Source organism: Chionomys nivalis, chromosome 8 (assembly GCF_950005125.1).
Source record: "Chionomys nivalis chromosome 8, mChiNiv1.1, whole genome shotgun sequence".
Lineage (NCBI taxonomy): Eukaryota > Metazoa > Chordata > Mammalia > Rodentia > Cricetidae > Chionomys > Chionomys nivalis.
This window is the reverse complement of record NC_080093.1, coordinates 77,438,588-77,510,056: the sequence shown is the minus strand read 5'-3', so window position 1 is coordinate 77,510,056 and position 71,469 is coordinate 77,438,588. Positions and strand designations below refer to the sequence as shown.

Here is a 71,469-nt window from a genome sequence, read left to right as displayed (position 1 = left end):
GATTAAAATTCATTTAGCCACTCTTAAATATTTTAGCAACCAACTGGTGTTCCACATCACATAATTTGCCACCATGTAAGTTACAGTGCACATAGTAGGTCCTCATGAAGCTGCCACTACTCTAGACAGTGGGGGTGAAATGGAAGACACTTAAGGAGAGTTCCACAGAGACAATCTTTAAAGGAAGGGCCTTAATGGAGATGGGGCAATATTGGATTAAGATAGATCTTTACAGAAAAGATACACACAAAATCCAGTAATACATTTGGTAAATCGGTATGAATGCAAGAGACATTTTTAATGCTACAATGGGGATTTAAATGTGATGTTCAGTTCCAGCAAGAAAGAAACCATTGATTCTCTTGAAGGGCAATGGGACTGGGAGATGGGAAGGGTAGACTTTCTGGAACTTTTACACTTGAGGAAAGCCAGCCTTCTTGGTGCTGTATCTGATGTCGCAACCCACCGTTCTGTTTGCTGCAGATGACTGCAGCTGAGAAGGATTGGCTCATTGGGTCCAGCCTCTGCTTCTCACTGTAGGTGGAGAATATGGTAAGACCTTGGTTTTCCTTACAGACCATCACCTCCAAGAGAAGGAAAGAGGAAGGGGGGTAGGGAAGGGATTGAGGTTCTCACATTTCTCTAAGTAGCCAATCACACCAAAGCATTCTTGGTAAAGAGGAGGCAAGGAAGCTAGGTGGCATGCCTACCTTGACTCAAGATGAGGTAGGTATTATGTCTCAATCCCAGATAAGGTTTCTTCTGAAGCAGAGGAGTATTCTCATCCCAGAACCTCCTGTACGGTCGTCAGTCCTGGGCAGGATGTGAAGATTCTGAAACTAAACTTTAAATATGACCATGGGATGTTGTCTCCACTGTCCCCATTGGTAACTGATTTAGCCAGGAATCCGCAGTGCGGCAGTGCCAGTACTACTCCTGGTGAGGGAAGGGTGGGTCTCAGGCCTGGCCATGGAGAAGCAGGCTGAGAGAAACCTGAAGCTAAGCAGTTAGACAGAGCAGAGGACGCATGAGACTGCCCAGTCATCTTAAACCAGCCCAAGTCACCAGTAAAAATGTGAAAGTTATAGTCTAGTTTCTGTTCTCACAGCTACTCAGTGGAGAGCCTTGAAAATTACTGGGCTGTTGCTCACCCCAAACTAAAGCCTTCATTCTAAGAGGCCATTGCATGAGGCAGAACACAAGACCTCCAATTGGCTACTTCCTTCTAAGCAAGGCCTTATTCACATCCAAAACCCTTTTTGGTGGGTAAGTGCATGGGTTTGGGATTCAGGAAGACTTGTGTTTCCGTGTATAACTCTATGCTACACTTTTCTTGCCAGGTCTGTGAACACAAGTAAGTTTAGCTGTTGAAGGGTCAGTCTCCTCACTTATATGTAGGATTTTCCTCATTTGTATGTAGGGTTCATATCAACTCCAAGCCACCATTGGAGTGTTGTTTATCAGCCCTTGCTTAGTCTTGGAAGAAGGATGTCTTGCAATGAATTGATCAGCTTCTTAAAGATGAATGTGCACGCTTGATGGAGGAGGATGTTGCAGTCAGCCACACAACAAAATTCTTCATTGATCTGCCCTCTGAGAACCCTAGTGGAAGGGGGGTACTGGATTTAGCAGAGAAGATGGTTTCCAGTCTGATTCTATTGCTAACTTAATATTTGATGTTGACAGTGTCTTTTCTCTTCTTCTGCTGGCCCAGTGGATGTTGGGCATTGATGGCACAACCTGGCCAGGGTCCTGAAGCAGATCAGCAGAAGCCCAGGAGGACCAGAATCTTTATCTGGAAGAGTTTCAGCGTTGCCCAACATTCTATAAACACCAGCTGAGTGCTCTCCTGTGCGGGGCATGGCAGAATGTGCTGTGGGTACAGAGATGAAAGAAACTATGTCTCCACTCTCAGAGTGTACAAGTGACTCCATGAGAAGATACAAGCAAGGTCATTTACAGATGCTCCACATGACCCACTTTCTCATCATTATCCCCTCTGGGAAGGGACCCTCTAGTCACCCAGAAGCTCTGTGGTCCCCAGTACTCCAACCTGACACCATGTCTCCTGGTGCTCTGCCCTCTACCCCCAACTCCACCCCAGCCTCTGCCCATGCCACTTCTTCATGCAGGACCCTCTGCCTCCTAATCTGACATGTCAGTTCATCCCTAGTCTATTTAGGTACTTAGTCCTGTCTCTATCACCATAGAGCCTTTTTTGATGCCCCAGAGCCAGGCTAGGGTCGGTTTGGTTGCTCCCAAACCCTAGCATACGCTTAGTTCACCTCTTACTGCGAGGAATAGAAGCTGCCCAACTCCTGTCTTGGACTCCTTCCTGAAGAACTGTAAAAGCTGTGCTTGCTCATTGCATAAGGACTTGGGCTTTGAGGAATGTGTAGGAATAGAAGAGAAGGCAAGAAATAGTGAAGGCCCTCTGTCTGAGAGTGTGCACATGTGGTTATGTGTGTGTGTGTGTGTGTGTAGGTGTGTTTCAGCAAATTAAAGAGAATTGCAGGGGCAGTTGGCAGGGAATGAGCAAGACACAGATGAAGCTGTCATTTGCTGCACAGACCCTCCAAGCCAATCTCCATTTGATCATAGTAATTAAGAAGTTCAGATTCCCCACAAGAAGCCCGAGTCACAGTATTCAAAGGCCCCACACCAACAAGCCCCTACACTCATTTCCCGAGAACTCTCCTGTGTACCCATACTCCAAAAGCTGTGTGTTCAAACTTCCTTGGGGCTTCGTCTTTTAGAAGAGAAATAGACAAACTCCTCTGCAAAGGGCCAGATGGCTTTCCTCCAATTCTCGGAGCCATTACATTTTGGTAGTGACTACGTAATTCTGTCATTGTAACGGGAATGCTGCCAGAGATGAGGTATAGACAAATGGGCGTGATTGTGTTCCAATAATGCTTTATTGACAGCACAAACATCAAATCCTTTTCCATTATGCCCAATTTTATAGTAATGAGCTCATTCAGATGGGAAACTCTCAACAGCTGCAGGATTGAATTAGGTACCAGAATGCCCAATATGAGTGTGGTAGAGGATTCCCTTGCTCCTAGCCCACTTCTCCTTTTTAATCTTCTTGGGACCTTAGCCTGTAGAATAGCTCTGCCTGCATCCAGGGTGGGAATTTTCTGCTTGGTTAAAACTTTCTGGTGACAGCCTTACAATCACAACTACAGAAGTGTTTCCAGGTGACCATAACTCTTACCAAGTTGACAATCAAGACAGCTTATCATTGAGGCGTTCTGACCAAGGGCTTTCAGCCTCTGAAACTGAGCTAGTCTGAGCAAGGCAGCCTAGTTATAGTAGGGAGGGTCTTGGTCCTTCTCCAAAGCAATGTGTCTTACCCTCTCTGAGGAGTGGATGAGGTGGGGTGGGGGAGCAGTTGGAGGAAATGGGAGGAGGGGAGGGAGTGGGAACTGGGATTGCTATGTAAAAATGAAAAAAAGATAGTTTTTTTTAATAAAATAAAAATAGAAACAAACAAACAAAAAACTGAGCTGGTAGAATCTCTTTCTCTTCTGCACTAGCCAGCATCAGGAATTCTGTCAGTGAAGCACACAGGGTGGAGGCGGTCCTAGAGGTCTCAGCCGTATTTTCAGGACCCCTTCCCCTTGGCAGCCCCTTCCTCAAGGCTCAGCCCCTGGCCACATGGCCCCCTTTTCTCCCCTCTGCTCCCAACTCCCATCAATCAGTTCCCACAATGGGCCATCAAGCAGTCACAAGCCTCCCAACCTGTCACTCCTGCAAAGCAGTCTCAGTACCATTTTCTCAGCTAGACCCCACTACACCATGAGCAGTCTAAGCCGTCTGTCCACCTGGCCGATCATTTTCTCACTGTCCTTTTTCTTTGTAGAGAGGCGGGTGCCCCACAAGGACACTTTGTTTACTCTAGTAGCTGAGAAGCTCTGCATGCAGATTTTCATTTTTTTAATTTTGTTTTGTTTTGTTTGTTTGTTTTCTTCACATCAGGCACCGACTGTTGAAGCCAAAATTACACCCTGGGGCCGATACTGATTTCATGCTGTAGAAGATTTCTAAGGACAAGGCTGCAGTACGCCCACACCTTGTTTTCTCATGTAGATGAGGAAGCGTGGCTGGGAGAGTCCACTTCCGGAGATCAGCCTTCAATAAGTGAAGGTGTTTACAATCAGAGCAAAGTGGAATACCAGGAGCTGACAGGATCCTTAAATGATGCTCAAGGCCATGCAGGAGCTGAGCTTCAAATCCAAGTCAGGATTTCTCAGGATGAACGATCTGAATTGTTAGAGGCAGGGGTCCAGGTTTCAGGATCTCTGCTATTGGAGATGGTGACAGAAAGAGGACCCTTGACCGGGACCAGGAAGCCCTCTGCCCCCCTGTGAATGAGTGCACTGGCTTCCAGTCCCTCACGTTTGGTCAGCGCCATCTATCAGTAAAGAACACGTCCCTCCCTCTCACATCAATTTGCAGCAATCGATTTCATCAACCTTTCCTCACTCAAACCATTGTTCAAGGAGAAACTTCTTCAGAGCCATTGGGTGAAAAGTTAGGCTCAGGTGGTAGTTTGAAGGTTGGAGGATTTCACTGTCTCCCCATAGGCGATACCTCACATAGCCACAGATGAATTTCAAGCACAGCCATAGTTGTGCAATTGGCCATGCACTTTGAACTTGGAGACAAGCTTGCTGCTCAGGGATTTACCCACATTTTCCTATTCCAGTTTGGAGCACTTTCTTAACTCATTTGGGAAACTCTAGACATATTCTAAGGATGTAAAATCTCTCACACACTAATCATGTGACTTAGCAACTTCACTCCTAGATATCTGCTCCACAGACCTGAGAACCTATGCTCTCCCCAAACCACACACATGGAAACATGCGTAAGAGCCCCAATTGGAGACAATAAAAACACCTATTGACTTGTGAATGGACAAACGAGATGTGGTTTACCCATACCATGAAATACTATCCAGCAAGGAAAATGAACAATGGCTGTTAAGGCACGTGGTAACATGGTACCTTCGGAGAGCAAGGCAGACATTGTCATGGTGAGAGCTAGATAGCACGGCTAATGGAATGTATGATCACATTTACATTAATCTTAAAATGTGAGGTTATGGTCGGGAAGCTACTCAGAGGTCATTGGAGTCTGGAGCTTTGAGCAGGGATGCGCACTAGCTCAGAGAGAATGTCAGCAGGGAGATACGCTGGATAGAATTTTTAAACTGGATCATGGCAATGGTTGTACAGCTATAAAATTTTGCTAAAATTTACAGATAGGTATGCTTACATCTATGTATGCCATCTATGGCTTGTCCATTATACTTCAGCAAGGAAACACGAGACCTAAAACTGATCCTGTTGGCTTTCTTTTTCCTCCTTCCCCTCCTCTCCTCTCTCCTTCCTTCCCCTCCCCTCCTCTTTCCTCTCCTTCTGTCCTTTTGCTTCCCTCTTTCAAATGCTCTCCAAATGTTTGTTGAACCATCTAGGTATTCCTAACACTACAACGAGTTTTGAACTCTTCATTTACCCCCCAGGAAATGTTCCTGTCTGTGTGTTTATGTTTATTTGTCTATTTGTTTATCCTGGGAGAGGCATGCATCCCAGAGCATGCCTGTGGAGGAGAGAGGAAACTTTGCAGGAGTGAGATCTCTCTTCCCACCAAGCAGGTCCCCAGGATTGACTGGACTCAGCAGGCTTGGCAGTAGTGCCCCTCCCTGGCGAGCGACCTTGCTGGTCTCTCGCCCAGAAAAGAGGTTTTGAGTACCTATTGTATTCCAGACCCAGTTTTGGGACTGGGGGTACACTGTAAATAATGTCTCTGTCCTTATGGGGCTCACAGTTTGGCAGAGGAGAAGGACAAAAATAAACATTGAATTTGAATGGCACATGTTCTCTGAATAGAGAGGGGCAGGAAAGCAATGGTCATATAGGATGGAGTCAGAGAAAGCCAGAAAACATGGCAGCTGAGCAGCACTTACGTGGGGAACCACTGACAAGCTGGTAGAAGAGGAGACAGAGGTCTGGTTGGTGCAGAGCTCTGTGATGAAGCCATGTTTTATGTTCCTGAGGAGTGGCCAAAAATGGTGGTGTGGCTAGAGAAGCAGTGACAAGAGGAAAGCCAGAGGCAGGGGCATGTCCCTTAGGCCCCCTTCACCAAGCAGGGATTTGGGGTTCTAGTTCAGAATGGAGAGAAAGCTGGAAAGATTGCTGAAGATGCAGGTGCTTGCTGTGCAAGCATGAGGACTTGAGTTCAAATTCCCACACCCATGTTAAAAGCTGGGCATGGTCACACATACAATGGTGATTCCAGTGCTATGAGGCAGCAGAATTGGAGACAGGAGAGTTGGAGGATTTCTGGGGCTTTCTGGCTGCTAGCCTAGCTCTTAGTTTGGCAAGAGAGCCCGCCTCAAGGGAACAGAGTGGAGAGTGACTGCAGAATCTGACATCCTCCTCTGATTTCCATGTACACACAGGGGCACATATAGTGAAGATTTTGTTGGAACTACCTGCTCTCCAATAAATGCACAGAGACTTAATATTAATTATAAATGCTTGACCAATAGCTCAGGCTTGTTACCAGCTAACTCTTACATTTTAAATTAACCCTTATTTCTTATTTACTATCTGCCATGTAGTGGTACTTACTTTCAGCATAGACATTCATCTTGCTTCTCTCTGCATCTGCTTCTGACTCCCAAGACTTTGCCCTTCTCCTTCCCAGCGTCCTTTGTGTCTGCTTGTCCTGTGTTGTAATACAAGCGGCGGGGCTGCGTCCCCGGCACCCGGCCGCCCGCATGGCTAGCTTATGCCCCGAAATAATTACACAGAAACTTTATTCTTTTGAACACTGCCTGGCCCATTAGTTCCAGCCTCTTATTGGTTAGCTCTTACATATTGATCTAACCCATTTCTAATATTCTGTGTAGCCCCACGAGCTGGCTTACCAGGGAGGATCTTAACCTGCGTCTGTCTGGAGTGGGAGAATCATGGCGACTCACTGACTCAGCTTCTTTCTCCCAGCATTCTCTCTGTTTACTCCACCCACCTAAGGGCTGGCCTATAAATGGACCTAGGCAGTTCCTTTATTAGTTAACCAATGACCTTCCTCCATCATTTCCCCTTTTTCTGTTTAAACAAAAAAAAAAGGCTTTCACTTTAACATAGTAAGATTACATATAGCAAAACAGTTATCAAGCAAGAATTACAGTTATAATATTTATATCTATTTTATCTTTTATCATAACTAAGGAAAACTATAACTATCTATCCATTCTTTAACTCCATCAAAGACTCCAGAAGGATATAATATTACCTAAGTAAACAAGAAATCCAAAACTCTAGAAATGACAGAGACATTTCACTGCCTGGACAGTCACTCAAAGTTCCTCTGTACCGTTGGGGCATCCATCTTCAGCCTTCAGGCCCATAGTATCCAGCAGACATTTTTATCAAGCAGGAAATTCCAAAGACAGTTTAGTCACTTTTTGTTGTGTCCTGCAGAATGTCTCGCAGACTCTTTCATGAGTCAGGAACCCCGAAAGACCATCTCACCTTTAGGCAAGTTCAGTAGTCCTCTCTCTGAGGGTTCTCTGTGTCCAGTTTATCCAACAGTCCAGGCAAGAGCAGTTTCTTGCCCAAATGGCTATCAAACTCCATAAGGAGCCTCTTCGATGCCCATCTTCCTCTTGAAGTAGATTGGTGCTGCCAGGAGCAGATGTGTCTCATTGTCATAAAAAGCCCTAAATTATTAAAACACTTAAATGCCATATTCTGTAGCCTTTGAAAGATATGAAGAATGCCTATCTAACTGAAATATATCTATGTTCATCTAGAAAATCTAACTAACATGACTAAAAGCTTGACAATTATTGATGATTATCCATTAACAACCTATATTCATTACATTTTTAAATGAACTATACAATCACAATACCTTAATCAAGATTAGAAATACATATACATATAACAAAATTGACCTTAAAATCTATACCAATGCAAATTATTTATATCTATATCATATCCCCCTTTAAATGTAAAAGAACATTTATAAACCATATTTGGGAACATGGGCGTAGTTTTTTCTCTCCAAACTGCTTCCTGCTGAATGGGGGCGTCGTTACTCAGGTCTTTTATGGGATAACCTGTGTGCCAGGGTCATCTCATTGGCAGTTGAGTGAAGTAATTTTTTGAGGGTGTTGACAGTAACCTTTCAGGAGGGCGTGGTCTATCATACCATATCGGGATAGATGCAATCCACAGAGTCTTATCCTCTGTGAAAACAAAAGAAGACCCTCTCCAAAGCATTATATCCTTAGACCCATATTCTGAAATCATAATACCCTTATATCCATTCTGGTTTAGCTTGGCAGCCCATATAATGAAATGTCTCTCTGCACTTAGCTCCTTTACAGTCAAAAATTTTAAAGAAAACACAATAATACAAAGAATCCAGACTCTCTGTGAATTTTTCATTTTTACGTGGCTTATTTTTATTTATTTCTTTTAATCTATAACTATCTGTACTCTGTCTCTTTAAAGACTTTACCCTTTAAGACATTACCTTTATTTTTTTATATATTTTTTTTCTCTCTCTTAAGCCTATGTACATTTATCCAACAGTGTCTGAATCAGTTTTATTGTGAATCTGTAATTTTTTTACTATCCAGGAGCATTTCTTAAAATGTTAAGCACTTCTTAAAAACTTAAGTTGCACCATGTAGGGGTAATACGGTACTGCCTGTGTCCTTCTCAGTCTAAACCTTAACTGCCCTGTTGTTATGGTAATTACGGTAGTTCCTGCCTGAGACCAGCACAGATCAGCATGGCGGAGTTGAGCCGCTCCTGCCTCAGAGCCATTTGGTGCCCCTGAGCCACACATAGTTCCAGGCACACAGCAGTCCACATTGCCATCAAGCAAGCCGTAGCACTTTACTCCAAATGATCCATTCAAAAGCTCTGTCTCCAGCAGGAGCCAGACAGAGATCGCGATGGCGGCACAGCCCAGAAAGCCGGCATTTTAAAACAGCCAGTTTTTTACTATTGCTGAGTCAGGACAATTTCTTTGTGGCACGCAACCAACAAACAGCAAAAAGCTGTCTTAAATTCTCTTTCTCCTTTTTAAGCCCTCTTAGGTTTTACGTGGAGTTCATTAGCACGCTGGGCGCCACTCTGTTGTAATACGAGCGGCGGGGCTGCGTCCCCGGCACCCGGCCGCCCGCATGGCTAGCTTATGCCCCGAAATAATTACACAGAAACTTTATTCTTTTGAACACTGCCTGGCCCATTAGTTCCAGCCTCTTATTGGTTAGCTCTTACATATTGATCTAACCCATTTCTAATATTCTGTGTAGCCCCACGAGCTGGCTTACCAGGGAGGATCTTAACCTGCGTCTGTCTGGAGTGGGAGAATCATGGCGACTCACTGACTCGGCTTCTTTCTCCCAGCATTCTCTCTGTTTACTCCACCCACCTAAGGGCTGGCCTATAAATGGGCCTAGGCAGTTCCTTTATTAGTTAACCAATGACCTTCCTCCATCAGTCCTGCCTATTCTTCCTGCCTAGCTACCCACCAGTCAGTTCTTTTATTAAACCAATCAAAAGGCACCTTGACAAAGACACATCTTCATAGGGTATAAAAAGATTATTCCACAACAGGCACACACCATATTCACATACAAACACATCAAAATTTATTAGTTGATCTTTTTAATTAAAAAAAAAAATGAGGGGATGATTCTTAGTAGACTAGCGGATAGAGGGGTGTGGAGACATTGACTCAATGACAGGCAATTATAGTTGGACAGGTGAGAATAAGACCTATATGTAGGCCAGCATAGAAGCAGGGTGCAGACAAGTGATTATTTGGGGACTGTGGGTAGATAGCACAAATGGGGCAGAATGTGGGACTGGAGTTTCCACCATGGTGGTACATATGCATGGATATGCTTGGTTGTTCGTGTGAACTGTGTGGAAAGACAGGTCACTGACAATGGTGGTTCTTCATAGGAGTGAGACCTGATTAATAGGGTAGGTGGGAGAGATTTGGCTCTCCAGATGATTCTCTAAATCTATTATGAGTTGAAAATGTTAAGATGAAATGTATTTAACATACCTAACCTATGGAGTGCAGTAGCATAGCAGCATAGCACACAGTAGAGCATTGGGGATCAGGATTCCCTGGGTGCTACAGCTGGGACCACTTCCCAGCATCTCTGGAGAGTGCTAGGCTACAGAACACCAGCCTGGGAAAGGATGGAATATTTGAAGCATAGGGGCCAGAAAAATGTGTCAGCGGGTAAAGACACTTTCTGCCATGCTTGATGACCTGAATTTGATCCCCAGAACCCACATAGTGGAAGGAAAGAACTGACTTCTTCAAGTTGTCCTCCCGTCTGTACAAGCACACTGTGGCACACACACACACACACACACACAGGAATGTAGGCACACACATGTACAGATATACACACAAGGACATGTGCACACACATAGAGACCCAGGAAAGAAAGAAAAAGAAAGAGAAAAAGAGAGAAAGAAGGGAGGGAGGAAGGGAGGGAGGGAGGGAGGGAGGGAGGGAGGGAGGAAGGAAGGAAGGAAGGAAGGAAGGAAGGAAGGAAGGAAGGAAGGAAGGAAGGAAGGAGAAATAGTTTTTAAAGAAGCCTGCTTTCTGCAGAAGGCAAACTATTTTGACATCATTACAAGAACTTGTGAGTTGAATTGTCCTGTGCCACCTTCTTCCTTCATAGTTCTTGCATTTTCTTATGTTTACATAAATTCAAAATAAAGTCTAATTCTTTAATATCAATCACCATATAAGAAATATACAGCAAAGCTTATCATGGCAACACGTGGAAAGTGAGTGTTTGGACCCACACCATGGACAATGCTTGTCACCAAAGGGCTGAAAGAGTGAAAAGAATCGTGTGATTAACTCCACTAAACTAACTGGCAGTCCATGGTACTTGCCATCATCTCTTTCTTCTGTCATTTTCTACTTATGTGTCCTTATTTTCTTTTCATAAAAGTCCTTTGGCATGGGTTCCCTCTGAGGAAGTGAGCACTGCTCTTCAGAAGAGATGTCTGTGGCTCAGGCCTAAACAACACTTGCAGAGTCTGGATGCTGAGTTGTTTGTAGTGACCATAAGCATTTGGGCAAGGGCTAAGACCACAGATAGTAACAGCAGTGCCTAGACGTGAGTTCAAGACTCAGCTCTATCTCTTCCTTTCTGTACAAACTTCTTCAAGTGTTTTTTTTCTTCCTTGCCTTTACCCTCAGTTTCTTCTGTAGAACTGAAAGGACAAGACCACCTCTGTCCCCAGAGGTGTCATAGTGAGAATTCAAAGAAGAAACATGCGTACAGCACTTAGCAGAGAGCAAGGAAGAGATTAAGGACTCAACAGATCCCAGCACTCATGAGACACGGGCATGACCCTTTCTTTTAAGAGCCATGTGAACAGCTGCCATGAGTGCCACAGGGATGGCACAGAGCTCTGTCCCTAGAGACTCAGCAGTTTTGTTAGCCCTGGCATCCTCCCCAAAGCAACAACAACAAAATGTAACCTTCACAAGCTGCAGCCACACAGCTAGCCAGCACTAGCACCCTGGGGGCTCGTGATGCTGTTTATGATGCTACACAGACAGCAAGAGAAGTCAATGAGACAAAGTATTCCATATTCCCTGTTGTATGTGTCTTAGAGGACATCTCAGTTCTGACACCTTTCTCTGTCACTCACTTGTCTCCTTTTACCACGAAGGGAGAAATCTCCTTTTATTGAGACATCCTTGACCTCACAGAGATCCACCCGCCTCTGCCCCCCAAGTGCTGATGGGATCAAAGGCATGCACCACCATGTCTGGTAGAAGCACTTGCTTTACCACCTAGTTACCTTTTACATAGACACACTTATGACATTGTTCGCATATGGCTTTCCTATAACAAGTTGAATAAAGATTCTCTTTAAAATACAGTTCTTGGCAAGTGTGCTGCATTCTTGGTACTCAAGAGAAGAGGCAGGATAGATGAGAAATACAAGGCCACACTCAGCTATATAGTAAGTTGGAGGCCAGTCTGGACCACATGAGATGGTCTCAAGATAAAAATAAATATCTACAAATACAATTAGAAGACTACGATCAAGTCATGTCTACTGTTGCTGTTCCCTGGGTATAGAAGGCTCATAGATGGGACCCAAATGACAGAAATCAAGAGTTGGTGATTACAACAGGTGCTGAAAGAGTACACCATGGAAGTTCAGAGGGTGAAGAGGTCAAAGGGGTCAGGTGTGCACCCTTAACAAGGGTTGGTGTTAACAGATTAAGTAGAAAGGGACTTCAGGGCCGAGAAAACAGAGTGGGCAAAATCAGACCAACCTCCCGACCCCTGGGCACAAAGCTTCTCATGTGTCTCCAGTCAGAGCTCAAATGTCATTTCCCCCAAAGCCCTTTCTAATCCGATTGTAGGCTTCATCTTGTCGCCTGTTCTTAGACATCCTTGCTACTAGAAAACTTGTTCTTGCTTGTTAGAAAACTTCAGCTCGCTACTACAAATCTGTCTGTGCGGTAGTTGGGTTAATGTCCCACCCTGTCCAAGACACCCCTACACACACACACACACACACACACACACACACACTAAGCTGTAAGCTTTGAAATGGAAGAAATATCTGTATATTTTTGTTTCAGGAATTTCTTGGGACTCAATAATAGGTTTGGCATAAGGTATGAGCTCAGCCATTTGTCTGATCCGTCAAACAACTGATAAATTAGTCCATTAACTCAGTCATTAAAGGCCATGTTTTCCACCGAGGAGTCCCCGGGGTGAGGAGAGGGACTTGGGACCAAGACTGCAATCCAGAACTCCCACATTTAAGCAGAAAGGGCTCCTGCAGTCTTTCTTCGGCCTCGGCAATGAATAAGCAGGTGGCGTTTTGTGTCCTAATACATCTGTTGGCTTTAATCTAACTGTCTTGCTTCCTTTCGCTCATTGGCACAGCCATTTAACTTTTTCCTCCTAAAACATCTTTGGGTAAATTAGTTTTCCAGGAAGAAAGACCATTCTTGTTCTGTGCCATCGCCCCTTCCCGCTGCACAGCCTGATCTGATCCTCAAAAGACTTTAAAGGGTTTGTGTGTGGTGAGGGAGGGTACACACATACCTACATCAGCAGTCAGTCTCTGACGCTGCTCCTCACTGGCCTGGACTTTTCTCAGTGGGCTGGGGTAGCTGGCCAGGAAGCTCCAGGTCCTGCCTGTGTCCACCTCCCTGTGCAGAGATTGCAGGTGTGTACCCTACATCACGCCTGGATTTTTCATGTGGGCTTTGGGGATCAAACTGAGTTCCTTGTGCTCATGTTGGAAACAGTTTGCAGACTGGGTTTTCTTCCCAGCCCCAAGCCTTTAATTTTTTTTAAAGTAGGTTTCGTAGTGTGCCAAGCTTGGAAGGACCCTGGTCTTGGCTGATTCTCTGGCTCTTCTCCACCTCGCTTGTTTTTCTGTTCTGTGCACACCTACTCCTGTTCCTGTACAGTTCCTTCATCTTGTTTCTCCAGTGCCTATGACCCAAAGCACAATTGAACTTAGGGTTGAATTCTTTGGTTCAAGACTTCCAAAATTTCAATAGACACTCTATACACAGGGTTTGTGGGAAAAAGATTGCTTTTTTTCATTCTGGTTTTTTTTTTTTTTAAATTGCTGATTGTGCCAAGATGTGTTATTTCTAGAAAATTCCCAGGTGATGCTAACACTGCCAGTTCAGGGAACCTTCTCCGAGGACCACGCGAGGCATTTTGACTCTGAAAGTATATCCAGTGTATCTAATGAGCAGAAAAGAAAACAGATGTGCAGGGCTTCTCCCAACCATCCAAATGGAAATCTCCAGATGGGAGGCTCATGTGTTTCCCTAGCAATTCTGATGCTCTAAAGCCCAGAGAGGCTGTGGCTTATCAAGGGTTAATGTCTTAGTGTGGTTTCCTGTTACTGTGACAGGGTATTCTGACAGAAGTGACTTCAGTGGGCAGGAGGTTTATTTCGACTCCAGATTGCAGTCCATCATAGCAAGAAAGTCAAGAGCAGTAATTTGAAGCAACTGGTTACCTGTCTGGCCAGAAGAGGGGGACGGTAAACTCACGCCTGCTGCTGCTCAGCTCCCACTCTCATTCTGAAACAATTCAGCATAGCTTGTGCCTAGGGAATGACGCCACCCACAGTGGACAGATCTTCCCGTATCCGTTAGCATAATTAAGACAACCCCTCACAGATGTTCTCAGAACCCCATCTCCCAGGTGATTCTAGAGTATGTCGAGTTAACAATTAGACTAGTCACAACAGCCACATAGTAAGCCTAGTCAGAGACAAGACTGGAACTCAAGCTCCCTAAAATGTATGTTTCCAATACCTGACAGTGGGAGGAGGGGAGGGGGGAATCTCTTCTATACTTTATCACATCTAGTCCTCAGTTTACAGGCAAAGAACCAGACACAGGGAGGAAAAGTCTCTCACCTGAGGATGCAAAGGTAGATCCAGTCTCTAGGAATGCTTGTCCTCAGATGCAGCCCTCCCTGGGGACAGAATCTATCCCACGCCCCTCCTCTCAAGACTCTGACATCATTTCAGAAGAGGAGGGCGGAGAGACTGTGAGAGCAGAAGACAGTGGATCACTGCAAGGACGCAGTGTTTCCCGGCACCATAGGGGGTCTGCACATAGGAACTCACAGTGCTTGTTCTAGCATGTGCAAGGGCTGAGGAAGTTCAAGCCAGGGAAAACCTCAGTGTGGAACAAGGCAGGGGTGGAGGTCAACATGAGGCCCTACTCCTAGCTGAAGATCCATGGTGATCTATAGTCTCAGGAAGAGGGTGAGATGGTTTTCTGGAAGAGGACAGCTAGCTCTCGGTAGGGCTAGCATGCTCCAGTAGATGGTTATAAACCTTTATGCATTTAAAAAAATGACACAAAGTTGGGTGAGTATAAATTGAGGTGGATCTGGTAGAGGATGGGGGAGGAGGATGAAAATGTTCAAAATTCAATGTATAAAATTCTCAAAAAAAAAAAAACCAACACGTAATATAAGTATTTAAGAAAAAATCCATCAGACTAGAAAGTGAAATACCCACATTGCTTTCTCGGTTCCTTACTTGCTGCAACTTAGGGAGAAGGTGAACTCGAGTAGCTCAGTGTCCCTCATCTATAAAACAGGGCTAATGTCATCTTACCCATGGAAAGGGAACGCTCTGGTCTTGCAGGATGCCATGACTACCACCATCTCCTTGCAGTCTTCCCTTCCCAGTCATGGTGGTGTGGCTTCAAATGCCTTGGGTCCTATTTCCCACAGGATCCTCTAGAAACCTCAGGAAGCCTTTCAAACGCCGGAGCTGTCATCAGTTGTTTCCTGATACAGCATCTCATTTTCCCAATCGCCACCCAAGGAGGAGGTCCCAACTGCACACATTTTGTTTTTATTTTTAAACCTGGGGTTTAAACAGCTAACAACAGACTGGATCTGGAACCAATCTCAGGATTGCTTCCATTCAGTTTTAAAAGCTCCATTCAGGGCCGAGGAGATGCCTCAGTGGGTAAGAGCACTTTCCTTCCAAGCATGAGGACACAAGCTCAAATCCCCAGCACCCATGTGAAGAGCTGGCATGGTCGTGTGTGCATTGAGGAGAAAGCTGACCAGCCAGCCCAACCAAATGACAAGCTTTCTTCTGGCTTGGTGAGAATTCCTGTCCTGAGAAAATAAGGTAGAGTGAGTGACAGAGGAAGAAACCAGACATCTCCCCAGGTCTCCATACCATACAATCATATACCTGCACACTCACGAACATGCACAACACACACACACACACACACACACATCACATGGACACATGCAACACACAAGCTAAATTAATTAACTAGCTAAAGCTTTATTCATTTTCAAGACAAAGCAGACCACAGAGGGCTGGATTTCCGGTGCTGTTAGCAGAACTCACTGTCTTCTTGGTAGCAGCTCTATCCCCCAAGTTCCCTTTTCCTTCCCCTCAGTGTCAGTGCCTGCCCACAGCTTCCTGCACGTTGCTCCAGGCTGGCAGCTGGAGACTCTGTTTGGCAGTTTTGCCCTTTCTGGAATTTCCTAGGTCCTCTGGCACGTGTGTGTTCATTCTGGCCAAACATCATTCCCTCTACCCACCCAGAAAAGCCCCAGTCTCTGTCAGCTTCCCTCCTTGCTGGAAAAAGCTCTCCTTACCTCATACTCTATGAAGACAGACTTAGTGGGAAATCGGAAGTGACTTCTGGGAAGTGATTTGTCCCACAGGACATAGGATTGCTCACTTAGGACTTTTGGAGGAAGTCTGTTGGCCTTGGAGAAGAGAGGATGGAGAGGCTTGTTGCTCTGGAGCAGGCTGTCTTTCTCATCCACCTTCCCCTTCCTTCTTCAGCTGAAGCCAGTAGCAAACTGCTCACAGGTATTTATCCTGTGCCTGTGTCCCCTTGAACTTGAGTTCAGTGAGAATATGTCTTAATGGAGCCCCTGCAGGGGAGACGAGGAGAATGGGTCTCAGTGCCTCCCCAGCCTGTTCGCCACTATCTAACTTTATGCCAGGATGGCCCCCAAGCCTAGTCCTCTGTGGGCAGGAACCTGTGCTCTGCAACTGTATTCTCAGTGAACAACCTGCAGCCAGACAGACCTGCATGCATTCAAATCTCAGGCCCATTCCTAGCCTTCAGTGTGACCGTGGCAATAAATACACTTGGTCTCTCCAAGACTCGATTTTTTCATCTGAGAAGTGAGGGTGACATGCTTTTCGGCACTGCTGGAGAACACAAGCTGGATAATGTTGGTATCGTGCCTGGCACCAGATGGGACTCCAGCCTTCGTCCCCTCTCTCCATGCTTTCAGAAAACCTTTGCCAGGCAAGGCCAATGCATTCAGGTGTAACTGATGACAACTCCCATCACGTACAGAATGAGAGCTGCCTTTAGATATATTCTTATTTGTAACTCATGTAATGCTGACAGTAACCCCTGTATTAATAAGGGTTATTATTAATTCTTCCAAGACCTACTTTGCAGAGGAATAGATTAAAAAGCCCCAGAACTTAAGTTTGACCTGGCAATTCATGCTTGTAATCCCAGCACTCGGGAGGCAGAGGCAGAGAGGGTCACCAAAAATTCCAGTTCATAGCGAGTTCCAAGACAACCTGGGCTACGAAGACCCTGGCTCAAGAAGGTTAAAACCAAACTAAATTAAAACAAGGTGTAAACTCAAACAAACCAGAAGGCCAATAACATGCCAGAGCTAAAGAATGGAGCACTAGACCCCCTTCCCTGAACCTCCAGACTGCCTGCCTGTCTCCAGGGTAAGATGTCAACACATGTGCCTGCCTTGCAGTGCTTATATATTTATAAGCTCAAAGAAATGATCATTGAACGGAGGTTTGGTTGTTGAGACAGGGAGGGGCTCTGCGGGATCCTCCCTGTGACCCTGTCTCCTAAGGCTGATAGAAGACATTCTTGCTATGCTCCAAAATGCCCCCTCCTGCCCAAGAAAGGGTCCTGGCTGCAGTGTTCCACAGGGAGGAGTCTTGGAAAGGATTCAGGACCTGCCTTGCAGCCTTAGCAGCTCTCTTGCATGAGTAAGAGAAGAAAGGTGATGCTTGGGTCCTGTGCCCTCCAACCTTAGTGACAGCAACCAGGAGGGTCCCCAGCTCTCAGGTTCTGGAGAACTGCTCCCCATCCCAGGAGGCAGAAGGATGGTGTCTCAGACCTCCTAAGGCATGTATGCCTTAGCCAGGGTGACAAAGACCCACACTGGGGCTCCAGAGGGCCCTGGGAATTGTGGTTTCCCTCCCCCATGCTCACTCTCACACTCCCCACTTCAGGGAGAGAAGAGGGAGGGAGTTGGCAGTGACTGAGAGCTCCATCCAAAGCCAAGCATCGATCTGCCTCTTGATGTTGTCATAGCAACTGCTTTTCCACTCGGGGAGAAATCAGCTGGGCACCACTGGGCCCTCTTTACCCTCTAGCTCCCTGCCCCCCTCCACAATCCCAGATGCTTCTCCTTCTGCTCCTGACAGTTTTCTCCCTCACCCCAGCTCTTTATCCCTTCTCTTCTGCTTGACAACCCCCATTGCTCACTTCTTTCTGCAAAGTTCTTCTGCCCATGAGGTCTCAGGCCCTGTGGCGGCAGCCTATGGCTGTCTCCTGGACACCCACAGAGATTCAGGGGATGGGGGGGATGGGATCTCCTCCTGATCCCCGCTACACAAGTCGGAGTCTTTCCCTACCTCACAGAAAGTTCATTTGTTCCTTGTTCCCTAGGCCCACGGCTCCTTGGGGAGAGGGCACAATGTCACTGAGCCACTTTGCCTGGAAGAAACTGGAGAGGGATCCTAAAGTCAGATGGACCTGGGTCCTACTCCCTGAGCTTTCCAGCTTTGTATAACCCTGCAGGCAAAGGTTTCTCGGAACAGGTTTGTCTGTTGAAATGGAAAGTACAGAAGTAGTGAGCACTTTACTAGGTTATGGGGAAGACAGAATAAGATGCTAATAGCAGCTCACACGAGCTAGGAATTGGTTCTATGATGTCTTCACACGGTTGTCTCCAATTACAGAGGGCGTGGCTTGCTAAAGGTAGCTGGGTGGTTTTCCTTGGGCATTTTTTGATCACAGGAGGAAAGCACTATAGTTTCTTGTCTTAGGACATAGTAGTTTGTCCGGCACATAGTGGGTCAATATATGTCATACCCTCTCCTGATGGTCAATTAGTTAAATTATCACAAGAATTAGAATTACAGTTATAAACTGTATACCATTCCTTGCTCTTGAAAACCATAACTACTGAGAACTCAAGAACAATGGCAATGGGTTTTTGATCCTACTGCACGTACTGACTTTGTGGGAGCCTAGGCAGTTTGGATGCCCACCTTACTAGACCTGGATGGAGGTGGGTGGTCCTTGGACTTCCACAGGGCAGGGAACCCTGATTGCTCTTAGGGCTGACGAGGGAGGGGGACTTGATTGGGGGAGGGGGAGGGAAATGGGAGGCAGTGGCTGGGAGGAGGCAGAAATCTTTAATAAATAAATTAATTAATTAAAAAAAAGAAAACCATAAAGTTGAAAAGCTCGCTCGCTCTCTCTCTCTCCCTCTCTCTTCCCCTCTCCTTCCCCCCAAGGTGTAGAGGGAACCAGAAACATCATCAGAGAAGGTGATGGTGGATGGACAGGTCACAGGTAACATGTGACACACAGGTGCTAGGAGAAAGACATGCAGGCAGATAATATTATCTGCTCAGTGACACTTGGACCCTGAGGAAGAAGTGGTTGGTTCTGTTAGAACGGACTTCTCAGAAGCACCAAGCCTCCTTCAGAGTCTTAGAGGAACAGCTGTTGGGAGAAGCATGTCATTAAGACAAAAGATAGATCTAGAAGAGAGATGTTAGGCAGGTCAGTGGTGTGTGTCTGTCTGTCTGTCTGCCTGCCTGTCTGTCTGTCCATCCACTGTGGCTTGAACGTTAGAAAGATCTGCAGAGACTTCTCTTTGGTCTGGTTTGATATGAGTACTGGGTTGCATCCCAGCAGATTCATATGTAAGTGGTCTGGGGTGGCCCAGTCAACGGTATGTTTTATAAAGTCCCTAGGGGATGCTGCTATAGTTCAGCATGATGCTCTGGACTAGGTATTTTAGAAGCACTAACTCACTTAATCTCCATGACAACTCCATGAAGTCAGTGCCAAGGCTCAGACTTACAGATCACATGGCAAGAAGTAGTAAGGTTGAAGCAAGGTAGCTCTCTCTCTCTCTCTCTCTCTCTCTCTCTCTCTCTCTCTCCCTCTCCATCTCTCTCTATCTCTGTTTGTGTTGTGTGTGTGTGTGTGTGTGTGTGTGTGTTCTACCAGGGTAGAGAGAAAGTCGTTAAAGGGGAAAGCAGAAAGAACAGAGAAGGTTGTGGATGGACAGGCTGGTTATAGGTGGCATGCACCATCTCATGAAAGGGGCATTGAGAATAGAGGACTTGTTTTCAAACCCCAGCTGGGCTAACCAAATTGTTAATAGCTACAGCAGATGTGAATCAAGTTGGCTACACATAATAGAAAATCCAAATGACATTGACTCGTTGAAAATAGGTGGTTTGGAGGATAGAAACAGAAGTAGGTGGTGCAGAGGTGTGTGATGCAAAGCTGGGTGGTGCAGGTGTCTGGGGTGCCCATGGGCATCATGTCCCTTGAATCTAGAGTTACAGATGGTCAAGAGCTTCTAGACCTGGGTATTGGGAACCAAACATGGGTATTCTGAAAAAGCCTCAGGTGCTCTTAACCACTGAGTCATCTCCCTAGCCCCTCTTAGTTTGTTTTTATAAACCTGGACCTATCACCACTAACAGCATATGGGTTCTCCTTTTAGGGTGGAAGAAGAAAACTGGTCACATAACCAGCTGTCTCTTCCACTCAGGAGGCACCTTCTACTCTCATTTTGTTATTTCTCCAAATACAAACTGAATTGAATGTATCGATCAGAGAGATCATAACCAACTCCAAGGTTATTGGACTTCATGGTTCTGTACCTGAAGCTATTCATTGGTGATGCTCCCTGACAGGAGAGCGGCTGAGTTGTGGTCTGTGCTGTACTCCAGCTGGGTGTCATCACAACTGATGTCAGAACATACCATTCCTTCATTCAACTAACCAACCATCTATTCATCCACCCACCTGCTAAAACAGGAGCATGATGTATCTTCTAAGTACCACGGACACATTGATGAGCAAGACAGACATAGTCCTGCTCTCCTGCCCTCTTCAAGCGAACAGATAAACCAGGAACATAGCCACTGACAGCAATGTTGCAAATGTTCAAATAAGTGCCGTAATGAGTGCGGACAAGGTACAGAAAGGCTGTGGAGAAGATGAGAAGGATATGCTTAAAGGGAGAATGTAGGAAGAGGCTTCCCCAAGACTTTATTTCTTTTTAAACTAAACTTCAAAGGAGAAAGGAGTACACTGTTTGAAGTCAGAGGAATTTCACCCTCGACAGAGAACAGGAGAGTGAGACAGGTACCGAGGCAGAGGAGAGCTGGACTCATTCCGGAAAGTAAAAAATGACCAGCATGCCTAAAGACCATTAATAAGGAGGAAGCTGGCATAGATTAAGGCTGAAATACTTAAAAGATGCTACATCTTGCTGAGCCATATAAGCCTTGGATTTTATTCTAAAAGTGATGGGAAGCCATTAGCAGAGATAGGACATAGCTGACATGATGAGATATGAATCTTTGGATAGTTATCTGGCATAATTACTTACCTATCCATTCATCCTCTCTTGAATCTCTCCACATATCTATCATCTCTCCACTTATTCACCCAACCACGTGTCTTTCAGCTATCCACCCACCCATTCCTTATCCACTTATCTTATGATCAATCATCCACTTCTCCATGCATTCCCCTATTTATCAATGCACCCCTAAGGCTCTTATCCATAATAAGCCTATCCCTCTGTCCATCCTTTTCGTTACCCATTTATTCATAGATCTATCTGTTTGCCCATCCATCTATATAACCACCTACCCCTCTATTAGTTCTTTATCCAGTTATCAACACAGCATCCATCCATCTCATACATATGATCATTTAATTATCCACCAACCTATCTATCAAATTATACTTTAGCAGCTCAACACAAAATAGAATTACCCAAGAAGACAGAACCTGGGTTGAAGAATTATCTCCATTATTAACCTGTGGGCAAGTCTGAGGGAGATTGTCTTGATTGGTGATTGATGCGGGAGGGCTCTGTACCAGGCAGGTGGGTCTGAGTTGCATAAGGAAACAAGCTAAGAAACCCAGTGGTAGCAAAGCAGTAAGCAGCATTCCTTCATAGTTTCTGCTTTAAGCTCCTGCCTTTAGCTTCCTTCAATGATAGACTGTAAAATGTAAAATGAAACCATTTCCTACTCAAGTTGATTGTGGTCATGGTGTTTACCATAGCAACAGAAAAGAAACTTGAATACCACCCATCCCTTATCTGCCTACACATGTATGTTCATCTATCTGTTTAACAATCTACTTTCCCACCCATCCACCACCCATCAATCTCCCTTGCCGTTCTGCAAGCATTTATGTACTATCTTTAAGAGTCAGATTCTGAACTTGATGCTTGAGGGGAGTCAGATGGTTCACTCTCTATAAGATTTTACAACTTACGGGGGTAGAAGACACATAGACATCACCTCAGTTCGTTGCAGAACCCAGAAGGGAATTTTAAGAGGTGGGAGGACTCACCTATGGTGATCTGTTTGCTGGGTGCTGATGGGAGTTGAAAATCCAATGAGCCATTTATGGCCCTGGCTGCTGAGACTGAGGACTTCTGGGACATAGGGATCATGTTTGCAAGGAAGAGCAAGGCCAGGGGAAGTGACAGCCTTGGGATTTAGCTTGGGTACAGGAAAACTCCCCCAGAAGACACCAGGAAGTAGACACATAGACACATTCAGAATGGATGAGGCGTGACTGCTTCAGTTCTGACATGATGGGTAAAGCTGAGCTTGAAGTATCGTAGAATTAAGATAGCTGAGTTCCAAGTTCAATGGTTTATCTGTTGTAACCAGACCAGAGAACTTGAGGGAACATATGTGATTAAAGTAGAAAAGAGGCAGTGGTTAACAATGCAGATGCTAGAATTGATTCCATTTGTGTCTAGAAAATCATGACTTCACAGTAGGAGTCATACCAATATATTCTACTTGCTCCCCTCTAAATACTTCATATCACTTGGCAGAGGGGTGCTGGGAATTGAACCCAGTGCCTTACTCGTGCGAAGTATAGACTGCATCCCACAGTGCCGCATCTGAAGCGCTCCTCAGAGCATCCTGACTCTTCTTCCAACAGATGAAATGTATCCTTCTCTCTTGGCTTTATTGCCCAGAGACCAAAACAATCAAGAGCTAGCGAGGGCTAAGCATGGCTCCTCACTTCACAGAGGTAGGGAGAATGACTTCGGGGAATGACCACAGGCCATGTTGCTGGCAAGCACACAGTGAGCTGGTGTTTGAACCCAGGCCTGTCTAATTCAGATCCTCATTCCGTAGAATTTGAAGCTGACTTAAAGACAAGCCTTGGAGCAGGTCACATAAAGGTAGATGAGTTAATAAGCCGAGTGGTTATAAAAAATAAACTTAGAGCCTTGGGGACTGTAAAATAGCTGGTGTAGCGGACAGGAAATGACAGAGGTCTGTGAATTTGGAGACCAGAAGATTCTAAGAAAAGAAGTAATCAAGTCTCAAAAATCATTCCACGCAACATAGTACTGGGAGCTCGAATGGTCCCCGTAATCAAAAAAATAAAACTCTTTCTCAAAAATCTTGGAGTCAAAAAGGCAGAGTTTTCTCAGTCCTGCCTCCAGCATCTAGCTCCTTTCCATGCTGGACTAGGAGAAAGGTGAACCCTTTGGCATTGAGAGCTTGAAAGAGAGGCTGTGGCAGGCTCCAGGGCAGCTGTCACACTGGGTGCTTGGCAACTCCTCCTCAGAGTGCAGAATGCCAAGGGGCTAAGAGTCATCGCCACTCCCCACACAGCAGCCATATGACCTTGGGCAAGTCCTGTCTCCTGTCCGGCTATCTGTTTGCTCATCTGTAAAATGAAGGTTTGGAACTAGACAGATTTTGCAAATCCCTTCTGGCAATAGCTGTTATAGAACTGGTACCAAGGCTTTGGTCCTTCTGTGGGTGTGTTCTCACAGTGCCCTCTATCGGCCATTCAGCAGAGAACAGGAACAAACAGACTTTAGAAGTTCTCTTCTGGGGGGCAGTGGGAAATCAGCTTATCAGATGCCACCTTCCTGTGGGGAGGCTTAGAACCCCAGATCAGAGTTGGGACAAACCACTTCCTGGAATCACAGGAGTTTAAGAAAAGAGACTTAGGACCATTGCATCAAAGCAGTGTAAGCCAACATTTGCTCAGGGATAAAGAACTCCCAGACTAGCTGCAGTCTCTATAGAGTGGTGTGTATAAAGATCCCAGGGTCTGATTGAGAGGGGCTGTGTCCATATGAGGCTATGGAATGAAGACTTGTTTGTGTGAGCACCCAAAGAAACAAAGGACATGAAGTCTGCAGTTATTACTGGGTGCTAATGGTCTTGGAATGTCCAGGTCATCATGCCTAGGAAACATTTTGGAGAATGGTTTTGGGGAATGAATGGGGAATTCAGCAGATTTGAAGCTGAATATACACACTGCAACATAAATGAGTCTGAGAAGTCCATATCACTTGAAAGCTGGAAACAATATACATTCCCATCAACAATAGGACAGATCAATGAACATCAGTACAGCGAGCTCTATTCTTCCAATAAAAAGATGTCAGCAATCAGAATGATCAAAGTGTAATTAAACACAACAAACAATACAAAATGTAGAAAGGTAACTTTGAACATTAAAAGCTGGCTCAAAGATCCCTATTGTGTGATTCCTTTTGTAGGAATTTCAAAAACAGCCGAAGCTATAGGAGGAGAAAATGGTTAGCCTGGGGAGGTGTAAAGATGAGAGGGGTAAAGGATGGCTCCTGGGGAGCATCTACTGTTCTGTTTTACTTCCTGTGAGATGGGCCTTTGCTATGGAGCCCAGACTGGCTTTGAATTTGAAATCCTTCTGTGTCACTGAGCTAGGGTTACAAATGTGGATCACTGCATCTGGCTTATTTCAGGACAAGAGTGTTCACCACACAGAGAGACATGGGCATGAGCTGTGTATGTGTGCCAATGGACTATAGCAAAGGTATTCTGTGGCTGTAGACTGACCTGGCTTTGTTCGTAACAGCCATGCCTGCTTCTCCACCAGCAGGAATAACACAGACATGGCTGTTTTGAAAATGAGATCCTAAGTGCTTATCCTCTCCTTCATGAGCTTCAGCTAGACAGGAGAGCATGACAGGACAAACCAGTTCTGCTAAGCACCTAGGAACAACTCACCAATAGGTTGCCTCACTGGGTTCCTCAATTTGCGTCTGAAAGAATCATGGAAGGTCAAGTCCTCTTTCTGTTCCTCTATGACATTGAACCTTCCTTCTACCTGGGCTTTTCAGGAGTAGAGAGGTGTTCTTTCAGGTTCTGATCTAACTGGAGGGTTCCGAGGCCAAAGTTATAAGAGGGACTTTGTCTTGGGGCAGCACTGGACCATGTTAAAGAGAGCTGAGCTGGGGGAGGAAGGTTTGAAATGCACAGCTTGCCAATGGCAGAGTCAGATTGTCAAGCATCTTCATTTACAGTGACTCCAGGAAAGGGAAGTGGTGTGTTTGAACTTTCACATTAGTGGAAATCATACTGAGGGTGAGTCGTTTTGTTCCAGTCCCATTGCACTCAGGGTGTCAGCCTCCTTGGGGACAGAGAGAAGGTTGGGCTAGCACTTAGGGTGACAGTCTCCTTGGGGACAGAAAGGAAGTTGTATTAAATCATCAGTGATGTTCTTCTGGGTCTGTGAGGTCCAAAGCCTGCTCGGAGTTTAACAATATCACAGGGAGAGTGGTTTAAATATTCTTCAGCCTTGCCAGAACTGGTGACTGTCACCACACACACATTCACATGCACATGGGCACACAAGTACATGCATATAAACATGCACCTGCACACAGACAACTTGGCAAAATTCTGAGTCAGGGTTTTGCTGTCAGAGACCATCAGGAGTCACGCAGGGAGCTGATGTGTCAAGGAAGATCAGCTAAGTTACATCTTTATAGTTGGTCTCCTATGAACTATGACCTTTGATGCACTGTCCCACATAGAGGCACCAAATAAGCGGCAGGTGTGTGATATTTGAATAACACTGAGGATATCTATTAAGCTTCTATGTCACCCAATTTCTTCTTGTATGGAATGGAATAGTAGATCCATGCCAAAGGATTACTGTGAGGATTGAGTTTTTTTACATACTAAGCATTCACAAACTATGTTGCATGTATTAAATGATGGCAAATGCAATTTTTAAAATTCAAAATATAACAACTGAATGCCATGCTTTTCTAAGAAGCATCCATCCAGTAATGAAAAGACTGAAAGCCTCTTGTGGGAGGGAGGACACAGCAACGACTTTTATTAAGAGGAAAATCATTCTGAGCAGGGCATTGGTATGGAGTGTAGGCTTTGACCCCTCACACCCAGAGCAAACTTCCTTTGTCCTATAACACCATGTCTTATATAAGGTAAGGGGTACCCACCCCAGGGAAGTGAAAGATCACAAGCACTGCTTGATGAGCCTTTCTGAGCCAGCAATTAGCCCACCTTTTGTCCTCTATAACTACGTCCAACATAAATATGTAGCTTTATTGTTGAAGGAGCTGCGGGCTGCGCTCCTGCCACCCAGCTCCCGGCCGCCAGGCTAGCTTATGCTCCGAAATAACAACACACAAACTGTATTCTTTTAAACACTGCTTGGCCCATTAGCTCTAGCCCTTACTGGCTAATTCTCATATCCCAATCAACCCATCTCTAATAATCTGTGTAGCACCACTAGGTGTGCTTACCGGGAAAGATTCAGCATGTCTGACCTGGTGGCTGGCTGCATCGCGTCTGGCTCTGAGCTCACTTCCTCTTCCTCCCAACATTCTGTTCTGTTTACTCCACCCACCTATGTTCTAACCTATGAGGCCAAGCAGTTTCTTTATTAATTAACCAATGACCTTCCTCCATCACTTTCTGGCTTCAACCTAGTTTGGGGGAAGAGGGAGTTTAATGGGCAAGTATGATATAGTGTTGGTTGCCAACAAAACCTGGAATGAAATGGGAAGAGAGTTGTGATGAAGGATTGTCTGGATCAGGTTGACCTGTGGTCGTGTCTGCAGGGTCAGGGTTGTCTTGACTATACTAGTTAGTGTGGGAAAAGCCAGTCCACTTTGGAGCCACTAGTCCCTAGGCAGGGGGTCCTGAACTGTTTAGTGTAAAGACGGGTAGCTAGTGAGTTGAGCACTAACAAGTGTACACATATTCATTTCTGTCTGTGCTTGACTACGAATGTGATGTGATCAATAGCTTCAAGCTCCTGCCTTGACTTCCTCATAATGATGGACTGTGACCTGGAGCTGCAGCCAAATAAATACTTTTAAAAGAGGCTTTTGTCGGGGTATTTTATCACAGCATCAGAAACGAAACCACAATGTACGTAATGATGGTCTTATAAAGGATATTCAATGGACCTAAAGATGAGCTCATAAAGGCTTCTTCACTTGAACTCCCCTCTTGCTAACCCCATGTCTCTTTCCACTAAATTTCACTTCCATTTTTCTATCACATATAGAAACAATTTACAGGTTCATGTGAGATAGAAGATATGTGAGATTTGTCTTTCTGGCCCTGGCTAATTTGTCTCCAAGTGTCATCCATTTTCATGAAAACAGCACAACTTCACCGTTATGATTCAGAAAAGCCCCCTTGTGAATATACACACCACACTGATGGACACATAAGCTCATTCCCTACAGCTTGACTAGGCGTGAAGAAAGCACAGGTTTAGTTTTTTGTTCTTTTAAAAGAACACCCTCAAACTTCCACCAGTCCTCTCCCAAAGCCTCAGTGGATGGGAGATAAACAAAAAAAGAAGTTCATCATCTGTAAGACAGAAGGGGAATGAGCATCTTTGAAAGAGTCCAGAATTCTGAATTGACTCTTTGCAATACTTATCTAATTGAGCAGGTCTCCTTTATTTCTATTCAGCTGTTTGTCCTCCTTACAGAAGAGGACAGAGTGATTGTTTAGGAGGTCCAGGAAGAAGGGAAGAAGGCAGCCTGCCTCTTCATTTGTTCAGCCAAACGTGTTTGAATTTGTAAAATCCCTGCCCTCCAGAAACTGGTATCCTGGGATGGAGGGTAGAGTGTGTGGGACAGGTGATATGTGTGATCACGGACACAGCAAGGTGTCAGATCTAAATCACACAACAGGACAATGGACCCAAAGTCAAATACCACTTTCAGCATGGGGAAGGGAGTAAGAGCAGCCCTAGCAAAGTAAAAAACTGAGACAGGATAGTTCTGGAAAACGCCTGTAGCTAGAACGTGGTTTATGAGGCAGGTGAGCATAAGAGGAAAGTCGGGAGAGTCCAGCAGCGGCTCAGCGGGTGGCAGATTTTGTTTCAAGTAGGTAAAATTTTTCCCACTCGCGCCGTCTTGTTTTAAGTGCTTATGAACTGTAGAGAATGCATGGGAAGGGGTGATCCTGGAGAAAGATCAGTTGGGAAGCAATTAGTGTCCCAGGGAAGAGATGGCAGCAGCTAGGGAGAAGTGAGTGGATATCAGAGAGTCTTAGAAGATGAGTCTGAGGTGGTGAGAAGAGAAAATCAAAGGCTGATTCCTGCTCTTCACAGGAGGAAGCAGCTGGGGAGAGGGAAGAATAAGAGGGGACTATGAAATGAAGTGGACTGGGTGCAACTGGTGCTCAGAGGCCCCGATTCCACATCTTCTCCAGGACACCTCTGCCCAGGCTTCTTTTCTGTGCCCCCGTCATGCACATTTTATAAGGGATAAGAACGGACACACCACTTCTCTTCTGAACCTTAGTTCCCATCTACAAAATGGAAGGACTAGGCTCACGGGGACAGAGAACGTTCCTCCTCCCCAAGATGAACAAGTTCGTCTCAATTTCACTTAGGTTTGTCTGCCTGTAATCTGTATGCCCTGTTTTGCTAAGGAAACTCTGAACCCCCAGAGGGTAAGACTTCCCTGTACCCTGTGCCCTTGTCTGTGTCCTGTGCCTGGTGCCCTGTGCCATGTGTCCTGTGTCCTGGTATCATGCACCAACTATAGCGGTTCCATTGGGACTGTCAGTTCTTGTGAATGTGAGTCAGTTTTTTCATGTTATTCCTGCCATCCTTCTACTACAGAGCTCCCGGAAGCTGGAAATGGAGCACATTAACCCAAAACACAGTAGACACTCTGACATCCTGGATTAGACATTTTCTTATTCAGTGTCTCATTGAGCAGCATTTGGAGTCAAGGAGGAAGAAGAAAGCTCTTGGGAAAGAACATGTGGCTGGAGTTAGCCTAGCTCACAAGCTTGAATATAGAATGTTGTTCCTGTGTCTCATAGGTGGGGTGTGTGTGTGTGTGTGTGTGTGTATGTGTGTGTGTCTAAGTATACATTCACGCATGAGGATCAGCTGTGAGTTTCTCTCTATGGTATATGTCTGTGTATGTATTTGTATACAGAGCAATGCATATGATAATATGTATGCTAGCATTGAATATCAACACCTGTATGCATGCTTCTGTTAATTCATATATTTGTTCACGTGTGTCAGTAAACACATACACATTTTCTAGTGGCACATACATCTATGATGGAATATGTAGATATGTCATATGATCCTGTGCTATTGTGTGTGTACTGATCAATGGAGGCAGAACATAGAGTTTAAGAGCATGTGCTCCAAAGTCTGCCTACCTGGGCATAAGGCCTGACCTCAACATTTAAAATCTATATACCCCCCCCATACACGCACAAAGACAGTTAACTCATCTTTAAATTGGACAGAATAATTGTACCTACCTTTGGTATTCAATGTGAAGGTAGGATGTCCATAATGCATTAAAATATTGATTATTATAAAGTTATTCATGCTAGTAATAAATGTGTAAGTGGCTGAACTGGAGGGTTTAAGTGAGACTTTCTGCATGTAAAGATAGGGCCTTGGGCACATGACCATAACAACCTTAGCATGCATATCTATTAGACTTTGGATGTTAGTATAGCCTAAAGCATTGAAGTGCACAGGACTGGCAACCAAGGGCAGGCATACATGTATTTGAGTGTGGTATTCTTAAGGATGTTCTGTCAGAACCAATCTGAGGGAAAGAACTGTGTTTCATGTATTATCTTAGCTAGAGCCAAGGCCTGAGACTTAGCAGATATTTGGTATTGCTAAATTTGGTACTGACAAAATGTATATACGAACAAAGGGGTGGGACTAGTCAGAGACTATTGCTCTAATAGCATGTTCATTTGTAGGAAGAGTAAAATGCAGTACAACTCGTTACCTAGTTATCTTTATGACACATAGGTCGCTTAATAAGTTGATAAGTAGATGAGATGGAGGGTTAGATAATAGACATATAGATACCAACAGGCTTATAGACAGCAGGTATTGTACATCCAAGTTTGGCTCTAGTTGGATGGAATTCTGTTGACTTCCTTTGGAGGAGATAGTCAAGTTCCTACTTCCCAGGAAGCCACAGTGTTTTGCTCCTGGTAGCTTTATGTGTTATTTTGTGCTTGCTGTGAGGTCTGATGAAAAGGGAGTCACATATGGAAGAGATAAGCCTCCTACCTAACAGCAACAAGAGTCTGTTTGCTTTCATCTGAAACTATTGGCGTTCATATAGAATTATACTTAAAAGAAGAACTGTACCATTTAAAAGATTTAAGCACCTTATTCTGGACCCAAACCCTTCATTCTACTGAAAAGAGGAAGTGGGCCATTGAGAGAGGAGATATTTAAGGTGTCCAGACCTCTGCTGTAGGTCTGTTCCTACCATACCACTGCCTTTGGAACACAGTAGACACGGACCTTAAAACTTTCAGAGAAACAGAAGGTGCTCTCCTCATGACCTGTGGGATGTTGAAGAAACAGACTCGTTTATTTAGACCCACCCACGAGGTTAGTCTCATTGGCTACTTCATGTTGGTTGGTCCCACTTACCCAGTCTCAGTTGTGGGGAGCTAGGAAACACCCTGATTCAAACAGCAAATTGGATTGTCCTAAGGCAGCGTGAGTCGGGGACAGCAACATGCTAGACCATTGCTGCCTCTCTTTGAACTAGGAAGTTATGTGCAACTGAAGTGCAGGAGACACCCAAAGATAATTGATGTGGGATTTTCCTCTGAATGCTTGAGTACCATTAATGAATAAAGAAACTGCCTTGGCCTGTTGATAGGGCACAACTTAGGTAGGCGGGGAAAACTAAATAGCATGCTGAGAGAAAGGAGGCAGAGCCAGACAGATGCCATGGATCTGTCACCAGAGACGTGCTAAAACTTTACTGGTAGGCCACAACCTCGTGGTGATATACAGATTAATAGAAATGGGTTACATTAAGATGTAAGAGTTAGCCAATAAGAAGCTAGAGCTAATGGGCCAAGCAGTGTTTTAACTAATAAAGTTTCTGTGTGGTTATTTCGGTTCTGGGCGGCTGGGACGAACAAGCAGTTCCTTGCAACAGATGATAAGCAGATGTATCTGTTATGTAGCTTCAGGAAGACTGATGGATGGAAAGATGGACAAACTGGGGTGCATCATGGCTTCTGCAATCTGATTCTTAGTGTGTGTGCAACTAGGGTGTACTCCTCGCCCCTGGCCTTCTTGCTTTGATATTATCACATTATTTAATACAATCTCTAGAAATCATAAATTAGTCAGACTAGACTGTGATATACCTACAATTATTTCCCTTTTTCCTGAGTTAGTTGGAGTGAGTCTCTATGTTTGGGAACCATATTCTGTCTGAACAAGGCTGTGCAGTGGAAACTCTCAGCAGACAGGCATGCCTAGCACCCCGGCTCTGACTCTGGCTTCTACTGTTCTTCCAGAAGTCAGCCTGGAGAAGCCTCATGTGTAGCTGTGAGGAAAGGAAGCATTCCTCACTGGTCATGTCTTTGTAAAGTGTTTTGGGGATAATTAGTTAAAAGTCTTCAGGAAGGGGCATCACCTATCTTCCAGGTTTTGTGGCTAGAGTCCCACAACAGCATTGATGTATCATTTTCAGTCTGCCTTCCCCTGCTTAGTTCTCCACAATGCTAACAGCAAGGGCTATTCTCCATGATAATGGCAGTTCTGCATTAAAAAAAAGAGCAGTTCCTCCAGCATCTGGACCCCAAGGGTAGAGATGTGTGCAGCTCTAGGTACCATTGTAGTGGTGGAGGGAACAGATGAGTGGTGGGGCTAGTCTCCCCTTCGAGAGTCCTCACTCCCCTCCCCACAACTGCATGTTCCCACGTGACTGTTGCCAGAATGAAACACAGCAGAGAGAATGAATGCCGGGGTCAACGGGTTTCAATTCACCAGCTTTCAGGACACGAGACATTTAGGAAGAACCATGGACTTCCTATCCACTCGCAGGACACATCTATCCAGGAGTTCTAATATGCATTGCATTTCCACTAATTACTAGCATCAAAGAGAAACCAAGCAGGTCTGGGTTCTCTTTCCAAGCCCCACTAATGAGTGAGCAAGCTGGCTTAGGATAAGCTGGCAGAATCTCAACACGAGAAAAAGAGGAACATAACGGAGCATGCTCTTCCCTTTTCCAAACCCAGCCTAGCCTTGAACCAGGGCTGTCCACATGATACACAGAGGGATCCAGCTCTACTGAAGAAGGCTGGATGAGAGCCATCACCAGAGGGAAGAACGTGAGCTTCTCAGTCAGATGCCCAGCTGGCCTCTCAGAACAGCCAAGGCAGGAAGACAGGCAGGAAGAGCATGGGCCAGGCCATCAGGAACCCTGAAACACAAGGGACATGAGTCAAGTGTTGAGCTTTGGAGCTTAGCAGCCAACGCCAGCTGGCCTCCCTGTCACTTGCTGTGGAAGGGAAAAGCAACATCGCCCTAGATTTGGTTGGGACAACAACTGCTTTTCCCATTTTCTTCTAGGCAGTTTTCTCAGCCTTCTTTGAAGATAGGTGGTACCATCTGATTATATCTTGTCAGTGAAATAAGGATGGAAGTTTTAAATTCCATTTGTAGGACTAGTCATAAAAGCCTCCCGCATGCTCTCTCATTTGCCAAGTGTCCGAGATCTGACTCACGGAACACAGTGATGTGGCCAGGAATTACCAGAGGGTAGGAGGAGCCTGGCTTTCTAAGGACTTCCTAGCACAGAGGCATAGATTTAGTGTTATCGGTTATAGCACTAGCATTACTTACAGTGACTAAGAATGCAGAGGCAGGAAGGATTAGGATGTGATATCTCCGAGGCTTGACTAGCTAGCTAGGAATCTTAGCTCTGTAACTACCTGGGTAGACCTGAATAAGACATTACCCTTCTCGGTGCCCCAAATGTCTTTATGTACAAAAGGTCACTATTAATTGCACCTATTGATTTATCAGATTTCATAAGGTTTAAGTGAATCAATTTATATCAAGCATTTGGAATATCATATGTGGACTGAGAGCTATAGTTCAGTGGCAACATGTTTGCATGACAAATGTGTGGTTTTAGGTTCAATAAATAATGCTGCAATAAGATAAAATATAAAATATGCACCTAGAATGTGGTAAGTATTGTGTGAATGTTGGTTTTGAAAATTAAACTGTGATATCTAGGATTTGTGTGTGTGTGTGCACGTGCGTGTGCACACGTCTGTGTGTATCTTCTGCACACTATTTAATGTTCAGTGTTGGGGGGGGATTTGAATGATAGTTGTCTTGTATAAACATGTCGACTCCTTTGAGACCACTGTCTCCCACCCCCAACAATTGAAAGTCACTTGATGATACCCTAGAGCGTGAGGAAGGGAGTGTGATTCTCAGGAACACAAATGTATGACAGTTTTTACGATAAGACTTAGACGTTTGATAGTTAATCCTGAAGCCTCAGAAGCAATACTGAGTGACTGCAAACTATGGGAAGCACAGAGCCCTCTTGTGGTGACTGTTCCCTCTCAGCAGCTCCATTCCCCTCCCCTAGAAGGGTCCAATGTCTGCAGCCCACCTGGGAAGTTCTGAGCAAGATGCTAACCTGAAGGAGTTGGTGGAAATGAAAGAGACATGAGGTCCCTGACTTCTAGGGGCTTTTATTCTGTGCTCTAAACACTTCACACACTGGGTCTTTCTTTCCTGAATGCTATCTGAAGTTACCAGCGAACTGTACTTATTTGGGAAATACTTAGACTGCTGCAAAGTTGAGGATTTGAACACAAAAAGAACCTTTTCCCATCTGGGTTCACTAATATCTATCTTTCAGAGGATAGAAAAAACATTTTTTCCATAGTATCCAAAACATATTCTTCAATGTCTCTGGTCTTAAATTCTAAGTCATTCATCAACACCCCCTCAGGCATATCTGTGCCGTGTGAAACTCTTGACCATGTCTGGTATGGTTAGTTAGGTCCCTATGCGCTCAGGCTCTGTCCACGCACTTGACACTTAAGAGCCTATGCCCTGTCTCACTTACTTAGTCAGCTCTTGTTGCCTCTGCCTGGAGGGTTCCACTCATCTCGTAGTTCCTGATCTAGAGACATTTGCTCTCTTGGTCAAATATTATTTCTTCTAACAGTTCTGACTACCCTATCTTCCTACTTAGATCACTACATCATCAAACATTGTTTGGACACATGGCCATCCAAAACAAAAGTTCCATTTCCCATGTTCATTTGAGCCAGGTGTAGCCACATAGCTAGATAATAAATAATGAGATATATATGAAGGTGTGAAATGCCAGCTGCCAGAACGTTCCATAATGCTCATTGATTTCCTTCATGTTCTTTCTCTTCAAGCCTAGCTGTTATCTTGGACCATAAGAATGATGGCCACAGGCCGGGCAGTGGTGGTGCAAGCCTTTAATCCCAGCACTATAGAGGCAGAGGCAGACGGATCTCTGTGAGTTCACGGCCAGCTTGGTCTACAAGAGCTACTTCCGGGACAGACTCTAAAACTACAGAGAAACCCTGTCTGGAAAAAAAAATGATGGCCACACCTGAAAGAGTAAGCTGGAAGAAGCTTGAATCTTTGATGGCTCGATCATGGATTTTCTTACCCAAAGATTTCATTTATGTGTTAGAGAAATAAACTTCTCTCTGATTTAAGACTTTATTACTCATGCCTATAGCTTCCTATAATACTACCCATCTTTTATTTCTAATTTTTTTTGCTTTTTACTATCTATTTATTGTCTTGGAATATAAGTTCTATGAGTGTAGGCACCTGGCCTGTCTTGATCAGCAGCGTATTATCAGTTCCTAGAACAGTTCCTGGCACAGGGTAGCACTTGGAAAACACTTGCTGCTAAGCAAGTGTCTCCTCTGCTAGATTACAGAACCACCCTTGGGTTAGCATCATTTCCAGAGTCAGGACCCCAGAACAGGGCCTAGCACGTTGAAAGGGGCACATTGATGTCCAGAGGGTTGGAGGATGGAAGGAAAGAGACTCGACAGTGCTATGAGATGCATAAGGAAGCCATGTACCTGCAGTGCTGGAAGTCCCACTTGAGGTCTCGAGAGTCTGAGAACCTGTGGGCAAGAGCAGAAGGTGAGGGTCTCCTTGGGCATCCTCTGATGGCTACAGTCTTGCTCCCAGCCCTCCGGGACTGGATCGCCACCCCCACTGGCAATCCTCACTGGAGGCCTCGGTAACTTGGCTGATGCATATCTAAGAACATTCCATGCAGCTTCTGTCTAATCTTCCTAACAGGTTTGTGAAGAAAATCTCTTCATCTTTTGACTGGGGGGACGACAGAGGCTCAGTGATGTCAAGGAACTCGCTAAGTTGATTTTTTTTTCAGACAGTGTCAGAGTTGGGATTGTAGCTCCAGCACGACAGTCACTTCCCACCCATCAGCTAGAAAGGGTTGAGAGGTGCCTAGGAGGTGGCAAAGTACAGTTCCGGGTGTGTCTGTGAAGGATTTTCCACACATCAGCTCAAGGAGTAAAAGACTTCCCTGAATGTGTGTGTAACTATTCTACAGCCTGGACTAAAGGGGAAATGGGGAAAGCTCCATAGATTCCCTTCCTCTCCCTCCCTTTTCCCTCCCTCCCCTTTCCCTCCCTGGCTGCAATGAAATGAATCGAACAGCTTTGTTCCACCTCATTCTTCCTCTGTGACCTTCTGCCTGGCTAGAGGCCCCAAAACATGGAGGCAAGCCGCCATAGACCAAAACCTCTGAAATCATGAGTCCAAATAGGTCTTTCCTCTTTAGTCCTTCCCCCAGCAATCCAGTCCCTGCAATGAATAGCTAACAAGACCTATGTGTTTGCCCACAATCCCCCTCCTCAAGTTGTCCAGTGACACTGCACAGGGCTCCGAGTTCAGAGCTCGGTGAGGGGGCAGGGCCACTCAAGGCAGAACTTCCTCATGGGAGCTCAGCCTGTTCATCCCAGAGGGAGAAGAGGGAACGGTGCTGAGCACCTGAGGTTGCCATGAGCAGCCAAGCTGATGATACACATAAAGCTGTTCAGCACAGAGTGCAGATAAAAATACTATTATTTGATGAGAATTCACATTACTGCATCTTAATTTCATCAAGGCAGAAAGCTCTTTCTTTCTTGGCAGGAGGGGCTCTTGCTCCTCCAGTCAGGTGGTAATAACAACCACGACAGGACCACACACACTTGTGTGAGATGAGTGAAGTGTTAGAGAGTGGTTGCATTGTTTCCCCCATTTTCTATCTCCAGAGGATCGTGGCTAAATTTTGGAAAGCACATTCACCCTGCTAGAGAGGAATTCCAGGACCCTGGGCCAGCTGCGGGGAAAAGTGGTGAAATCAGACTCATCTGGGTTCATTCTAACTTCTGCCACTCATAAGCAAGTGATCGTAGGCGAGTCTGTTAATCTCTCCGAGCCTAGGATTCTAACAACTAAATGAATACAGTCGTGGGAGGATTAAGTATATTGATGAATGCAAGAGTTACACCCGGCCTCTATTCCACAGGCGCCGCCATAAATGCCAAGACAGTTCCACTCCATAGAAAGACACATTCACAGTGATGGGTGCAGCGAGAAAGAAGAAAAGCCCGGGGGGGGGGGCTGGCCTTGGTGACCTCAAGCATCCACAGGTAATTATCGACACTTGGCCAGCTGTTCTTGCACCAGGACTCACATACTTACCTTTCCTACTGATGGGTCCTAAATCTAGAACCTGGGCCAAGTTGATGCCTGGTCCACTGCTGCGGAACTGACTTCTAGAGCAAGACTGTAGAGACATAGGACTCTTGTTATATCAAAATGTAAATACCTGCTTCCTATGTGCAGGTTGTCAAAGGTATGAACATCTATGAACCTATGGCACAAGCACTTGGTTAACCCACCCTATGGCCTTCTTTTTTATGCTATGGTTTCTTTCGTCCGTGAGAATTCACAGTCACGCTTTAATATACCTGGGTTTGACTCTCATCTCTATCCTCTCTTGTATAATTGCAACAAATTTCTTTATCTATCTACGATCAAATAGTTCATATCTAGTTTTATTTAGCTAGTTATTCATACATTCATTTATTCATTTATGCATAGAAGCATTGGGGAGCAAAGGATTGATATCAAGTATCTGTCTATATTGCTGTCATCTTTTTTGATCAAGATCTTTCAACGAACCTAGAGCTTGTCCTTTTGGTTAGGCTGGTGATTTAGTGAGACCCCAGAATCCTGTCTCTGTCCTCCCACAACTTAGGTTACAGACAACGCTGGCATCCTAGTTTTTACATGAGTGCCAGGGATACAAACCCAGGTCCTTCAGCTTGTATAACGAGCATTTTAGCATTCAGATCTCCCCAGCCCTACACATTTGGTTTTTAACATTAACATGAAGTATGACAGCAACATATAGACACATTGTAAGCACCCAAGGAATATCAGCCATTCAAACATTGCCCATTAGGTGTGAAAGTATGGGCTTAGGAGTCACAGCTCAGATGGGGAACACTCCAATTTTGATATTAACCTGTAACATCTAGACCTATATGGGGCTGTGTCAGGGACTTCTCTGAGCCTCAGTTTCTTTATTTGCATAGTAGGCTTGATTAAATGGTCATTGTGAGAGCTCAAGTAGATAAGATGCAGGCGCTTTAGTGCAGGGCCTGACACAGAGAAGGGACTGAGAAGGCCTTACCACAGGGTTACATTTGGCCTTCACTGAAAACCTGAGGTCCAGAAGTAGTCAGCATTTGGGAGTTTCTCAGATTTTGGAACATTCATGGTCTTTACAAGTTAGTCATTCATAATCTGAGAATCTGCACCCCAACCTTTTACAAAATCTGAAACTTTTTGAGCTTCATCTTGTGCCTCAAAAACTTTAAGAGTTTGGATCATTTTGGGTTTGAAATTTTTGAATCAATGATTCTCAGCCCAAAACATCATAACCATTCATAACAGATGTTGTGCCAAGGAAAGTTGATCCGCCTTATGAAGAGACAATAATTTGCTCATAAATAGGCCTTGGGGATGCTCAGTCTAGACCTTCTTTCTTCTTTCTTCTCTTCCTTATATCCAGCCTCCCACCCATCTGTCTTTCCACCTCTTCAAGCATCCATCCATCCATTCAACCAACTTTCTTCCTTCCCTACTTCCTCTCCTTTTCCTTCCTTTCTTCTTTTCTCCTTCCCTCTCTCCCTCCCTCCCTCCTTCCTTCCCTTCCTTCCTTCTTCCTTCTCTTCCTTCCGTTTATGCATCTATCCATCCTTCTTTTCATCCACAACTCCAATAAATGAACGTGGACAGCCAACTGGGTACCAGTCCAAAGAGACACTCACTGGTTTACACTCTTCGTTAGTGGAGTCACATAGGTTCACCTCACAATGCAGGAAAACTAGGTCGTAATTTCCAGCAAACATGAACATCTGTACTGAGAACCGGCTTTCTGAGGACACCCCATTCTCCTCCACGTTGATGGTGGAATCTTGTTGATTTGGGCAGCTAGGAGAATAAAAGGGGCAAAGGTGTAACTTCTAACCCCACACTGGAGAGCATTAAAGAGCTCTCTGCCCCAGGTTCTGTCCGTCATTCTCTCATTTTTCTAGTCTGTCTTTACGCAATAAGTTTCTATGGTTTAAGTTTTGGGGTGCCCAGTTTCTAGGATGAATCAGAAGAGTCCAGTCCCCATTTCTGTGTAAGTGATTCAGGCCTGGTTAATCATTCTTATTGTGCCTCCATGGTCTAGTTTATTTATTTTTTTTCCCTCCATACTCTTTTTAATTTTTTCTGTATTCTTGAGTATTCCATACACATATACAATGAAATGTGATCATACCATCCATTTTCCTCCAACCTTCCATGTATTCTTTGATTGTAAAGCAGAGATAGGCATGTCCATTTTATATAATTGAGATGAGCACTTAGGGAGACCACTGTGTTGCATTTCTCATTACAGAACTGGTCACACAGCTGAGCTCAAACATGAATTTTACTAAGCACCATTAATATTTGAATTGTAACCTCCAGGCAGGCATTTCCTTTGTTTTATCATTAAATGACATACAAGAATAACTTGTCCTGTAATATTCGTATATCACATTCATTTTAATCAATATAAACATTTATATAATAGTCCATTATTACTCAATTGAACTATATTTTAACAGTAAACATAATGGGGAAATTATCAAGAATACTAAAATGGAAAATTATTTGCATTTATTTACCCCACTCATCCAGTTTGTTTTAATACTTTAGGTTAAAATATCAGGAATAATATTCCAAGACCAAACAGGGTGCTTAAAATATGTAAAGGCAAATTATTTCCAAATAAAGTGAATCAATTTACTCTCAGCCAGCAATGAATGAGACAACATTTTTATCCAAAACTTAGCTACAAAAAGAACAAAACAAAATAAACAAAAACAATTAATCCCAGAGTGTACTGATACCTGTCTCTGATGATGAAGTACTTCACGGGGTCATTCTTATCTTTTGTGGGTGTGGCATAGCAGTTCCTCAGCAACAGCTTGAACCTGGAGTCATCTCCTCTATCCAAGATGGCACCCACATAGAGCATAGACTCCACCTGAAGCTCCACTTGGGCCTCTTCATAAGGTTGTGTGTAGCTCTGGTCTCTGAAGAGGGCCATCCTGACAGTGAACTCTCCTGCCCCGCCCACATCAATATTCAGGGAACTGAGACCAGGAAAACCACAAGAGTGGAAACATCAGGCTTTGACAGGAAAGAAGCAACTAAGTCAGGCCTTACACTATGACAATATTATGGAGAAAATGATGTATCTCTGATCTGTAAATGAACTAGTTGATAATCCATTGAAACAGACCACTTATTGGCATTTAACCTCTGAACTTGACAGGCTGGCAAGCCTGTCTCCAGGATGTGTACCCATTCCCCCTGTGTGGCAGCTACATTGAACTCTTACTCAAGGAACACAGGTTAGTACACAGCACCATCTTGTCACCTGGGCAATGGGGCTTGGGATCAGCTCTTACAGGCTCACAATTTTTAGCCTTATGTCTCTTGCGTCCACCCCACAAGCTTCAGCCGAACCCACTTTGAACAAGATAAATGACTTTCATTTTTATATTTATGAACATGGGCTCCAACATGATATAGCCTGAAAACCTTTGAACTTTGACATTTTTAGTTCTTTGCATCCTGCAATTCTGTGAGCCCAGGAGGCAATCGGAGAATGAGACAAGCACCCTGGATGTCTGGCTGACAGTTTAGAAAAACCCCTTGGCAATTCTAGAGTTGTATAAAACCTAGTTTAATGAGCTTCGTTCTGGGAAAAAGGGGCAGTGATAAACAAAATGCAAACAAAAGCCTTGCCTGGATCCAATCACACCAAACCGTGGTTTCACTCTATTTCTTGTGAGTATAGGTGCCGCTTCTTCTAAAGTAGACTTGACTTCAATCTCAAGCCTCCAGGAAAGCCTCCTAGACCCCTTCCGATCTCTACCACACAAAGATCAGGACTGGGATCCATGTTTACTGACCTGAAGTACCCTATATTTCTCCTACGTTGCATTATCTGATTTGCAAACGATTATCAATTATGACTGTGGATATGATTGGTTGTTCGCTGCCTTTCCCTCAAGGTGAATGAACTTGTCTGAAGTTTTTGCTTCCTGAGCACATTTCGAGCACCAATCCATGGTACAGCATTGCTTCATAGTAAAAATCTTTACTAGTCATCAGTTTCTTGATCATTTTCAATGTCCTTAGCTTCAATACAGAAATGTAGTGATTGGAAGCACCTGCAGTGGGGTGGTAGCACTGTGTGGTCATCACGGACTGTGTGTGTGATCATACCTTACAACGGGCCGAAGTGCAGTTTGGAGGCTGATCTTCATGTCCAGTGGGTAGGCACACTGGAAGTTGACATTGACGATGAAGTCCCTGATGATGAAATCAGTGGCCAAGGAGAGGTTGTTTCTGTAGATGGCATGGGTCCCATTGTTCTTTGATATAAAAAAATGAAAGCACATGAGTTTATGCAGATGTGTGTAGGTGTTTATCTCAAACTCTGATCTGCCTGAGTCCGTAGTCAGTATTCCCAGCCATGCAGTGACCCTGAATTCTGACCCCCCCCCCCAGCAGAGAGTAAGGGGTCCTCTTTTTCCTGCAGTGCCAGTACTTACAGGAAGCCCAGAGTAAACACTAGAAGTTGAATGATTAACCCTGGGGAAGAGTCAGGGGCTGCCATGCTTGTTCTTCCTACACCACCGCTAACGAAGATCATTGTGATCAGAGCTGACCTCACGAAGCTCAAGTGCTAAGCCCAGCCTAACCTCTTCAACATGGACCAACATGTGTAATCCACAGAACCCTGGCAGCCCGACAAGGACAAGCTATTTGCCTACAATCTCACAGCTCTAAAGATGCTCCCATGAGCCCAGATCCCACCTGCTACTACAGCAGAGTGAATATCACTTACTTCCAGAATGTTCCCACAGGCATTAGCTCCAACGGGGCTGGTGGTGGACACCCAGTTGTTGGGCTCATTCTGCATGATTCCACTGCAGTTCCGGTCATTCAGGAAGGTAATGATCTCCTCCTTGAAACCCAGACCTCCCAGCAAGCACTTGTCCAGCTTCACCTTGATCTCAGTAGGTCCACAGTCCAACTCAGGCTGCAAACTCTGAGGATCTAGGAGGCCAAGAGTAAGGTCAGTGGTGTTGGACAGAGGACTGGAAACAACGAGGAACGTCTTCTTTCTCTGCCTTTTGGCAAGCTGACCATGCCCATCAAGCTGCAGGATAGACCAGATGGGGTCAGAGACCCCAACAGAAGTCACACTCACACTGATAAAAAGAGGTCTCCGATTGAAGACTTCCAAGCATCTCAGATACAGGCTTGACTTAGCTGCTCTTGGAAAATCAAAGTGGTTCTATATTCGACACTAAACCAAAGCCAGATGCCCGTGCCACCAGTGTTCCACCAGCTGACCTGGAAGTCTGATCTGGCCCCACCCTCTCTTACCCTTGCAAACCCACTGGCTTCGTAACAAGTAGCCTAACTAAATATCAAGATGTCTCCAATGTCAGTTCCATGGCCCCTGACGCAGGTCCCTGCCTTATCCTGACCCTGTCTCATTCCTTTTGCCCTGTCTACTCAGCCCCAGGAGCTACTCACCAGAAACACTGAGGTCCGGATTACAGACACAGGTCCAGGAGCCATCTTGGAGTAGAACACATTTCTCCTCAGGACGGCAAGTGATATCACACTCGGTGGGTTCAAAGGTGGGTCCAGGGGTGGTTTTAGGGGTGGGTGTAGGGGTGAGTGTAGAGGTGGGTTCAGTGGTGGGTTTAGTGGTGATTTCGGGGGTGGGGGTGGGCCCAGTGGTTGTTTCGGGGGTGAGTTCTTCAGGTTCTAGAGGGACAGAGGAAGAGGAATAAGATGCAGAGCAGGGAGGGTCTGTCTCCTCCCAAACCAACTTTCTCATCCCTTCAGTCTTTATAAACACATGAGATTCTTGCCAGAAGAGCCAAACCTCCAACTCATATTTCCTGATTCCCATTTCCGGCAGAGTGAGTAACACCCCTGAAGCTGCCAGGCCAAAGATTTTAAGTCCACGGTTGCCAGGGTTATAGGACCTGGGTTTAAAACCTGGCTCTTCTGCATCCCAGCCCTGTGACACAGGGAGAGCTCTTGGACCTTTTTGTGCTCCAGATGCTAATATTAATGACTACATAGACCCCAGTTCATGGACTGACTAGGGAGATTCAGGAAATCCATATGTTTAAAGTGAGCAATGCAAGCTGTTAGTTTTGCCCTTTTGTTTCAGATAAGAAAACACGTTTTAAGAAGAGTAAAATTTGACAAAAGTAAGATTTGAATGAGCCTGGGTTCTTGATATGATTCGTGTGTGTGCGTGCGCGTGTGCTGTGCATGGATGTGGGGGCGTGAGCACTCACCTATGCACAGAGGCTAGAGGAGGACATCAGGTGTCCTGCTCAGCCCCTATTCACCTTATTCCCCTAAGACAGGGTCTCTCATTGAACCTGTGTCGAAACTGGCAGTTAGTAAACCCCAGACTCCTGTCTTTGATTCCCAGTCTTGGGGTTAACAGGAGAGCTTGGCTGCCTTCGGCTTTTTACATGGGTGCTGAGGGTTGTCCCCACAGTCCCCATGCTTGTATAGCAAGCACATTTTAGCTACTGAGTCTTCTAACTCGCCTGGCATTATGCAATATGCATTTATAATTCAGGCTATCTCACACTCAAATGTGAATCTCTGGCTTGTACCTGGCAGCTCCCAAATTATGTTTCCATGTGTATTTCTGATAGGAGCCCAGTGGTGGCTGCTTTGCTTAGTCTCCTCTTGGACCTTTCTGGATCCTCTGAGTCCTGGGCACTAAAAGTCACCCTGTCCTGCAGCTGCTGCTTACCTGTTCAGTATCGAAGACGGCATTCAGGGGTTCTTACCTGTGCAGTATCTCAGACTGCATTCAGGGGTGCCTTGGAACTTGTACACATGAAAGATTCCTAATTCTTCTGAGCAGGCCTTCACCTTGACCTCAGAACTCCAGAAGCAGCAATTTTCATTCCAGTTGGCACAGGCTGTGTGGCTGACAATGCCATCTTCCAGGTTGGGGTGAGCTCCATTCAGCCACATGGGAGCAGAGGTATGGCACCGGAATACTTCCACACAGGTCTCTGGCATCCTCACTCCTCCTTCACCCACAAAGCGGTACCAGCCCCGCAGATTGTCATCACACTCATCTGAGACCTCCGTGTACTCTGCGCTTCTGGACGGGTCATCCAGGGTGATGTAATTCTGACAAGGGTCAAAGCAGGAGCCAGACGCTCCACAGTCCAGCCCATCAGAGCCACTGTTCCTGGGGCCTCCATAATCTGGGAAGAATGGAGAGCATGCAGGTTTATTAAGCAACTCCATAGCCTTCAGGGTTTTTATCCCTTCTCTATTCTGCTTTGAATGCCCTAATGATTCCAGTAGGGCCAATAGGTACACACTGCAGTAATTAATACCAGACTTTGTCGCTCAGGGAGCAGAAGGGTCAGGAAGAACTTTCCATGGCATTTTGCATGCAGCAAGGACATCCCAGCCACCACCTTACATAACCCCACTGCCCCACCCAAGGTTTCAAAGAGCTTCTCTGTGGGCCACTAGCAGGACACTGTGTGTGTCCCCATTCAGTCAATGTTTGTTGTTCTCAATATATCATCATACAGGATCCCTGAGAAAATCCCCAGATATTAGTGAAGTGAATGAAGCAGAAATAAATGTTGTCATGTTGCTTGATTTGGCAAAATATGTCATAAAATGAAAGTTGTCCTAAGTTGGACCCATCTCTAGAAGTAAGCACAAATTTGTTGTATAACCCTTGGCATTTTCCCATGCCTGTGCAAACACAGACACACAGACACACACACACACACACACACAGAGAGAGAGAGAGAGAGAGAGAGAGAGAGAGAGAGAGAGAGAGAGAAGGGGGGAAGGAGAGAGAGGGAGGGAGGAGGGGAGGGAGGGAGGGAAGGAGGGAGGGAGGGATGGAGTCATTTTAAAACATTGGTTGTAGTCTTTAATGTATTACAAAAACAGCACTGTTCCCTATCAGTAGGTAATAGCACAGGTCGGCATCCACAGATCAATCAGACCACTCAATCTCAAGCTTAGTATTTCTGGTTTATTATTGGCTGTGTTATTCACTATTGTGTAGCTGCCATCAAAACAGAATCAGAGAACCCTTGGTCTCTACCCTCTCAATGCCAGTAGCCGCTTCTGAAGACTCCGGGCATCTCTGATAGTCCCAGAAAGCTGAAATCACCTGCACTGAAAACCACACATCTAACAGGGCCATTTCTGCTGCTGATTTTTCACTTGGGGGTTGAGGGAGGGGGTGAGCCACGATGTATGAAGAGGCAGAGAAGAGACTGAAAGAGGAGATTTAAAGTCAACTCTGATCTGCTGGCTGGTGACCTTGAAAAGTGATAAAGCTCTCCTAGGACTCAAATGCAAAACCACCCCAATAGTTCAAGGTTTCCAGATGCCCTTCCCACATCTCAAGCCCTGACATTTGTACACCGGTGATCTTGTTCCTGTAGTTGACTTATAGAGACGTTTTCAGTGATTCCTTTTAAAAATTTAATAATTAAGGGATACTGAAGAGATAGCATGAAGATGTGAGATTGATCACAGAGAATTCACTTTAAAGAGCATGAGCTTCTGATCCCAGTGCTGGAGAAGTGGGATATTAGGTCCTTAGGGGCTCACCAACCAGTCAACCTATGCTGTGGCAGAAGTGAGAAACCCTGTCTTAAAAAGCAAAGCGATGGTACTGGAGGAATGGCATCTAAGGTTCTTCTCTGGATTCCACACGTGCATGCTGTGCACGCGCGTGCACACACACACACATGCATGTGCGTACACACAGTTATAAATATATACATAAGTAAGTTTCATCTAGAGGAAGAATATCTCTGATAACATAGGAATGTAGGAATGATTGAATTCTTATATTATTTAATATTCATAAGTAAATATACAACCATTTAAAAAAATTGAAGCGCTTTCCAGGCTGCCAGGGTCGTTTTGGGGAGGAGTGCTTCATTTTGGAGGTAAATACTTAAAGATGAAATGAGATGGTTACTGTACAATGCCACACACAACACCCGGATGCAGCCAGTTACCCCTAGAATGATAACCTAAGCGTCTCTTTGGGCTCACAATCTTATGCACACCAGTGAGACTTTGCTTTAAAAAGGCAGGGAAAGGCCATTTTCCAGTCTTGACCATGACTGTGTTTGTTCTTAGGAGAGGAATTGTCCTTGTTATTCTTGGGTCATTTCCAGAGCACCCTGTGCTTTCCCACGGGAGTAGGAGCTCAGTTCTCAGAGCTCAGTTTTCTTCCCAGCTTCCCACCATAGGGCTCACATTTGCCCTCCCAGCTGGGAACTTTGTCTGCAAGTGTCTGGGTTGCCCTCATTCACAGAGTTTAGAAGCTGTGAATTTAATCCCAGAATCCCGAAGGATGAGGCAGGAAGACAGAGAGACAGCAAACACACACACACACACACACAGAGAGAGAGAGAGAGAGAGAGAGAGAGAGAGAGAGAGAGAGAGAGAGAGAGAGAGAGAGAAGACAGGAATATTGTTAATTCTAGCACCTTTGTTTTTACAGATAAGCAACTTGATAGCAAAGGAAAAAGGGCGAGACAGGGTGACCTTCTTATCTTCCAGTCTGTGCTCTCTGATCACCCTCAGAAAGGGGCTGCAGAAGCTAAGGTTACTGGCTCCCCTGCCCTTTAAGCCTACGAGAGATTGCTGCTTTCCTTGCTCTCTCTGAGTCTTTGCTCCCAAAGCCCTGTTCCTGGAACCAAACTGAGTGGCCTTTTCTGCTTCCTCCCTCTGCTCACTCCCTAGGTATTGCTGAGTATCTGTGACCCCTGGCGAGCAGATACTCACCTTGCTGTGTTGTTGTAGATGAAGAGGCCAGCATCAGAATGCAGGAGGCCACAGCCAGCCACAGCAGGTCACAGCCCACCATCTTTTCTGTAAAGTGAGGCTTGCAGGTCACACCACAGTCTGCAAACTCTCCATGTAACTACAGGAAAGGAAAGGCTCCCGTCAGGTCAGGTCAACAGACCGCTGTGCCTGGGGGTGAGGTTGAAACTCACTCAGTTCAGCACCTATCATGTGATGAAATTTGCTTGAAGCCCTTTGCACGGTTTGCCTCACTTAAATCTCTGCCCCACTCCACAGGAAGCTGCTGTCGTGGTTCCCACTTTGTGGTGAAGAAGTTTAGTTTCGAGAGTATGTTAAACCAAACCATATCTATACAGCTGCTTCTCTGTGCAGCTATGGACATGGCATGGACCTGGCAACAGGTCCAGGTTTTCAAAAGCCGAACTTCTGGCTTGATGTGCAGAAATGGAGAGGAATGGGATTAAGGGCTTTCCAGGATGAAATCCATTAACGAGCAAGCCAAAGGTGGGTGAGGGCTGCAGAATGTCCTAGAGCGGTGTTTGGAAAGTTCCTGCGCAGGTGGAAATAAACACTCTCGAGAAATTGAAGGCAGGGATTCTAATGCCTGTTGGTACCTATGAGTAAGAGTGCAGTCTGTCTTAATTATATGCATCAGGTCCTCTGGGATTTCAAAAGCATTGTGCTTTGTTAAATTAAATCCTAAGTCCATTTTTCTCTCGGTACAGAAGATAGCACACATTGACTCCCAGTTAAAAAAATTACATGATAGAATAATTAATGAATGAATAATCAAAGCAAAGAAACAAGTAAATAATAGATAGACAAAATGTATGTCAACTTCAGGTGACATTTATCCTTCTATGCCCTGAAAGGGGACCTCTAGGTGATTTCTTGCAGCCTCTAAAGCATGTTCAGCTGGAGCTAGAAACCTGTTTCTGATGCACATCATGAGTCATTTCAAGAAAGCAGGGTCAGAGGAGCACCCAGGACTGTGATTTGCGAGTCGCTAACCCAAGTGGAGACCTTTGTCTTCTTAGTAGGAAGGGAAAGGATGTCCTATATAAGCTGCCCAGAGCCAGCCAATGACTGGGACTGTGAGCTGACTGATTTGGGGAACATTTGACAATGGCTAAGGTCCAGAATAACTTCTGGGTTCAGAAAGTTTACAGATGCCCCAGGCAAGTCAAGTAAGTGAAGAGGGTGAAACTCACTTGTAGGTGAGGAGAAAGCTTGCTGGGCCTTGGAGCAGGACTTACCGTTAGCGAAGAACCCAGAGGCTCCTTCCTCTTCTGCCCAGCGTGGGAACAGAACTTGCTGTCTGCTTCATTTATACTGACACTCCCCACTCATGTGGCTCTTCATGATTGGTGCTGAGGCTGGACTGGCGCTAAGTTCCCAGGCGCTAGGGCCTGTTGGACGTAGGTAAGATAAGCCATTTACCGTAAGGGTGGTGAAAGGAGGGCTTTTGTGCCACCTGCATGGAAACTCTTCCAGAAGGTGCTATTCCACATGAATGGTTCTCCGCAAGCAATTGCAATATGTACTTAAGGCTGCCTACACCAGTCATTGCCAATACCTTGCAATCATGATTTCTCCCATCTAATCCTCCAATAAACTCATAAAGCCAATGCCATGTTCATTCCCACAGAGCAAACACGAGTGAGAAGGAAACAAAAATGCCCAGAGGAAAGTAGACAGAAACCAAATAGACTTGTTTGCTCAGTAGGTGTCTAGCGTAATGCCTGCTCCGAGCTAATTGCAATAGGACACTTCCTCTTTATTCACCTGGTGCCAGGGAGTGCGAGAGAATGAAGGAAGGAGGTTTGAGGGAATGCCATTCTTAAGCCACAGAGTTTACCCCATTTCCAATGGCATATTAAGAAATGGGCTGAACTGTACAATGGAAAGAGATGGCCAAGGCTTTTGGACAAAGTCAGCATTGGTATAGCCTCCCCTTCAAGTCCTTAAAATAGGCGGGCTAACACAGACTGTGAAAAAGACTCTAAAAGCTTGGTCATATCCAGCCCCTTACCCAACTCTTCCAAGATCTAGTCCCATTGTCCCCTACCTAATGTCTTCTTTTTCCTCCAAGGCCAATTTGTACTGCCCAAATATTCCTGGATGTATGGGTGTCCCCTGGGGTGTAGTTGACCTACCAGGGGCTTTGCTCTTAAACACAATGGACTTTCCCTCTCCCAGCCAATAGCATAGAAGTATTTTCTCAATTGCAGTTCCTCTTCCCTGATAATGCTGGCCTGTATCAAGCTGACAGAAGACCAACCAGAACAGGGGGCTTCAGTCCCTATGACTGAGAGTACTAGAGTATAGCTTAGCCTATGGCAATGGGAGCATGTGACAGAGGCTTTTCACATCACCAAGGACCAGAAAGTAGAGAGAAAAACAGGCTGTGAACTCAGACCCAACCTTGAATAGTCTGCCCTCAGTGGTGGACTTCTGCCAACTGAACACATCTCTTAGGGGCACCACAGCATCCCAGAGAGCACCACCACCACCTGGGGAACAAATGCTGGAAAGAGGGGACAGTGAAGACCATTTTAGATCCAAACTATAGCTCATTTTCAAATTCCACCACACACTGAGTCCCATCTTAGATCACTCTCCTGAGTCCCAAGATCTTTCTGAGCTTCTCATCTTGGGAACAGACACCCGAGGTCTCTCAAACTCAACAGCTTGCAATCAGAGTCCATCAGCTCTCCTGACTGCCCTCCTCTCCCTCTGTCTACCATCCACCTCGGCCGATGGCAATGCTCCTCCCAGTCTTCCAAGCTGGAGACTTGACTCTTTCTTTTCTTCCTCAGGCCTCAATTCCAGGAAGCTCCGCATCTCATCGTTCTGCATTTAAAATTCCTCTTGGTTCTATGTCTTCTTGGCTTTCACTTGACCCGTCCAAATGTAGGTCTCTATCTCACGAGAGGGTGATTTTAGTGCTGGTTACAGATTGGTCTCTGTGCTTTCTCTCTTGCCTCTGTTTCTGCAGCCTGTCTTATCCCCCGCTTCTAGCTCACTATGCCCTGGGGATCTGACCCTGTTTACACTTCCTGCTTCTACTCTGACTTCGCTGTACCAGCTCTGCTTCAGCCAATGCCAGATTCTCTGAACTCTTTCTCATCCCCAAATGCTTGCATAATCTTCCGTCTGCCTAGATTGCTCTATGCTCAGCTTTTTCCTTTTTATCACCTCTGCCAGGAAGCTAGGATGGAGAACCTAGCTCTACATGCGGTCTGGTCCTCTGCTCTGTCTCCGTGTCTCTCCAGGACAACTCCAGTCACATTCCCTGGCCTGGTAACTAGTCTGTCAAGTCTGCAGGCGCTTTGAGGACCCGGCTCCTGATCTTCACTGAGAAAGCATGTGTTTAGTAAACAAATGGACAAAAGCAAATGTATGTTCTAGGGCCCCTATCAAGAGTTAGGTGTCCCACGTCCAGGTGGCAGTCAGCCTTGATGGAGTTTCTGCCTCGGGATCTTTGCAGTTACTATCCCAGCTACCTGTGACAATCTTCTCCAGCTGTCCAGAGCAGGCTGGTTCGCTCCTATACTCCATCAGCCTCTGCTTGTCAGGGAGGCCATACCTTATCATACCCTATCATTCTTTGTGAAACAGCACTCCTATTGGACTCTTTCCCCCTCCCCCGTGACTGTCACCACCTGTCACATTTCTTTTTTTGTTTTTTTGTTTGTTTTGTTTTGGTTTGGTTTTTGGTTTTTCGAAACAGGGTTTCTCTGTGGTTTTGGTTCCTGTCCTGGAACTAGCTCTTGTAGACCAGGCTGGTCTCGAACTCACAGAGATCCGCCTGCCTCTGCCTCCCGAGTGCTGGGATTAAAGGCGTGCGCCACCACCGCCCGGCTCACCTGTCACATTTCATGGTTATTATTTCAAGGTACTGTTGTTACCAAAGTGGCTGTTTTGATAATTCGCTATTTCCTCACTACCATAAAAGTGTCTGGCATTTAATTTGGTATATAATTAATATTAATTAATTAATAGCTAGGGCTACATTAAGTTGTTTGACTAGCAGACAGAAAGCAAGAAAGGAAAAGACATGGTAGGGGCAAAGATGGCATTGTGACATTTCTCTTTTGCCCCTTACTCGGACTTTGTCTTTAGCTTATGCCCTTGTTTCCCTTGACCCAGACCTTCCCTTCAAGTCCTGCTGCTCCTGAGTCACAGCTCAGACCGTTCCATACAGACTCCCTCAGCCCAAGCAGAACACAGACTAATTGTGGTTGGGATAGCACTGGACTAGCCTGTGGGTCACCTGCAGGGCTCTTATATAATAGCAAGAAGCTTGCATGTGCTGTGCGTGTCTGTGTGAGATAAGAGCTCTTAACATAAGACATACTGTTCCAGCAGTCCTTGTTTTGGACTCACACGTGTGTCTTTCCCTGATCTGAGGCCTTGGCTGCCCCGGAAAGGCCCAGTGACAGGCCAGGGAACCAGGTGGGTGAGAGAAAAGAGTTCCCATCAGCATTGGTGACACTTTTTTTTTTCTACAGACTTTTGGAATCTCTGGGTGTCTGAGCATAGATTGGATCTGGTCCCTGTAAATGGATAAAGCCCCACAAAGTCTCTCTACACATGGAAAAGGCTTGGCTGTGCTTTCCTCTACTGCTGGGGTCTGAGAGAAGATCTGTAGCTTTAGGGTTGGCTGTAGAAGTCTAGTGAGCAGGAGTCCTAAGGAGACACAAGACACCTGCCATTGCTTCTACATCTCTTCTCTAGGACTGGAGATGCCCGGAGACAGGAACAGGCTTTGTCTCATCCGCCAATGTTTCTCAGCGTCCAGTGTAGGCCTGGAACATGTGAAGTCCCCAAAGTTCATTTGTGGAAAAGCCAAGTGTATCCTTGTGAGGGCACTCTTGACTGCCCCCATTGCAAAGCCACCTCCTGTTGTCTGTTAAACTCTCCATGTCTGGAGTCCCTGGCAGCCTAAGGAATTGCATGTTCAAGTTCTGAGGCATGACTTGTGCCTGCATTGCTTACGGCCTGTATTCACTGTTATATGCCTGGCATAGCTTAGTAACTGGTACAGTAGCAGCTCAGGAAATGGAAGGACGGATATATATGTGTGTGTGTGTGTGTGTGTGTGTGTGTGTGTTTATACAGGTTATGTTCATACACATTATGTGTCTTTTCTAAGGTAGCATAGCAGAACTTTTGTTCTGAGATCCCAGTTTCTCGGAGCATCTGTGAAGTCCATTAAGATAGGGAAAGGGTCTGCTTTAGTCCCACCATGTGATGCTTGGTACAACAGACAGTGCCCACAGTGACGGTATGCTCAGTAAAGATTTGAATTAATGACTCCAAAAGCTGATGTTTTAAACTTATTATTATTTATTATTCCTTAAGGAGACAGGGGCTCCATGTGCAGCTGTACCACAAGTCCCATTTGGAGAGAGAGCAGCATTGAAAGATAACTACTAGGTTTGGAGAGTGAGGATTAAAGGGAGAGAGTAAGTGCAATCTGGGAGCAGTGTGAGTCCCTCCTCTATGGCTGGAAACCAGCCTGCATCTCCCCTCCTGGCCGGCAGGAAGTGAGCTGGGAGCCACACCAGGTTTCCTTCTGTCCATCAGTGAGACATCAGGGTCAAAGTGACGGAGAGAAACAGAGGCAGCCAGATGCTCAGGAGCCCTAAAGGGAAAACAATTAGAGGGACATGGCAGATGCTGGTGGACTTTTGTGCAAAGTAACATAAGACACTTTCCTACAGACTAGCCAAGAAGGAAGGTATCCTATCTGGACGAGGAAGTTCAAAAAAGTTATCTGCACTAAACGGGGTGGGGATAGGGTGGATTCAGGCTCCATTCCACGTGGACTAGTCTGGAAAAGACAGTAGTGTCTCCTGAAGTACTTGGTGTGCACTCTTCATGTGATACCTAGCAGACCCAACCATCCCAGAGACCTGAAGGCTAGTCATAGAGGACACACCTATGTCACGGGAGAACCGTGACTTTCCAGCTCTGAGCTCAGGGGTAGAGAACTCATGCCAAACCCCAGGTCATCGTAGCAGCCCTCTTAGACCCAGGTTCCACAAGCCAAGAAAAGCAATGGTTGTGTGGATTCAGTTTTCATCTGGGATGACAAATCAGGCAGCAGGCAGCAGAAAAGGACAACAATGTCACCAGTTCCTGACTTTTGTGTTTTGACGACGCAAAACACGGAGCTTCTTGTTTGTCTGATATGCTCAATGCACGACTAATCTTGGTTCTTGGCAAACAATGGCTCTCAGCAAATATTTGTAACCTATAGAGCGGCTTGTGAGGTGTTAGAGATGAGCTTCAGCTTCAGGGTGTGCCAAGAAAAGGGCAGGTGTGCATGTCCTTGGAGAACAGGTTTGTAATAGATATATGTGGACATCTGAGCCGCTTACGGGCAACTGCAGCTGTGTGTCTATCTCTGTATAAAGCATAAACATGTGTGATCTGTGCCTGAAATGTGTGTGATCAGCATGTGCATACATGAACGTTTGTGATCTGTATGTGTATATATGAGTATTGTGATATGTATGCAAATATGAATGCGTGTGGTCTGTGTGCAGAAAGGAGTGTGCACAGATATGAGTATGTATGATCTGTGTGTAGACATGAAAGTGGGTGATCTATATGCAGATGTGAGTATGTATGGTCTGTATGCCCATAAATGTATGTGCAGAGGTTATTTTGTGTGATCTGCGTGTAAGATGAGTGTGTCTGGTTTGTGTACAGTCATGTATGTAATCTGTGTGCAGATAGGAGCATGTGTGGTCTGCATACACATATGAGTGTGTGTGTGTGCAGATAGGAACGTGAATGATTTGTGTGTATGCAGATATGTACAGGTATGCATACATGTAAATGTGTATGATATCTGTGTACAGATATGAACATGTGCAAACAAACCTGGACACTGTGCTCTCAGGTTGTTGGGTCGCACCTGTGTTCCAACACACTACTATGAGACAGCACAAATATACACATGAGTACAGGTGAGGTCCAGGCATTTCTAGGACAAGTCACCTTTGGAAGCTCAGGCTCTGAAGGCGAGGCCCTCCAGTCCACTAAGAACCCCAGATAGAAGCCACAGCGGAGTGTCATGGAGCAGGTTACTATAGAGAAAGGATAGTTACATAGCTTAATCAAGTTACTAACTTACTTAAGTTGCTGGAAGCAGCCTTGGATACAGCGGCCTGGACTCCTTTGGGAGAAACAGAAAGATCCATGAGAAGTGAGGCACATGGCTTACAAGGAAGCTGAGACTAGTTTCTTCCGTCTTCTCCTCTTGCAGCCAGGGTCATCTTTCTGAAGCTCACTCCCCCACACTGGATCTGTAGAAAGCCTCATGCATATTGCTTTCAGAAGAAAGACTAAAAACCTATTGGGATCTACAGAGTTCCACAGGGCTAGCCTCACCTATAGTAGTTTAGCCACCACCACTGGCCTAGCTCCCCTCAGTTCTCCTAACAGGCTGGCTTCTCCCTAGTCTTCCCCCATCACCAAGACTCGGTCTGGTTCCTTAGTCAGAACAGCTTCAAACTGTGTAGACTTTCTCCCTGCGCTCAAGGCAACTGCAGTTCTATGCATCTTAATGGTGCCATTTGGACAATGTTTCCCCAAACGATCCAGAAGATCCAAGGCCGTGAGATCTGTTCTGCTTGTCACAAGATGCTAAACCATAGCGAGCATCAAAGCCTGCGTCTGCAATGGACGAATGAATGGCTGCACTCGAACTGGTTAAAGAGGAAGGCAGCTGATCGCCCAGAGAATCCACTGTTCCTCACTCTTCCATTCCCAGTCAGACCTAAGAAGCCAGCCTCTGCCACCTTGCCTCTTCCCCATTCAGAGACCTGACAGAAGAACAGATCTCTCACCTTGCCGTGTGATGGGGCCCAAGTTCAGGACCCGGGCCTGATCTATGAAGTTCCCACTTCTCAGTCTAGTACCAGAGCAGCTCTGCAGGGGAAGGGTGATACAGAAAATCACTCATGGTTGAAAGGAAGGTGGCGTGTGATCCTGGCATGAAAAGTGGGCAGCCAGCTCAGAAGAGCATCCTCCTGCCTCATACAGGAGACAGCGGATCATATCCCAGCCCCAGCCCTTATTGGGATTGTGGACTAGTCACTTCAGCTCTCTGAGCTTTTCCAATTGAGAAAATGAGCGAGTAGCTCCCCCGGTGAATTTCTGTGGCGTTTGAATACATTAAAACACCTGAGTTGCACACAGCACTGCAGATTTAAGTTACTGCTATGGAGAGAATAGTTTACAGCCTGCTAATAAGGTCCACTTATTGGCCAAGCCCCCTGATATCACCACTGTTTCCTGACTGTCAGGTAGCCCAGGTGTCCTGATTGGTCCTGCCTACTCTGTCTTGCAGCTATGTGTTCTTATGTTAAAAAAGGAAAATGCCACAAATACATGTCTTCCTTTATGCCTTTGGCCACGTGTCTTGGTGGTAGAGACGGGCACTCCAGCAGACTGTTGTGTGGGGGTGAGGGTGAGGGGGTTCCAGCGCTCTGTTGCGGGTGTGGGGTGGGGGTGCTTCCAGCGCTCTTTTGTGGGGAGAAGGGGGAAGGGGGATGACTCACAGGCTTGCACTGTTCATTCACAGAGTCACACAGGTACACCTCACAGTGCAGGTAGACAAGGTCGTAATTTCCTGTGAACCGGAACATCTGAACAGAAAACCGGCCCTGAGGGGACTCGCCATTCTCCACCACCTGAATGGTTGTATCCAATGTGTTTGGACATCTGAATGGGAACATAAGACATACGGTGGAGTTGATTAAGTCAAGACTCTGGAGCTCCACTTCCTGGGCTTAAATGCCACATCGCCACCTGCTAGCTGTGTGACTTTGGGCAGCTCATTAAACTTCTCTGTGCCTCAACGTCTCAATACACATATGGAAGTAATGTTAAAAGATAACTGAGGATTACGTTATTTTTTTCAAAGTGCTTAGAACAGAGTGAGGCACACAATAGGTGCTGCCTGTGACTGGGGCTAAAGAAAAATGATGAAATTCTTCAACCACAGAGTTGGAACAATCCAGAAGCTCATTCTCATTGACAAGGAAACATATTCAAGAATCATTAACTATTTCATGCTGTCAAATATGTGCCTGTAATCGCAGAAACCAGGGAGTCTAGCCAGCCACTGAGCCAACCAAAGTGTGTATACCCATCTGCAATGCGCACAGTGGCATCCAAACAAACCAACATGCAGAAGAAGCTCGTGTGTGTGCCGGGCATTCTGGGCAGGTCCTGCAGCGTGGGCTACAAAGCCTTTCCCTCCCTGCTTCACTTGTCCAAAGGCCTCCTCCTCACTGTGTATTTCACTTCCGTTACATGTCTGTCTTGCCTTCAGAATTTAAGTTGTGTGAGGGTAGGTGGTTTCATCTCTTCCCCTCGCCATGGTACCCACAAAGTCTGGTACACAGCAGACTTTCAAAATATCTGTTTAATTTATCTATAGCCTCTCAAGGAAGAGACAGCACACCTGTACCCTCCCAGTTTCACCCGCTTCTTGGCTAACCATGCCCATTCCCTACTCTTCCCAGCTGGGCACTGGCTGCCTGTTGCTCTGAGCCTGCCTTTCCATCAGATTTCTTATATGTGCTAAGTCATGGATGCCCACTTGGCCCACCAGTGAACATATGCAATCTTCTTCAAATATAATGACATATTGTCTAAAAATAAGATATTTCAAGAAATACCAAGAAAACCACTTAAATCAAAGCATGCTTCTTAAAATGTTAAAACATTTGATATGTGTGCTTCACATACTTGTGAAAATACAGTTGATGATGTATTACATAAGATGATCTAGGGAGTCCTAATGAATAGCACCTAAAAACTACTGAATAGCATAGGTAGGTCCCTGTATTCAGGTTGAGCCAAAATGCTAAATTTAAGCTAAAGGAGGAGCATGAAGATGTATTCCCCTCCTCCCACTAATTCTAAACACATGACCCCAATGCCCATCCAAACAGAATCCACTGTTTTACCTGTCCTGGATAATAAAGTATTTCACAGGGTCTGTGGCGTTGTTACTGGGTGTGGCATAGCAGTTGGTCATTAGCAGTACAAACCGGGACACGTCACCCCCATCCAGTATGGTGCCCACATACAGAAAAGCCTCTGTGGACAGCATCACAGAGGAGCCTTGGTAGGGCTGTGTGTAGGCAGGGCTCTGGAACAGCGCCATCCTCACGGTGAACATGCCTGTCCCACCCAAGCTGATGTTCAGGGAACTGCAGAGGAAGAGGAGCTGTTAGAGGACCAGGTTGAGAACATGCGCAGACGGCTACCCTTCCGGACCAGCATTCTCGGACTGTTCCTTGCAGGTTTCTGACTGTCTCATTCAGTAGCAGGCCTGAAACCCTCACCGCTGCTTGGCAAACTTTATAAGGTCGGGTCTTATAAATGGGTTGTTTTAAATCTAAACACACTGCTGTGAATTTCACTACATGATCTCTCACAGGATAGAGAGAGAGAGAGAGAAAGAGAGGGGGGGGTGTCACATAAAATAAGGTTTAAGAGTAATGCCCAACAATACAAGGATCTGCTTCACAAGAGAGAACAGGCTGAGACGTCCTTGAGCCCCAGAGAGGCTTGCTCACATACCTGTTGCTCTCAGGCATTTAGAAGGGAGGCCTAGGACATGGCCACATTACTCCAGGGTACTACCTCACCTGGTTGTACTCTATCCAATAGCCCAATATAAGCAAGTCACACACATATCGGTCCAGCATTCTTAACATGTTTCTGCCATATGGCAAATGCTCAATAAATACTAGTGTTTGCAGCTGTCATCCTTCCCACATGAGCATCAGTGGCCTGTGGCCCATCATAGAGCATCAGTGGCCTGTGGCCCAACATATTCAAAGACTTTCAATTTTACATAGTAATAGGATGTTATTTTCCACCAAATGGATGGAGCTTTCCTGGTTCACCTCTCCAGCTAGCTACCTTTCTACCCAAAAAAGACACCTCTGAAGAGTGTGATCTGTAAATGCTTCTTTAATCATAGATCTTCAATTCAGAGAAGGATGGAAGCTGAGATCTAATTAAAAGCTATGCTTGCTCAGAATCCCCTCCAGAAGCAGGGCCACCCAAGCCCTCCGAAAAGACAGACTGATATTTGATCCCCTTTGCAGAACATGACTGTCCTTAGAAAAGCCACGGAAGTACTATTAAAGCCCCCTGGTAAATGAGGACAACAGACGGTTGCTATGGGTTCCCAAAACTATCCGCTTAATAGATGGCAGAGCCTGGGTTGAAATCTGGGTTCTGGAATTCCTCACTATGTGTCCTCCCAACTCTGCACCCCCAGACTCCAAAGCCAGTTCCCACTTGTCAAGGAAGCTGAAAGTCTCAGGACTAAGGGGCTGAGGGGTTACAGGGCTGTGGGGTGAAGCCTCCCCAGAGCACTGGAGACCCCTGATGGCCACACCTGACCATGGGCTGTAGGGAGGTCTTCAGGCTGACTTTCATGTCCAGGGGATAAGAGCATTCAAAGTTGATCCTGATGTTGACGTCACGGATGATGATCTCATTTGCCAGGTAGAGGGTGTTGCTGTAGGTGGCATGGGTTTCATTTGTCTGTGTTGGGTGAAGAGGAGTAAGGAGAAAGAGACATGAGACCCCAAGCAGAGTTTTATAGCCAATGGGTTTGTCTATAAAGCCCTGAAAGCTGCCCTCCCGGTCTGTGTGTTACAATAGCAGTGACTTTAGGAGCAGAGGTCATGTTCCAGACACTGAGCTACATTCTCCTCCTGCATCATTCTACCAATGTTTCCCACAACCTAAAGAGGCAGGGCTGCTGAATCCCTGCTTTGTAGATAAAGGGATAGAGGTTCATGGTTCCCTGAGAACTGAGTACACCCATGCAGAGCATGGGATCTACAAAAATGGTGGTTCTGGGTTCTCCATAAAACCCGGGCTAGTTCCAAACCTTCAGGTTTCCTCTTGAAAACTGAGAATCACGAGCAAGCTGTCACTAATTTCGTCTCACACTGTCCTTGACAGTGGCAATCTCTCCCTCCCTCCCTTCGTTTTGCTCATCCCCATTTTCTTTCCAGGGATGGAGTCAAGAGGAAGCTAGGTACCAGCCTCACGAACATTTAATGGTTGATCTTCGCAGAGGCCTCTGGGGGTGACACTCTTCTTGGGATCCCTGAGCACAGACAGGCTTGCTTCTGGTCCTAGTGTGAACCTTAGTGGTTGGAAGCCATCATTGTCAGCCTAGCCCTTTCTTTCCCATCTGCAGAAGGGGGGGGGCTCATCCTTACAGATCAAGCTCACACCAGACACGTGGATTAATTTAACCCTAACATCCCTACAGAGAAGTGGCAACTCCTCCAAGTTGAAGTCAGATCAAACAAATCACCCAAAGATCCAACAAGGTGTGGACTTGGACCTTACATAGGCACCAGTCACTCCGACCCTGATGTCACCACGGGCAAGGACTTACCCTCAACACTGTCCCACAGGGGCCATCCTGGGCAGGTGTCACCACGGACATCCAGTCTCGTTCACCCTTCTCACTGAAGCCCGAGCACTGGCTGTCACTCAGGTACATGAAGACCTTCATAAAGCCCACGCTCTGGAGCTGGCATTTGCTGAGGGATATTTTGATGTCATTGGTCCCACACTCTAACTTGTGATCCAGAAGAGATATATCTGAAAAGGCCAGGGACAACAAGATTAGGAATCTTCTCCTCCAGGGCCAGGCACGTCCCCAGGGACACAGCATGCTTGCTGGATTGGCCATCAGATGGTGGCACTTAAGATGCCTTGGGTTAATCATAGTCCTCTCTCAGCCAAAATTAAATTATGGACATCACTGTGTGGATCCAACCATCAACCATCCAGCTCCATGTTCCCCTAAGAGTGCATTGTATATACAATTTAAGGTAGTTTGAGGGTCTTTCACTGGCCCAGCCTTAAACAACATCCAACCAGTATGAAGAAAAAAAAGAGAAAAAAAGAAAATGCTAACTGCCCCCCTTTGGCATCCTTGCTACACACAGGTGCCGGGCCTCCCATTGGCAGTGACTCTGATAATGTTATTGGTTAGTTTCCCTCTCAGACAAAGAGCAGGCTCAAAGTTTGGAGAAGGCAATAAAGAATAACTAGAATTTTTCCTTATTTTTCAAGTATTCAGGAGCTGGTGTGATGGCTCAGTGGGTAAAGGTGTTTGCTGCCAAGTCTTACTACCTGAGTTCAGTCCTTAGGATCTATATGGTAGAGAGACAAAGACTCTCAAGTAAGTTTCAATTTTTGGAAGTGTTTTTTAATTTTTCCTTTTCAGTGTGGAGCACTGCACATCTGTAGAAGTGCGATGACTTCCTTCCCATTGTGCTCCTTTTTACACTTAACGTTGTGACATTTTGCTTGTAAAAGCAGCACGGACACCCACACCCTGAATCAAGCTCAAGGAAGCAATCCCACCAAACTGGAGAGGAACGTCTTCATCACGACATTTCTCCACACAGACAGTACTTGGAAACAAGCAGCATCAGACAGTGGGCATGACATGTGACCCAAGTCTGGAAAAGACCTCACCATCTTCAATGACACCATGAGGAAACCGGCTGAGAGAGGCCCTGGCCCATGCTCAGCATCCCGCACTGGCCACAGAACGGCCGGCCGCAGTCAGTTTCTGATGTGACGGGTGGCTCGGTAGTTTCTGGTTTCCTGGTGTGCCTTTGGAGCCCATTGAGGAGGAGCCCCAAACAGCCCAGATTCTTAGTGACCTTTCCTTCTCACTGATTGGCTATGTGTCCTCTGGTCCCAGACCCACACAAGCACCTCACCCCTAAGCGCTGATCACTTTTTCAACCAATCGCTCTCTGGGCCTCACCTGTGATATTGAAGTCCTTTTTACACTGGCAGCGCCATCTGCCGTTTTCTGATATGCAGTCCTCGTCCACCCCACACTCTTCGCAGGTCCCCTCCACGGAGCCAGGATCTGAAACATCATCATGACAAACAGTCAACAGCTTGTTCCTCTCGACTCCTACAGACCAAGGAGGGAGGGTACTGCTCTGCTTACCTGTGCAGTAAGCCAGATTGCATTCGGGGGCCTCCGTCAGGTTGTAAACATAGTAGCCACCTGTGCAGGCCTTCACCTGAATCTCTGTGGACCACAGACAGCAGTTGCCGCTCCAGTGCGCACAGGCCGTGCGGCTCACGATGCCCTCGTTGTTCGATGGATGCGAGCCATTGAGCCACATGGGCGCAGCTGTGTTGCATCGCTGAACCGGCACACAGGTCTCAGCCATGCTCACGCCACCCTGGCCCGTGAACCGGTACCAGCCATGCAAATTAGTGTCACAGGAGTAGCCGGCACCGTATTCCGTGCTACGCCAGTACTCGGCCAGGATCTCATGCACGTTGCAGGGGTCTACACACACTAGTGCTCCCCCCGGGCCATGGGGCAAGCAGTCCCGATCCGGCCCACAGGAGCCTGGGGAGCACTCACAGTGCCGACCATCCCCTTCGTAGCCCTCGGGACACACGCACGAGTAGTTGCCCTCCCTGTTGACACAGGTAGCTAGTGCATGGCAGTCACTGAGTCCCAGCTCCGTGCATTCATCCACATCAATGCAGCCCAGCCCAGGCGTCAGACGGAAGCCATCCAGGCAGGCGCATGTGTAGGAACCCAGTGTGTTCACGCAGACGCTGTTGGCAGAGCAGTTGTGAGCCTGAGGGGTGGCACATTCATCCACGTCCTCACACTCCAGCCCGTTACCAGTGAAACCCAGATGGCAGAAGCATGTTGTGACCACTCCATCCACCATGCAGGTGGCGTTGCTGTGGCATTCGGAACACCTTACTGTTGATAGAAGAGCATAGTCTCAGAACCCCCGGCAGCTGGGCAGATATCCCAAAACAGAGCCTTTCTTGCTTCTTAAAGAACTTATCTTACCGCCACCCTTGGAACCGGCCCATCCAACCAACCGAGTAGATTCTCCTATTCATCTAGTTAAGCATGGCCTTTTCCTTTGTGCCTCCTTTTAAAACATCCACATTGTCACATCCAAGGGCAGAACACACAATATCCTGGGTAACTGGGGAGGATGTGTGACGAAGCTGCCACCCCTTCCTAGTCTTCTCAACAGTTTGTCCCTTCTGCCTAGGTCCTCTCTCTGCCTCTGCAGCCTTCACTAACACCCTTCCCTGTGTCCCTTCTGTCTGAAGACTGTTCCCAGCCCATTTGACAAGACACTCACACTTGCTTTCAACACCGAAAAGAAAAGAGCCGTTGTATAGCATCACGTACTGCGAGTCGGACACAAAGATGTGCACCTTTCATTCTGGAGCTTACTGACCAGCGGCCCCCTTTTAATTTATCTTTATTTACAGACATGAACATTGAGACTCAGAAGGGGTAAGTCCCTCACAAGTTGCCAAACATGATATACACACATGGCATGACCACAGAGCATGTGCTTTTAACCATGACCGCACAGTTGTATTTACTATGGCTCCACAGTACTCTAGGATGGAAGCTCCGTGGAATGACCCCACACTTAAAGGAGAGGTGGCTATGCGCCACCTGGGGCTGTTCAATTTGCTTATGTAACTGAGCATGCTTGTGACTTTACAATAAAGTGCAAGAAAGATTCAGAGATGCTCTAGCTCAACATCAGCATCACCCAAACTTTGTTATTTCTTCAGAGTCTCGGGCCTCTTGTCAGACATACTAAAGCAGGATTTGCATCTTAGTAGAACTTCTGAGTGAGGCTGGGCACATTACAATCCATGAAATGGGCTTAAGATACAGATCATGTCAAGTGTGCTAAAAGAAGGATTAAGATTGCTTAATCTTAATTAAGAATTCAATTAAGCACAGGGAAGAGTACTACATACACATGCACACACACATGCACACATACACGCATCACTCACACACACATGCACAAACACTCATACTTACTTGCTTCTGATGAATCATTTGCTCCAGCTACAGTGAGCCAAGGGGTTACCATCATTACCACCAGCAATCCGGTCAAAGAGCACAGCCGCCTCATCCTTCCTGCTCTTCCCTCTATTTCTGGTACTGGAACACCTGCCCAAAGGTAATGATGGGTTAGATGCTTTCCCTGTGTTCCTGATGCCTGGGATCCTGAGAGCAGAGATGAGTGAGGCACATGTGTGGTCTAACTCCCCTCCCCACAGACAGAAGGAATGCCTCGTTTGTGCACCATCGATAGGGATCAGGAAAACTACAGGGCTGTAGCTCTAGCTTTGGTGGGCTTCCGTCTGTGTGGACACACCCCTGCTCCTTACCCATGCCCCATACCCCGTACCCACCCACTCATGTTCCATGTACTGCACATTTTGAAGAGCTAAATCTTTTGTTTGAAGCAAAAAGTCACAAGATGGGGGGTGCTCTCTACTCAGAACCTTATTAGAGGCAGCTTTGGGTTTTTATAGGTTGTTCTTGATTGTCTGAACTTACAGTTTGCTCGCACCGACCTATTCATTCAACAAAAGGTTACTGATTAGTACTAGACACCAAGCAGAATAACGAATACAGTTGACATCTTTACACAAGTCATGTAAAGGAAAGACACAAGATAAGGAACTCCGGAGATGACTAACTTAACAATAGTGCATATTACTGTTTTTCAAAATGGTTGTGGTTGCAACAGGCAAAATCATTCTAGATGGATACAAGTATTACCCTAAGTTTTACAGCAGCAAGCGAGGATGGCATCAGAGGTAGACTCTTGGAAACTGAGCTGAAACAGAGCCCAGGCCCTGAGTCACCTCTCACAGCACTGTGACACCAGGTGACGTGCTCTAGTCTTCTTGTCTGTGCAGTGGGGACCTCCTCTTCCACTGGCTGGTGTCTAGGAGCTGTCGGGCCTGCTTCTCTATGCTCAAAGAACTTATACTGTGAGGACAAATGTTCTCGGGACTGGGGGGACGGCTCAGTATTGAAGAGCGCTCGCTGCTCTGGCAGAAGACCCAGGTCAGGTGCCCAATACCCACATTAGGCAGCTCACAACTTCTGTAACTCCAGTTTTAGGAGAGTCGACACCCTCTAGCCTTAGAGGGTACCCGCACATAAATCATGAAGTTACACACACACACTAACCTAAATAAAATAATAGATATTAAAAAATGGTCTCTTGACTTCTGAATCTGAGATATAAGAAACACACACACACAAGTAAAGGTTTATAAGATAACTCTTATTCTTACAATGTATGTTGCCTGATGACATGGTCTATTTAATGAAGAAAATTCTGATAGAAACCACATGGTATAGTTTGAAAAGCACTATAGCACTCCTCTGGCCAACTAAACATTTGCAAGGACCCAGCACATAGCAGATGCTTCTGTTCACTGTCATAAGCCCAGTACCTAGCATATAGTGTGTGCTTCAGGAAAACCACTGAATGAAGGAACATCAGCTTACACGGCTATTTCAAAAGCTTTGCCTCAAAGAGAAGGAAGTTGCTATGTCACAGATCACAAAGTTGACTCTCAGTGGAGTAATGAATCTGGCTGCTCTGACCCCAGTATCAGATGCTAAATTTCCTCTCCCACCGCCCTAAAGGAGAAAGGGAATAGATAGAGAAGTGGATGCGGGAGACGACAGCTCCAGTTTGCCTTACCTGAAGCCAGGAGGACAGGACTGGTCCCTTCACAAGCAGGTGCTTCTGGTCAATATATATACACCCGCCCTTGGCAGGCACTCACTCCTCCAGTTATTCTCTGCCCCTGCTCCCTGAGATTATTCCTGTGGGGGCAGAATTTTTCTTTCCTTTTGACATAGTGTTCACCTTTTCCAAGCCATGAGACCGTGGGTGTTATTTTTCCCTAATAGTTAGAGACACAAAATTATTGACATTGAGGGTCACACCTGTTCCTGGAAATACAAGGTCTCTGTGTTTCAACTTTTGGCAGCAAGACATTCCTCAGTTAGACATTAACTGGCAAAGCAGTGCCAAGATGCTGGGCTTTTCCTCGGTCCTGGGCAAGGACGAGGTGGGACCCAAGCCCAGAGGACTAAGCAGAAGACAGCATCTTAAAGGTGTCTGTGTTAGGGTAAGAGGAGTACTAGCTTCGCAGTCTGGAATACACACCTGCTCTGAGGAACAGCCTCAGATCAGCTCTCTTCTCCAGAGTTCAGATAGGAGCAGGAGAGTTGCTGAGAATGACATCAGGCCACAGACCATCTGGACATCCTCTGTCAGACAGAAGGCTGAGATTCAAACAGTGAGGGTTCCCTGGGCTGAGAAACAACCTTAGAATTGAACAGGCTGAGTTTGCCTGGGTCCGCCATGAATTGTATCCTGGGATTTAACTCTTCTCTTTCATGAGACCATTTTCTTCTCCTCTGAAATGAGATGCCCCTCCCTCCCCATGAGCAGTGACAGTGGCGGACAGAGATGATGAAGGTGGAAATGTGTGGTGATGTTTGATTCGAGCCGACTCTGTGACAGATACTTTGCTGATAGGGAGTCACAGAGACAGGGTCACTAGAGGTCGAGCCACAAGTCACACATACCTTCTGACCCAATCCCATGAAGGTGACAACCCAAAATTTGGTAGAATAGATGTCAGTATGTTGAAAAATATCCAATACATGTACACTTTGACTGCATAGGAAGCGTGACCATGACAACCACATTGACTTTTGCTTGGGACTTTTTCGGCCCCCTTCTTAATTTCCTAGAAGCGAAACTTCTGGGTCAAAACAGTGTGTACTTTTAAGAATATTGATAGCTCTTTCCAAACAACATCCCAGTGATATTTTTAAAATGAATCTACAGGGACTAAGGATGCAGCTCGGCTGTGGGAACGCTTGTGTAACATGCACGAAACCTTGGACTCAGTCCTTAGCACAGCATAAACTAGGTGTGGTGGCACATACTGTAGTCAGACCGCTTGAGAGTAGAGACAAGAGGATTATAAGTTCAAGCCATTTCAGCTACATAGTGAGTTTGAAGCCATCTTGGGCTGCATGAGACCCTGCCGCAAACAATGCAATAAAATGTAATAATGATTATAACTTTTCTTCTAGTCCAAATTAGTTCTGAGTATAACTTTAGCATCATTTTGACCAACTTTCCATCTTCTTTGCCAAAAATTGTTGAGAAATATCTTCTTATTCACTTTGCAGTTTGTTTTTTTTTTCTTTTTTACGAAAAATAACATTTCTCCCTCATTTGTTTATTTGCCATGTATTTTTCTCTTTGTAACTCTAGTCATTGGTGCCCTATGCCTTTCTTACAAGGGCCCATGTGAGGGCTACTCTCGTATCACTGGTGTCCCTCCTGGATTTAAAGATTTTCTGGGGCTTGCAGGGTTTTCTGGCAAAGATTCAGGCAAGAGAAAGGAGAGTTTGGGCTAGTGTCTATTCTTAAGTGTTAGCTAGCACCGTGTTTTCTCGTTTCTAGATTTCATGTTTTCTAGTCTCCGTGTCTGGCTGGTTCTGGGAGGGCAGATATTCCTGGGCTGGCTAGTTCCTGGAGATGCAGACATCTTGCTACAAGGAGTCTTTCTTATGTACACCAACCACTCCAGAGCCACACTTGTCTCCTTGGTGGGGCTATCATGCAGGGCTACTATTCCTTGCTCCGGTCACCCCAGGAAGACAGCTGGGATTAGAAAACTGAATACAGCTGCCGTTTCCCAGAACTCACTGGGTATGAAGGTGTGCACTTATTTTAATCCCAGCACTGGGAGGCAGAGACGTGCAGATTCCTGAGGCTTGCCGGAGAACCAGTAGAGTTTGCTTGATGAGATCCAGGCCAGTGAGAGACCCAGTCTCAAACACAAGGTAGATAGGGCCTAAAGAATGGCATCCAAGATTGACCTCTGGCCTTCACATGCTCACATGCACAAGTATGCACATTAGCATACCACAGACACACACACGCACACACACACACACGCGCATGCATGCACACACTTGTGCACGTGCACACACACACACACACAAAGAAAAACAAAGACTTGTGCATTCCTGCTCCTCCTGCTCCCTTCCTTCCTGACTCCTCTGGTACTTCTGCACATACCTTCCTCCTCCATTCCCCTGGCCTTCATGGCATACCACGTCCTCTTTTCTTAGGATCTATGAACATAGCAAACAACTTGTTGATCACAGCATCACCTTGATGATGGCCTTGCCTTTATGATCATACTAAAACCCACATTTTAAGAGAAGAACCATTACTTGTATCCAATATAGCTAGACCATTTTTGGTGTGTCTCCAACAGACATTTTCTTGCTCATACTACCTTCCTTAATCCTTGTCATCTCTTGCCAGTTATGTATACTAGATGACTTCCTGGCATCCTTCATGGATGCTGTTGGTCCCTCATCTTCTTGGGCTATCTGCATCTCTTCTCCTTGGGATGAAGACCACACCATTTACTTCTTGGGACGATCCCTCTGTCCTCTTGTACTCCAATATCTTCCCCTCTCTCCTTCATTTATCCTCTCCTCCTGTGTAGACTAACAACCTTCAGAGACACTTCTTTGACCCAACACTCACCAAGCTACTATATGCTCTATTTTTCGTGACAAAATTTCTCAAAGGATGTATATACTCTCTCCAGTTCACACTAGTGTGCTTTCTGAAGGGCCAACTCCACTGAAATTACTCCACACCACCGAAGACAACCATGCTGCCGGATGCATTCTCACTCCTCACTCAGTACATACTTGGTTTTTTTTTTTGTTTTTTTTTTTTTTTGGTTTTTCGAGACAGGGTTTCTCTGTAGCTACGGAGCCTGTCCTGGAACTAGCTCTTGTAGACCAGGCTGGCCTCGAACTCACAAAGATCCGCCTGTCTCTGCCTCCCGAGTGCTGGGATTAAAGGCGTGCGCCACCACCGCCCGGCCGTACTTGGTTTTGAAGGAGACTTGGTTCCATTGAAATCCCCTTCTCTCTTAACTCCCCAACACAGACAGGGCATGACAACGGTTGCTTACCAAGTTCTTCTCTTGGGCCAGACAATTTTTTTTTCTTTTATTAAAAATAGATTTTTTTTTTTATTCACAATATACTTTGATTATAGTATCTTCCCCTCCCCTCTACTCTTCCCAATTCCTCCTACTTATCATCCCATCTGGGAACACCCTGTTTCCGTCTCTCATTCTTAAACAAACAGGCATCTAAGGAATGATAATAAAATAAATAAACAAACAAACAAATCAGAAAACAATGAAACAACCAAATAAGTAAAGGAGCCAAAGGAAAAGCAACAAGAAGTATATGTGGGTGCAAAGACACACACATTCGCATACTCAGGAATCCCATGAAACTGCAAACTGGAAACCATAATAAATATGCAAAGGACCTGTAAAGTAGGAAGGAAAAAAAAAGCTCCCCAATGTAACATTATAAAACAAAAAACCTCCAAAGATGCTCAATTCATTTTATGTTGGTCATCTAGAGGGGGGCATGGGGCTACCCTTGAGTGGTTTGTTTCCCAAGTGAGACTCTCTTGGAGGAAACTTATTTTCATTTGCAAGTGGTCATCAATTAGAGACTGCTTCTGGGTTAGGAATGGAGGCAGGTGTCCACTTCTCCTTGAAACTCTAGAACCCCACCTGGTGCAGACCCACACAGGCCCTGTGCATGCTGCCACAGTCTCATATGTTCATATGTGCTCCCTCCCTGTGGCGTCCAAAAGGTCTTGATTCTTGGGTGTCCTCCATCCCTTCTAGATCTTATACTCTTTCTACCTCCTCTTCTGCAGGATTTCCTGAGCCCGAAGTGGAGGGATTTATTGGAGAAATCCCTTTTAGGGTTGTGTGTCCCAAAGTCTCTCACTTTCTGCATATTTTATGACTGTGGATCTCTGTATTTGTTCCCATCTGTGGCAGGAGGAGGTTTTTCTGAGCCAGGCACTGAACTAGGTACAGCAGAATGTCATTAGGAGTCATTTTATTGCTAAGTCCTTTTAGTAGGACAGTGTTTGGGTTTCCCCTAGTCCTTCACCTATTAGGTCTGAGGTTCTTGCTCATTCAAGCACCATTGAGTATGGGTTCCATCTTATGCCTTAACTCAAATGAGATATTGGTTGGTTGCTCCCACAAGCTCTATACCACTGTTGCACTAGCATATCTTGCAGGCCAGTTACTTTTGTAGGTTCAAGGGTTTGTAGCTGGGTTGGTATTTACCTTTCTCCTCCGGTGGCATGCAGAGGACTTTCTAGGACCATGAACACTAGCCTATAGAAAAGAAGGCTCATGTATGCACCAGCTCAATGTCTCCATGTTCAGTGAGTTGTGTCTGTGTTGTCTTCAGCAACAGGGCCTTACGGTCAGCTTGTAGAGAGACACCAAAAGTCTTGGCAATAGCCTGAAATGTTTGTAGGTGCCCATGGGACCCTTTGGGCCAACAACTGGATTAGGCGTAACTCATTTCTGTCATTGGAAACTGCATTTGGTGACAAGAGATGTCCAGACTCTGCTTTTATGTTGTCTCAATGAAACAGGAGAGAAGACAGAAGTTCAGAGGAATGGAGTCACTTCCCAAGGTTACAGAGCTAGCTGATACTGACTGCAAACTAACGCCCAAATTCTATTCAGATTTACCACTTCAGTCAACTTTATTTCCTGAGGGGTAAAGAGTATTCTATGATTATCCATGGAAGGATTGTAGAGTGATAAGTGGTTCTAGTTTTTTTGGTAGGCTGGAATTGATGGTGGGTTTTGAGAAATTAAACAGACAGAACAGAAGGGGTTCGGATGACAGGCAGACACATTGGGAAGGAACAGAAAATGAGCCGAGAGAAGCCATTCCCAACAGAGGGGTATCTGTGCCCCATCTCTCTGCTGTTTCTTCTCTCCCCACCTTCGAAACTCCAGGTGCACCTGTGGAATATGCAACAGCCTTGTTCTCCATCTCACTGGATGCCATGGGCTCTGAGCCATGTGATTTAGTCTCAGCAAGCCCCCATGGAACCCTCCTTTGACAGGCAGCCACATGGCTATGAGGTGGAGGCAGGTGATTCTTGCATCGTGTTTTGAATACTAAAACCTGTCCCTGTAGGGGCATCTGGCTCTACTGAGTTCCAGGGCCCCAGGCTGTTCCCTGCTTCATTCACTTGGATGTGAATAAGTCAGGTGAAAGGGGATGGGAACTGCTTCTAAGGGTCTAGAAACACAAATAGACTTTGCCTTGTGTGGTGAGTGGAAAGTATGAAGGCCCAGAGGGGTTTTAGAGCACACAGTCCCTACAATAATACCCCTCACTTCTGCTCAGAAATCCCACTAGCCCCCAGTGAAATTAATTATATAAACAGCATGAATATGAAGGACTAAATAATGACCCACAAGTATACCCATATCCTCATTGCTGGAACCCATGAATACTGCTTTGCAGAATAAAAATTACTGTGTGACTGTGATCACGTTAAGGACAGGGAGACGGAGAGGGGACCCTAAAAGTTGGACGCCATCACAGCGGTGCACAGAAGACGGATGCCGAGAAAATGAGACATGAGGATGAAACATAGGCTCAGCTTAATTGCAGGGCAAGGCACAAGTCGGGGCATACAAGCAGTCCCCAGGACGCTGCAAGACAAAGGCTTCTTCCAGAAGGCACCAACCCTGATGGAGTTTAACATTTAACCCCACGTTAAAAAAAAATTGAGACAGTATCTTACTAGCCAGCTCAGAATCATAAATCATAATCCCCCTGCATCTGCCTCCTAAGCACTGAAATTACAGGTGTGAACCATGAAATCGATATCTGATTTCTGGAGTCTTGAACCATTTGAGAAAAAGTCCATGTTGTTTGGTCTTTAAGTCTTTGTTAGAACAGTTAATGCAGAGAGACAAGCCAGTGTCTTTACCTCTTCCCTTGGGGATAACTACAAAATGAAGTATCTCTCAGAGAGAGGGGGCTACCTGATGATTCCATTTGCTCCGAGGACATTCACTAAACATCTACTATGTACCCAATGCAGAACACATCGCTGGCACTAAGAAAGCAGTATCTCTGTATTCGTGAAATTGGTTGTGGAGCGGGTGGGAGCAGGCGTACATTGTGCAGTCACTTGATAAAATAGCAAAGTGCTTTCAAATATATAGCTCAATATAAACAATTAAAAAAGAAAGAAAAGATAAGGGACATTAAGGGGCCACCAAGATGCTCAGGAGGCAAAGGTGTTTACTTGCAAGCCCAGTGACGTGAGTCTGCATCCCGAAGCCCACATGAAAATGACAGAATGGTTTCCACAAAGATGTCCTCCGATGTCCACCACAGTCACACAGTAGCACATGCACCACACACACAATACACAAATGTACATACAATAATAAAATAAAATCTACAGCAAAGTGCTTTCAAATATTAGAATCCTGGACATGGCAACATTTGAGTTAAGATCTAAATGATGAGCGTGCAGCTGTGTGGAGATGGGGCAGGAGCAGGGGTCAGTATTCTGAGGGCAAGCCCTTGGATAGAGGGAACAAACCCATGGAGAGCATTTGTTATGTTCAAAGAATATACAAGAAGGGTGGATGGTGCACAGAGACTGGAAGAACTGGGGAGAAACAGCGATCCGCAGGGCTAGACCTTCCCAGACTCTGCAGGAATAAAAAGAAGATTGGAAATAGTCTAAATGCCAGTTAAGGACAGAGATGGGGCGGAGACAGTCAACGCGGAGAGATATGGTGTTCGAACATATCTCTGTGTTTGTAGGACTATGAGGTGTGAGGGGGAAGTGGAGAGAGGACATGTCGACCATCAGGAGAGACTAATTCTGAGTCTTCTGCTCTCAAACAATGGTGGGCTACCCTCAGAAATGCAGGGAAGTGGGCAGAGTCACACGGGAAGAACCGGGCAAGTCACATAAAAGGAAGCGGCTGGAGCCACATAGGAAGTTTGTGGAGTCACATGGAGGGGAAATAAGTAAAATCATGAGGCTCACCAAGTTTATAGTAGCAAGAGATAAG

The 71,469-nt window shown here is 45.7% G+C and overlaps 2 protein-coding genes across 2 annotated transcripts; both read right to left on the bottom strand.

Annotated features, from left to right (window-relative positions):
* Positions 1–32,342: 32,342 nt before the first annotated feature.
* Positions 32,343–46,652, bottom strand: Gp2 (glycoprotein 2). The gene is made up of 10 exons (XM_057778915.1): positions 46,519–46,652; positions 43,515–43,943; positions 42,223–42,459; positions 41,525–41,736; positions 40,900–41,048; positions 39,513–39,758; positions 38,400–38,562; positions 36,763–36,847; positions 35,124–35,168; positions 32,343–32,443 (listed from the first exon to the last, which is right to left on the bottom strand). Exons 1-10 carry the CDS (start codon positions 46,598–46,600, stop codon positions 32,385–32,387), a joined length of 1,707 nt encoding a protein of 568 aa, XP_057634898.1. The 5' UTR covers positions 46,601–46,652; the 3' UTR covers positions 32,343–32,384.
* A 5,265-nt stretch (positions 46,653–51,917) lies between these two features.
* On the bottom strand, positions 51,918–64,180 carry Umod (uromodulin). Its single transcript, XM_057778539.1, has 11 exons — positions 64,164–64,180; positions 62,474–62,605; positions 60,587–61,369; positions 60,395–60,502; positions 59,003–59,211; positions 57,983–58,131; positions 56,535–56,780; positions 55,119–55,281; positions 54,405–54,486; positions 53,690–53,731; positions 51,918–52,189 (listed from the first exon to the last, which is right to left on the bottom strand). Exons 2-11 carry the CDS (start codon positions 62,565–62,567, stop codon positions 52,128–52,130), a joined length of 1,938 nt encoding a protein of 645 aa, XP_057634522.1. The 5' UTR covers positions 62,568–62,605; positions 64,164–64,180; the 3' UTR covers positions 51,918–52,127.
* Positions 64,181–71,469: the final 7,289 nt, after the last annotated feature.

Excerpts from the sequence above, each read along its gene's own strand:
- Gp2 (XM_057778915.1), bottom strand. The coding sequence starts at position 46,600 with ATGGTGGGCTGTGACCTGCTGTGGCTGGCTGTGGCCTCCTGCATTCTG. Across the intron at positions 41,737-42,222 it reads TCCGGACCTCAGTGTTTCTG|ATCCTCAGAGTTTGCAGCCT; the intron begins GTGAGTAGCTCC and ends TTGGCCTCCTAG. Across the intron at positions 38,563-39,512 it reads TACTTCATCATCAGAGACAG|CTGCCCAAATCAACAAGATT; the intron begins GTATCAGTACAC and ends TTATTCTCCTAG.
- Umod (XM_057778539.1), bottom strand. The coding sequence starts at position 62,567 with ATGAGGCGGCTGTGCTCTTTGACCGGATTGCTGGTGGTAATGATGGTA. Across the intron at positions 59,212-60,394 it reads AAAGGACTTCAATATCACAG|ATATATCTCTTCTGGATCAC; the intron begins GTGAGGCCCAGA and ends TGGCCTTTTCAG. Across the intron at positions 55,282-56,534 it reads TACTTTATTATCCAGGACAG|ATGTCCAAACACATTGGATA; the intron begins GTAAAACAGTGG and ends GTTCCCATTCAG.